Source organism: Enhydra lutris, unplaced genomic scaffold (genome assembly GCF_002288905.1).
Source record: "Enhydra lutris kenyoni isolate GAN:26980312 unplaced genomic scaffold, ASM228890v2 scaffoldscaffold237, whole genome shotgun sequence".
In the NCBI taxonomy this organism is placed as follows: domain Eukaryota; kingdom Metazoa; phylum Chordata; class Mammalia; order Carnivora; family Mustelidae; genus Enhydra; species Enhydra lutris.
The window spans coordinates 1-65,845 of record NW_019154321.1 but is presented as its reverse complement, the minus strand read 5'-3'; the positions used below and the strand labels follow the sequence as shown (position 1 = coordinate 65,845).

At 52.0% G+C, this 65,845-nt stretch overlaps 2 protein-coding genes across 2 annotated transcripts; one reads left to right on the top strand and one right to left on the bottom strand.

Moving 5' to 3' along the window:
• Positions 1-22,353: 22,353 nt before the first annotated feature.
• Positions 22,354-28,081, top strand: LOC111140194 (TMF-regulated nuclear protein 1-like). The gene is made up of 2 exons (XM_022492528.1): positions 22,354-23,200; positions 27,730-28,081. Exon 1 carries the CDS (start codon positions 22,354-22,356, stop codon positions 23,032-23,034), a length of 681 nt encoding a protein of 226 aa, XP_022348236.1. The 3' UTR covers positions 23,035-23,200; positions 27,730-28,081.
• A 3,377-nt stretch (positions 28,082-31,458) lies between these two features.
• LOC111140193 (protein FAM46B) lies at positions 31,459-38,891 on the bottom strand. The gene is made up of 2 exons (XM_022492527.1): positions 38,466-38,891; positions 31,459-33,368 (listed from the first exon to the last, which is right to left on the bottom strand). The coding sequence occupies exons 1-2, from the start codon at positions 38,727-38,729 to the stop codon at positions 32,349-32,351; spliced, it is 1,284 nt and encodes a 427-aa protein (XP_022348235.1). The 5' UTR covers positions 38,730-38,891; the 3' UTR covers positions 31,459-32,348.
• Between the last annotated feature and the right edge of the window lie 26,954 nt (positions 38,892-65,845).

Genomic DNA, 65,845 nt, shown 5'->3' with positions numbered 1-65,845 from the left:
ATGAATTTTAAAGACATTATGCTAAGTGAAATAAGCCAGACACAGAAGGACAAATATTGTGATTCCGCTTACATTAAATATTTAGAACAGACTAATTTATTAAGACAGAGATTAGAGGTTTCCAGGTACTGGAGGGAGGGGGGAAATGGGAAGTTATTGCTTAATGGGTACAGAGTTTCTATTTGGGATGATGAAAAATTTTGGAAATAGATCATGGCGGTGGTTGCGCAACAGTGTGACTGTAATTAATGCCACATCGTACACTTAAAAGTGGTTAAAATGGCAATTTTTATGTTTTATCCATTTTCTTTATTTTTATTTTTATTTTATTTTATTTTAAGATTTTTATTTATTTATTTGACAGAGAGAGATCACAAGTAGACAGAGAGGCAGGCAGAGAGAGAGAGAGAGAGGGAAGCAGGCTCCCTGCCGAGCAGAGAGCCCGATGTGGGACTCCATCCCAGGACCCTGAGATCATGACCTGAGCCGAAGGCAGCGGCTTAACCCACTGAGCCACCCAGGCGCCCCTCTTTTTTTTTTTTTTTTAAAGATTTTATTTATTCATTTGAGAGAGAGAGTACGAGCAGAGGGGAGAAACAAACTCGTAAACACGCCATTGAGCAGGGAGCCCGACATGGGACTCGATTCCGCAACTCTGAGATTAAGACACTTAACCATCTGAGCCACCCAGGCACCCCTATATATTTTCTTTTACCATAATTAAAAACACCCCACAAAATTATGGCCTCTTTTTTTTAAAGATATTTATTTGAGAGAGACAATGAGTGCACAAGCTAAAGAAGGGGCAGAGGGAGAAGGAGAGAGAATCTCAAGGTAACTCCCCGCTGAACGAGGAGCCCAATGTGGGGCTCTATCCCAGGACCCTGAGATTATGATCTGGGCTGAAGAATCGGACACTTAATGGACTGAGCCACCCCGGTGTCCTGATGACTCCCTTTGAAAACAAAACAACTTATGGGCCCAGTATTCAGTGCAACAAAGGAAACATCTACTGGAGGATTTCTCAGATAACAACGAACCTCTCCTGTGTACTTCCCTTCTCAGTTTACAAAGAAAACACTTAAATTTTATCCTTACAAGAGGCTGAGATAGGCATTGTCATATTCATTTCACAGATGGGGAAACTGAGGCTCATTAAAGTCCCAAGGGCATACTGTGACAGAGCAGTACCCAGGCTTCTGGCTCCCAGTGTCGTACTCCTCAGTGTGACCTCCTCCCAGCCCTCAGAGCTGTGTTTGGGCTTCTTTCTAAGCAGAAAGGCCTACTTTTCTAACCAGAGCTTCCTGAGCTCAGTATTGCCTCTTGGCTGTGACCAGGGGCCCTCATCTGTTGCTTTACTCGGCTTGATGTTTGCTTCTCCGGTCTCCTTCCTCAGCTGCCATTCAGGCTGCTTGGCTGGTGACAGGCTGGGGTGGGGGGTGGGTTCTGGCTTATGCCTCTGGCTGGCTGGAGATGACTGAGGAGGACAAGTCTGGGTGTAAAAGTATAAACTTGGAGTTAGATTTGTTGAATTTGAGGATTTGTGGGGCAACTGGGTGGTTCAGTCGTTAAGTGTCTACCTTCAGCTCAAGTCAAGATTCCAGCGTCTTGCCTCATGCACTCTGCTCGGCAGGAGGCCTGCTTCTCCCTCTCCCACTCCCTCTGCTTGTGTGCCTTCTCTCACCACGTCTCTCTCTGTCAAATAAATAAATAAAATCTTTTTAAAAAAAGAATGTGAGGATTTGTGAGATAGCCAAAAAATATCACAATTGTATATGTAGCTGGCATTCAGAGTGCTATTTGGAACCTATAAGATGTGCAGATCGGGGGCACCTGGGTGGCTCAGTGGGTTAAAGCCTCTGCCTTCAGCTCAGGTCATGATCCCAGGCTCCTGGGATCGAGCCCCACATCGGGCTCTCTGCTCTGCAGGGAGCCTGCTTCCTCCTCTCTCTCTCTCTCTCTCTCTCTGCCTGCCTCTCTGCCTACTTGTGATCTCTGTGAAATAAATAAATAAAATCTTTAAAAAAAAAAAAAAGATGTGCAGATCGGGTCATGGGCAGGAGCAGTGGGTCAGAGGAGTGTGGATCAGGCTGCGGGGTGGTCTGCTGCTGGCCTCTGGTGTGCGTCTCCCATAGGGGGGCACTAGGGGGCAGCATGCAACAGTGGAAATTGCCAGAACTACTGAGCTACGCTCTGAGTCTGAGGCCCACATGAACATCTGTTTAGGGGCACTATGAATTGAAGCTCTTGCAACCTCAGCATGTCTCATCTGAAAATGGGTTTCCTGTGAGGTAGGATAGTATGGTGGCTCAGAGTGTGAATTCTGCAGCCAGGGGGCCTGAATTTGTGTACCTGTTCTGCCGCTTGCTAGCTGTGTGACTTTGGCCAAGTTATTGAATTGATTACAACAGAGACTGGCAGGTAGTAAATGTTAACTAGATGATAGCTATATTATTTTAACCCCTTCTTCCTTCTCTGCCTCCCCAGCCATGCTGGGGGCAGGACTCTCTGGGGCAAGGCCACCGCCCCTGAGAATAAGCAGGAAAACCTGTTACTGCCCATGACCACCTGTTACGTGTTAGGTGTCTTCTGTGCCTTATTCCGTAATTCTCACCATCACTCAGTGAATAGGTCCCAAATCCCCATTTTATAGCTAAGAGATCAGAGGCTCAGAGATTTACGCTGCTTGCCCAAGGTCACACAGCCAGTAAATGTTAGAGCCCAGAGTTCATTCCGCACAGAGAGCCTGAGCTCCTGCTGGGGCTCCTCTGGATACGCCAGAAATTGGGCCCTGGACATTGTTCCAGGCCCCCAGTGGGGGAATCTGCCCTCAAGAATTCCCTTTTGTAATCAGCTCTGGTTCCGCTCACCATGTCTCTCTTGTCCAGGTAGGATTTCCTGAGATTCCAAGTAGAATAAATGGAATGGAACCAGCGAAAGGGAACCCCTCCATGTGGAAGGGGACAGAATGGTGGAGCATGAGCGGAATTGGAATATGGGAGCTGAAGCCATCTTGGCTCCTCTGGTTAGTCAGATGTGTCTGTACAGATCAGAGAGTTGGCCAGTGAGTTGCCTCTCCCCTTTCCTTCATTGGCCAAAGGGTGGTGTGTCCTGGAGGCTGAGGAGAACCCAGGAAGTCCGAAAGTTACGTTGGGGAGTGAGGACCAGTGAGTTGGGGTCTGGGCTGAGAGGATGACGTACATAGAGATACATAGAGATGTACATAGGGATTCTAAGGAGCTGGGCTGTGGTGGCTTCTAGAACTCTGTAGACAGCTGGGTGGGAAATCCCAAGTCCGCGTGACACTGGGGGATTCCTGGGGCTCCCTGGCTTCTGTTAGCACAGCTGCCAGTTGCAGGTCCTCGAGGGACCTGCAGGCCGAGGAGCCCTCCTGTATCAGGCTGAGGCAAAGGCTGTTTCTTTGGTCCTGAATTTGATTCCAGTAGAAGTATTTTCTTCAGAGTCCTTGTGTTAAAAGTATCTTCATCCAGTTCCCTGGAAATGAGGCCCGTGAGGGGAATGACCTTAGCTGAGATTGGATAGTGAATAAGCAGCAGGGCCTGGAGGGGGTGGGCTTCTGCTCCCACACTGCTCTGTGCAATGGCAAGAGAGGTCTGGGTTCCAGTCCTGCCTTTATCACCTAGTGGCTTTGTGAGCTGGGGCGAGAGGCTCAGCCTCTCTGGCTTTGAGTTTCCACATCAGTAAAATCTGTTTATTCATTCCACCCTTTTCTTGTCTATCCTCCACCTCGCCCCGGTACTGCTCCCTCACTCTCTTCACACACACACACGCGTGCGCACACGCACGTGCACACACACACACACACACACACACACACACACACACACACACAGTAGGCATGGATACCCATGGCCGGTGCTGAGTCTTCTGGTCACTTACAGGTAACAGTCAGGGCAGGACTTACAGGGCAGTCAGCTCAGGCCACTGAACACCAGCCCTACTTTCTGGCCGTCCCCCCCAACCAACCTGGCATCCCCATTAAGCCTTCCTGGAGAGTTCCCAGCTTGAAGGCTGCCTTCCTGAGGTATCCCCAAAGGCTACCTGAACCCCTCTGTTGCCCTTGACCTCCTCTGCTGCTTTCTCTGTTCCCAGATGGGAGCTCCAAGAGGGCAAAGTCTGGTTGAATTCATCTCTGGGTCCCCAGCACCCAGCCCAGGGCAGGGTCCAAAGGCTACAGCCAGGAGTGTTTTTAGAAGGAGTAATTGAAGGAGGAGGCCCCTCTGACCCCTCTCCTTTCTCAGGTGCCCACGACCACCACTGTCATCCTCCAAAACCGCTGATGTGGCAGAAAGAGCCCTATAGTGTGTGGGCGGGGTTGGGGGGGGCGGTCATACAGACCCTGGATGGACTGTCACCCCGGCCTCTTCCTAATTGTGTGAACATGGGAAATGACCTCACTTCCCCAAGCCTCAGTTTCCTCTTCTATAAGTGGCCTTCCTGAGGGGACATGTAAGCTGAGAACAGAAAGATCTAGACAGAAAGACCTACAGCATAAAGCCCCCAAGGTGGGTATATGCTTGACATGTTCAAGAAACAGAAAGGAAGCCGGTGTCGCTGGGGTGCAGTGAGCAAGGGGGAGAGATCCTGGGGTTGGGGATGGTGACGTGGCAGGCACGGCTCTACTACACAGGGCTTTGAAGGCTACAGAGGACTCTGTGTGGGGAACTGACTGGAGGGTCTTAAGCAGGTGTGTGGCTTGATTAGACCAAAACCTCAAAACCTTCATCTTGGTCACTGGAGGGTGACTGGAGGCAAGGGTAAGACTGGAAGCAGGGAGCCCAGTGAGGAGGCTGTGGCTGTGGTCCAGGCTAGAGATGATGGCTGTCTGGACCAGGCGGGCGTCTGGAGATGTGGTGTGAAGTGATCAGACATGACGTATTCTGGGAATGGATTCCACAGGACTGTATGTGGAGGAGAAGGACAGAGAAGAGGCAGGATTGGGCCTTGCTTCAGTTATCTATTGCTGGGAAATAAGCCATCCTAAAACGCAGTGGCTTAAAACAAGGATATATTATTTCTGGAAAGTCTGTGGTTTGGCTGGGGTTAGCTGGCCGGTTCAGCTGGTTTCGCCTGGGGTGGCTGCTGTGGTTGCATTCAGCTGAGGGTGGCTGGGGTTGGCTCACCAAATCACCCAGGACCTTTCCTTACCTGACCTGTCATCGTTCAGATGTCTAGCTGACCGTCTTACAGGGCAGCAGCTGGCTTCCGGCAGGACAGGCAAGTGCCTGTCGAGTCTCCCATTCACGCTTCTTGATGTCCCATTGGCTAAAGCAAGTCATAAAGCCAAGTCCGGAGTCAACATGGGAGGGTGCCCACAAGGGGCATCCATACCAGCAGACCCGGTTCATGAGAGCCACCAGTGTGACAGTTGGGCACCTCCCTCCACTCACCCCGAGTTTGTGGCCTGAGGAATGGGGTGAAATTCAAGGGTAGGGGAGAAAAACCAGGGTTCAGGGGTGCCTGGGTGGCTAAGTGGGTTAAAGCCTCAGGTCATGATCCAGGGTCCTGGAATCGAGCCCCACATCGGGCTCTCTGCTCAGCGGGGAACCTGCTTCCCCCTCTCTCTCTGCCTGCCTCTCTGCCTACTTGTGATCTCTCTCTGTCAAAGAAATAAATAAAATCTTTAAAAAAACAAACAAACAAACAAACCAGAGTTCAACAGAAGTCCTGGGGTGGTGCATTGTTCTTCCCCAGGACCTTCCAAGTGAGACACTGAGGAGGACAGTGGGCCCAGGAGACTGGCAGCAGTGGAGACACGAAGCCCTGGGGCAGGTATGGCGAGGCACGGGTTGGGTAGGTGTGGGAATCAAGGCAGAGAACATGAAAAGTGTCCAGGCCATTCTCACTCAACAGGTATCACGGAGCGCCTACTCTATGCCTTGCCCTGGCCTGAGCACTGTGGACACAGAGAGGAATGAGACTTGGCATGTGACCTCAGGGAATGCACAGTGTGTGGGGAAGACAGATCATTCCCAGAAGCGCCAACAGGGCGTGAGAGGAGACGGCTTAGTGTGGCGGTGGAAGTGTGTCCAGGGTCTCAGGGGAGGGATTCCTGAGTGGTTCCCAGCGGCGGAGTACTAGAAGAATACATAGTTAGTTGGTCAGACAAGATTTGGGAGCTGGAGCAGGTGGAATCCAGCCTGGACCCCAGCCTGGGTCAACTGCCCTCCAGGTCTGGCAGCGAAGGGGTGAAAGTGGACCCACAGGTGGGCTCTGGGAAGACCATCTACAGATGCTTTTCTTCCCATTGATGAGCAAACTGAGGTTCAGAGTGGGGAAGCCGTTCTACCCAGATCTGACTCCTCACATCTTGTGCTTTTTTCAACTATGTTCAATTCTTGCCAAAATCATAGGGAAGGTGTGGAAAGGACGGCTTTCTCCTGAACTTGCAGGAATGCCTGGAGGGGCTGGTGTGGGAGCTGTGGCGGGGTGCCCCTCCCTGCTGTGTGTCCTAGATTTGTGCTTCCTGAAGCAGGCAGAGCCCTGTGAGGGGACATAAAGGGAGGTGGTGACATGGACTGGAGATGGGCAAACCCAGACATGGAGCCCCCAGTCAGAGGAGGGAAAACCCCACTCTTGCCCTCAGGGCCCTCCTGTGGAGTCCAGCCCTCGGTGGGTGGGTGGGGGGCTTCCCTCTCTGTGGAGGTGGGAGAACATGGTCTGAAGGATGTAGGATGGAGGGGAACTGTGTGGAAGTTAGAGGTCAGAGGTCAGGGTCAGGGGAGGGCCTGGGGTACCTCTGGCTAGCTGGGAAGGGTCAGGGCTTGTCAGGCTTAGCTCTGGGTGCTCAGGGGCAGGCATAGAGGGAGGCTAGAAGCTTGGGGGCTGGTCTAGCTCAGCCTCAGCCTGAGTGACCTGGAGTTTGTCCCACTCTTCTAGGCTGGTGCCCAGAGTCCCCAGAGCTCTGCCAAGTGGAGCCACCAGCCCAGGAGCTCAGTAACACAAGAGCCAGCTGGGCCCCCCAGCAGCCCCCCCTTGAGCGCTGGAGCCCTGTTGCTCCTTCCTCCCAGCCTGTCTGGAGGCAGCAGGGCAGTGGCTGCTAAGTCCAGGCCCAGGCGGGGGAGGGGTGGAAGAAGATGGAGGGAAGGGGGAGGGCAGGTCCTGGCATCTGACGCACTCACAGCCAAAGCCTCTTTTCCTTGGACCCAGAGTGCTCTGCAGTGGGGCTGGAAGCCAGCCCCAGGGAGATACTGGGAGCAGGGTGCAGGGGCAGGGGGGGGGGGTGGGGGGGGGGGAGAGGGGAGTTGGGTGGAAGAGAAGGCAGAATCAGAGAAAGGCCTGGAGAAGGAGGTAGAGATAAAGAGTCTGAAAGAGAGAGAAGGGGGGAAAAGCAGAAGCAGGTGTAGTGGGTATGACTATGGGTACATGCATTCAGGTAGGCAAGAAAATAGGCTGTTTTTATTTACATTATTTTTTAAAGATTTATTTATTTCAGATATAGAGCGAGAGCTGGCCCTGGACACGAGCAGGGGTGGAACAGAGGGGGAGGGAGAGGGACAGACTCCGCCCTGAGCCCTACACAATCTGACTCTGTGAGATCTTGACCCAAGCCAAAATCAAGAGTCAAATACTCAGTCTGCTGAGCCACCATGTGCCTGAAAATAGGGTATGTTTAAAAATTTACTCAGAGGAGGGGCACCTGGGTGGCTCAGTGGGTTAAGCATCTGCCTTGGGCTTAGGTCATGATCCTGGGGTCCTGGGGATGGGCTCCCTGCTCAGCCAGCTGGGTCTAAAGTCTCCAGGCCCTGGAGGGTTTGCTGGGCTGGCTCTGGCTGCTCAGCGATAGGCTGCAAAGGAACAGGGACTCTGCTAAGGGACAGATAACCCGACTCAGGGGCCAAAGGGACAGACAATTGCCTAGGTCTTCTAGGGACCAGAATGCGAGAGTCTTCCCCATCCTTTTCTCTGGGGCTGGGAGTGGCAGTTCAGGCTCCCCAGTCCCTAGGAATAGGTGGGTCTAGGCCCTGGGCTCAAGGGGAGAAAACGGTATATGAGACAAATAACACACAAAATATGTGTTAATTGACTGTTTGTGTTATTAGGAAGAAGAGTAGGCTCTTAGTAGTTAAGTTTTTGGAGAGTCAGAAATTATACATGGATTTTTGACAGCACCCCGACCCCCACACCATTCAAGGGTCAACTGTATATATATTTATACATGTCTCTATATAAAAGCATATGTACCATTTAAAGAGTAAAGATAAAAGGAACATCCTGGGGGCGCCCGGATGGCTCAGTCGGTTAAGCTTAGGGAAAAACAAAAAGGAGCATCCAGGCACCCCCCACTAGTTTAATTGGACATGTCCGTACCTTTGAAGCCCATGTATGGCCCTCTTCTGTTGCCTCCCCTTTCTCATCCTCCCAGAGAAAAATACCATCTTGAAAATGGTGTCCATCATTCCCTTAATGGTGTTAATCATTTGGGCAGATTCATCCATTGGACACAGCACCTAAGACCCATAACACTTTTAGAAGCCCATAAAAATGTTTCCTTCTGGGGCACCTGGGTGGCTCAGTGGGTTAAAGCCTCTGTCTTCGGCTCAGGTCATGATCCCAGGGTCCTGGGATCCAACCCCGCATGGGGCTCTCTGCTCAGCAGGCAGCCTGCTTCCCCCTCTCTCTCTGTCTGCCCGCCTCTCTCTGCCTACTTGTGATCTCTGCCTGTCAAATGAATAAATAAAATCTTTATTTTTAAAAAATATTTTATTTATTTATTTGACAGAGAGAGAGAGAGAGAGATCACAAGTAGGCAGAGAGGCAGGCAGAGAGAGAGGGGGAAGCAGGCTCCTCGCTGAGCAGTGAGCCCAACACAGGGCTCAATCCCAGGACCCTGAGATCATGACCTGAGCCGAAGGCAGAGGCTTAACCCACTGAGCCACCCAGGCACCCCAGTAAATAAAATCTTTTAAAAAAATGTTTCCTTCTAAAATCAGAGATGATTGAACAAATGGGTTAACAGCGCTTTATGCTTAGGTTGCTAAGAATTTTTAACACAAATATTGAATTATCAAGTGCATTTTCTGTATAAGTTGAAATGGTTACTTGGTTTTTCTCCATTAGCATGCTGATATGATTAATTCTACTAGTAGATTTTCTGATGTTGAATCAACCTTCCTAGAATAAGCTCAACTTAGTCATGACATGTTTATTATCTTTTGAATACATTGCTAGATTGAAGTTGCTGATACCGTTGAGGAAATTAACATCTATATTCTTTTTTTTTTTTAAGATTTTATTTATTTATTTGACAGAGATCACAGGTAGGCAGAGAGGCAAGCAGAGAGAGAGGAAGGGAAGCAGGCTCCCTGCTGAGCAGAGAGCCCGATGTGGGGCTCGATCCCAGGACCCTAGGATCATGACCTGAGCCGAAGGCAGAGGCTTTAACCCACTGAGCCACCCAGGCGCCCCATAACATCTATATTCTTAAGTAACATTGCTCTGTAATTTTTCTTTCTTATACTGTCCTTGGCTGTTTTCTTTTTTAAAAGATTTGTTGATTTATTTTTATTTTTTTAAAGATTTTATTTATTTATTTGACAGATAGAGATCACAAGTAGAGAGAGAGAGGGGGAAGCAGGTTCCCCGCTGAACAGAGAGCCCGATGTGGGGCTTGATCCTAGGACCCTGGGATCATGACCTGAGCCGAAGGCAGAGGTTTTAACCCACTGAGCCACCCAGATGCCCCTGTTTATTTATTTTTAGAGAGAGAGAGACAGAGTCCACACGTAAGTTGAGCAGGGGTAGGGGCATAGGGAGAGGGAGAGAGAGAATCTCAGGCATACACCATATCCCCCACTGAGCTTGGAGCCCGATGTGGGGCTCAATCCGAGGACCCTGAGATCATGACCTGAGCTGAAATCAAGAGCCAGACACTCCATCGCTCCAACTGACTGAGTCACCCAGGCACCCCGTCCTTGACTGTCTTTGATGTAAATTTTTATTTTTCCAGGCATTTGCTGAGTTTACCTTTGATTCAAGTTCATTGTCATAAAACTATCTGCAATATCCCTCTGTTATCTTTTAAATTTCGGCTTCTGCTGCAGTTCCCTAGTCTGTTTTTCAAGTCCAACACTGTTGAATTGTGCTGCCTTCCTTTTCTTTCTTGATTTTTTTTTTTTAAGATTTAATTTATTTATTTCACAGACAGAGATCACAAGTAGGCAGAGAGGCAGGCGTGGTGTGGGCAGAGCAGGCTCCTCGCCAAGCAGAGAGCCCGATGCAGGGCTCAATTCCAGGACCCTGCGATCATGACCTGAGCCGAAGGCAGAGGCTTTAACCCACTGAGCCCACCCAGGCGCCCCTCTTTCTTGATTTTTGACCAGTCTTTCCAGGAATGTCTCAGTTTTGTTCCTGTATCAGTTCAGAATTAGTTTCAGCTGGAAGCAATAGACCCCCACTGTTCTACTATCCCCAGAATGAGACCTTTGTCTTAAGGTCCTCGCTGACACCCGTTTCTGGCAGCAGGATGGGGAAAAGGAGAAAGAGCTGCTTGCCAGTTGCGTGCCCAGGCTCAGTCCTTGGGGCTCACTCCCTCTCTCCCTTCTTCATCCCATGGTCCCACTAAAGACTGCCTATGTCGTGAGAATTTGGAATTCACATCTGTAGCCTACTCCTCTCTCTTGAGCTCCAGACATGCAAATCCAATGCCCACTCAAAATTTCCACTTGAATATCTGTCTAATAGGTATTTAGAACTCCACAGGGCCAAAATTTCACTCTCTAGGGAAGAAAAATCCAACAAAATGCTGGAACCTCAAAGGGTCCCTTTCTTCTGAATGCTTCCTGATTGCAGCTTGGAACTTGATCGTAGCTTGGCTCCCCCTTCCCAGAGAGAAGGCTCTGCAGCTCCTGGAATAACATCATTTGATGGAGCTCAACCAGAACTTTTTTTTTTTTTTTTAAGATGTTGTTTTTAAGTCATCTCTACAGCCAGTGGGGCTCAAACTCACACCTTGAGATCAGGAGTCACATGCTCCCCTGACTGAGCCAGCCAGGCGCTCCAACCAGCACTTAAAAAAAAAAAAAAAAAGAGGGGCGCCTGGATGGCTCAGTGGGTTGAAGCCTCTGCCTTCGGCTCAGGTCATGATCCCAGGGTCCTGGGATCGAGCCTTGCATCGGGCTCTCTGCTCAGCAGGGAGCTTGCTTCCATCTCTCTCTCTCTCTGCCTGTCTCTTTGCCTACTTGTGATCTCTGTCAAATAAATAAATAAAATCTTAAAAAAAAAAAAAAAAGGAAAAAGAAAAGAAATAGAATAACACAGAATAGATTAGACCGGGAAATAGAAGTGTGTCTCACATGTGAATAGGGTAAAGTATTGTTCATGAATCTCCCATCTGCTTACTGAATCCTATTGTAAAATGTCTTATCCTGTGTTGAAGTAAAAAATTTTGGTGAGGCTTTGGGTTTCAATGGGTGCCTTTAGGGCAAACACCAGCTAAAAGGCTCTTTTATTCCTGAGGAATTGTCCTTGCTTGTCATTTCTGGCCTCTCTTATTTCCCTTACTTTGTGGGCAGCTCATTGATGCTTTACAAAAGATAATTTTTAAAATGTATCCACCGTCTTTTAAAGAGGATATATGGAGAAGTGTTTCTCTGCTTCCCTTTCTCCCACTTTGTTAGAAATGGAACTTTCTTCCTGTGGTTCTATCCCATTTCATTCCACCACTGAGTTCATTATACTCCAGCTTCACTTGCTTCCTTTGTGTTCCCCCCAATGGCCAAACTCTGTTCTGCAAAGAATCTTACACATCCTGCTCCTTGCACCTGGATTGTTTCTCCCTGGCACTTCTAAGTCTGGCTCCTTCGCATCCTTCAGAACTTCTTTATCAACCAGGATTTGTTCAGTTATAAGTGATAGAAACCCTAGCTCAAAATAGCTTAAGGGAAAACAAAACAAAACATTTAAGAGAAAAGGCCAAATGAGAGACTATGGGCTCTGAAAAACAATCTGAGGGTTTTGAAGGGGCGGGGGGTGGGAGGTTGGGGGAACCAGGTGGTGGGTATTAGGGAGGGCACATATTGCATGGAGCACTGGGTGTGGTACAAAAACAATGAATACTGTTACGCTGAAAAGAAATTAAAAAAAAATAATAAATAAATAAAGAGAAAAAGGCCAAGGGGCATGCCACCTTCAGGTATAGCTAGAATCAGGTGCTCATGAAGTCTCTCTGTTTCTGGGCTTGCCTGCCAGGCACCAGGCAGGTAGGTACTTCCTTTGTGGTGACAAGCTGACTTCCTGCAGCTCCAGGTCCAAAATCTGGTCAACAATTCCTGGGCAAAGAAAGTCTCTCTTCCCCAGAAGTTCTAGCAAACATCCTAGGGTTGAGTTTCGTTGGCCGGGCCAGGATCACAAGTCCATTCTGGAGATGGGCGGGGGTCAGTCCCACAAAGAACATGCATTGAGTTTGTCAGAGAGTTTGTGTCCCCTCAAAATAAAGGCACTGTTGTCAGAAGTAGGATAAGTGAATGATGGGAAGGCAAAAACCACAGTTGCTCACTCCATCATCCTTGACTCCTTGATCTAAAGGACATCCTCTTGGTTACTCCCTGTCACATCCCCCTGTTTATTTCCTTCAAAGCATGTAGGTAAGCTGATCTGAAATGGTATTTGTATTGATTCCTTGTGGCCTTCCTCTTTCCCTCTGCATCAAGAGTGCTCAGAGCACAGGCACCACGGCCCTCTTGATCACTGCTATATTCTAGCTCTTAGAGCACAGAGTAAGCACTTAATAAAGGCTTTGGGCAAGAATGAGCTTGCCAGAAAGCCATGTTCTCTTGCTTTCTTAAGCATCTCCCAAGGGGGGTTCATGCCAGGCAGCCCGATGCCCTTCGCCACTGGATCAATCCCATCAGCGTATCAAGGTGTAGCTTCCATTTTACAGAATTCCTTTTCAACCCTAGTTTCTTGCCTGTTATCAGCCCACTTCTCTGTTTCTTTCCAAAACAAAACTTCACAGAAGAGTAGTCTACTTTTGCCAGGATGCTTCCTCACTCTCAATTTATTCAGTCACTCTCTTATTTTACCTTTTTATTACCAACCACTCTTGCTCAGGGTCCTTTGCTGGTTCCTCACCATCACCTTGACATCTAAATATGGCACCTCTGCTTCTCTCCTCTATCAGCACTTTCTCCCAAGGCCATTCATCCTGCCCCATGCTTTCAGTGCCCTCTATATGTTGATGACAAATTTAAGCCTCCAGTCCTGACTTCCAGATGCATCTATACACCTGCTTACTTATGGATATCTAATTTGGGTGTTATGAAATAAAAGAAGAAAAAATATATATATAGGTCTGTACTCCTGGTTCCTGGGACAGGACTCTTAAAATCCTTGCAATTTCCCAAGTGATGAGAGCATAAGAAACATCCTTTTGCTCCAATATTCAATCTTTGACCCCAGTTCCTGGCACAGAGCTCCTAGAGCCCTTGGAGTTTCCTGGGTCACAGGAGCATATTTTACTCTAATGAGGTGACTCTTGGTGGGCTCCTAGATAGCTTCAGAGAGGGGAGCAGGTCACCAGAAACACCAAGCCATGATTAGAAGCTTGAAACTTTCAGCCCCATCCTCTGGGAAGGAGAGAGAAACTGGGTGGCTCAGTCGGTTAAGTCTGACTTCCGCTCAGGTTATGATCTCAGGGTCCTGGAATCGAACCTCACATCAGGCCTTTTGCTCAGAGGGAAGTCTGCTTCTCCCTCTCTCTCTCTCTCCCACTGCCTCCCTGCCGCCCCCCACCCCAGCACATGCTCCCCTCCCAAATAAATAAATAACATCTTTTAAAAAATAGATCATGGGGCACCTGGGTGGCTCAGTGGGTTAAGCCTCTGCCTTTGGCTCAGGTCATGATCTCAGGGTCCTGGGTTCGGGCTCTCTCCTCAGCAGGGAGCCTGCATTTCCCCCCCACACCCCCCGTCTGCCTCTCTGCCTACTTGTGATTGCTCTCTCTGTGTCAAATAAAATCTTAAAAAAAATAAAATAAAAAATAAAAAAATTGATCATACCTCCATAATGAAGGGTCCATAAAAATTTCCAAAGCATGGGTTTTGGAGAGCTTTGGGTTGGTGAAAATATCCACATGCTTGGAGGACAGTACACCCTAATTTCCGGGAGACAGAAACTCCAGCGCTTGGGGCCCTTCTGGATCTCGCCCTATATATCTCTCCTTCTTCTTCTTCTTCTTCTTCTTCTTCTTCTTCTCCTCCTCCTCCTCCTCCTCCTCCTTCTTCTCCTTCTTCTTCTTTTTAATTTTATGTATTTATTTGTCAGAGAGAGAGAGAGAGAGAGAGAGAGAGAGCACAGGCAGATAGAGTGGCAGGCAGAGGGAGAAGCAGGCTCCCTGCCGAGCAAGAGCCCAATGTGGGACTCGATCCCAGGACGCTGAGCCGAAGGCAGCCCCTTAACCAACTGAGCCACCCAGGCATCCCGTATCTCTTCTTCTGACTGTTCAGTGGTATCTTTCATCACATCCTTTATTATATAATAAACTGGTCAAGATAAATGTGAGCCTCACTTCTGTGAGCTAGTCTAGCAAATGACTGAATCCAAGGAGTGGCTCCTGGGAAACTCTTATTTGTCAAGTCCATCAAGAGCTGTGGGGAACCTGAGGTCCTAGTGCTTGTGACTGGGGTCTGAAGTGGAGAACAGTCTTGTGGAAAGGAGCCTTGTCCTGGGCAGTCTACAGATCTCCAGTTGGTACCAGAATTGAATCGAATTACAGGACTCCCAGCCGGTGTTGGAGAATTGGTGGGTGTGGAAACTACTAGGAACTGGTAGAATTGGTAAGTGTGGGAACTATTAGAATTTACCAGAAATATATTTTTCCCTATTTTTTTTTCAGTTTTGCCTTTCTACATTAGACTGATACTTAATGGACATGATTTTACAAGTTATATTTCCATTTTCCAGCGCACAGTAACTCAAACCTTATTCTCTGAATGCTGTGTTAATGCCACTTATTTTTTTTTTTAAGATTTTATTTATTTGACAGAAAGAGATCACAAGTAGACAGAGAGTTAGGCAGAGAGAGACGGGGAAGCAGGCTCCCCGCTGAGCAGAGAGCCCGATGAGGGGCTCGATCCCAGGACCCTGAGATCATGACCTGAGCCGAAGGCAGAGGCTTAACCCACTGAGCCACCCAGGCGCCCCAATGCCACTTATTTTAAATAATCTTTTGCCTTTGAAAATGAGTGTATAACCCCTGTAAGATATATTTAGCTGGGCTAAAAAATGGGAAGATATAATGGGTTATTCCCATAGACCCCCTTTGTTCTTATTTTTGTGATAAAGCAGTTAACATTTAGAGAAAATAAAAAGAGAAATACCTCTTGACCTTGATTTCTCCATGAAACCTGTCCCTCCCTTGCTCTTTTCCATCTCAGTCAAGGGCACCACAATCCATTCTGCTGCTCTGTCTACAAACCTGGAGGGCATTCTCTGCCCTAACCCCACCCCCACTCCCATTAATAAAGCTCAAATCCATCCTCCCTCCCACCTCTTGCCATTACTCCTGGCCTAGCCACATCCTCTCAGCTGGATTACTGCAGTAATCTTCTAACTGTTCTCCCTCATCCTCCTCCTGTTCCCTTGCAGATCACTCTCCACACAGCAAACAGCACAATCTTTTAAAAACAAATCAGATCATGTTGATCCCCACTTAAGCCTTTCAAAGGCTTCCCCTGCACTAATCCTCACCCTGACCTCAGCTCTGACCCCATTCTCCTATTGGTTTACCAGGCACTGAGCACACCAATCTTTCTGTCTCAGGACCTTTGCACGTTTTTGTTTTTGTTTTTGTTTTCTTCCTGCTGGGAAATCTCTTTCCTTAATTCCACAGGACTGACTCCTGCTCCTCTCTCAGGTCTCTGTTTAAATGTCACCTTCTAAGGAGAAGCCCTCCCTGACTCCTCTTTCTATCATGTCACCGGGTGATTCCTTGTTCATCATTTCTAGGGAAGCACTCACTGTAGATAGCATCATGGTTGAAAATAGATTCTGCAGGCAGACTGTCTGGGCTGAATCTTAGCTTGGCCACCCCTTGTGACCTTGGCCACACTTACTCAATCAGCTTGTTCTAAACTTTCTTCATCTGTAGAATGGGGTGTGCTAAGAACAGCGGCCGCTGGGAAGATTACTTCCTGGCGCAGAGTAACCACTAGGTAAAAATTAGCAGGTAGGGGCGCCTGGGTGGCTCAGTGGGTTAAAGCCTCTGCCTTTGGCTCAGGTCATGATCCCAGGGTCCTGGGATCGAGCCCCACATCAGCAGGGAGCCTGCTTCCTCCTCGCTCTGCCTGCCTCTCTGCCTACTTGTGATCTCTGTCTGTCAAATAAATAAAATAAAATCTTTAAAAAAAAGTTAGCAGGTATTTTCTTCCTGGCACCCTTCTTGGGTCTTCATTATTTTGATTTCTGAAATTTAAGCTTTGGGGAATTAGGGATTGTGCTTTTTTTATTTACTGCCGTGCACCTTGCCCAGCGGCTGGTTCCTAGCAAGTGCTTGATTCCGTTGTTGAATGAATGCATGAACACAGATGCAATCTCACTCATGCCTTTTGGAGCTCACAGTCTGGAGATCCCGGAGTCTGACTTTGTTCTACTTACCCTTTGACACCTGGCCACTTTAGAGATGTAGAAACAGAGATCCATAGAGATCGAGCAGTTTGAGCAGAACTTTGAGGAGGAAGGGGTAGTGCTCTTCCCAACTTCCCAGAAGGAAGTACCATTTCTATTTGTCAGAAATGTGATGGAGCCCCAAATGCATGTGCCCTGATATAGGGAAGACATTCGGGTTCGAAGCCAATGGCCAAGAAAGAATTCTTGAGACATCTTTGGTGTTGAAAGGTGGTTTTATTAAAGCACAGAGACAGGACCTGTGGGCAGAAAGAGCTGCACTGGGGTCATGAGGAGTGGCCTTTTACATGCTTTCAAGTTGGGAGGGGGTTAGGGATAGTGTAAGCCTCCCAGGTATTTTGGAAACAAGGTTTCCAGGATCCTGGGGTTGGGGGGGCTCGGGGGCTAGCTATTTTTGGGAAATGTCATTTATTACTGTTTAGTAAAAGCTGAGTCATGAGACTCTTCAGATATGTATCAGTGGGTCATATGCTTGGAAGATATTTATATCCTGGCATATATCCTGGGGTGGAGGAGAGTAGAGATAAAGGAATTTCCAAAAGAATTTTTAAAAAATACTTTATTTATTTGAGAGAGAGAGTGAGTGAGAGAGCACAAACTAGGGAAGGGTAGAGGGAGAGGGAGAGCAGGCTCCCGCTGAGCAGGGAGCCTGATGCAGGACTCCATCCCAGGACCCTGGGATCATTGTCTGAACTAAAGGCAGATGCTTAGCCAACTGAGCCACCCAGGCACCTCCCCCAAAGGAATTTGTGTATGTTGAAGTAGATTTATAGGATCCTGGAGGGTTGAGCTAAGATTGCCTTTTGTCCTTAGCAAAGTATTAACATGGGGGAAGTTGAGTCCCTAGAGGAAGATAGTGCACTGTTTGAAGGACTTGTCAATGGGCTGTAGGTAGTAAGGAAATTTAATAATTTTTCTTCTCCCTTTGTTTCCCACATCAGACCTGTTGCATCCACTGTGAACACAAGTCATAGCGTTTTTTTTTTTTTTTTAAGATTTTATTTATTTATTTGACACACAGAGAGAGATCACAAGTAGGCAGAGAGGCAGGCAGAGAGAGGGGGAAGCAGACTCCCTGCCAAGCAGAGAGCCCAATGCGATGCGGGGGGGTTTAATCCCAGGACCCTGAGATCATGACTTGAGCCAAAGGCAGAGGCTTTAACCCACTGAGCCACCCAGGCGCCCCAAGTCATAGCCTTTTATCCTAGGAATACAAACCAGGGCAAAATTTTCATCACAAGAGAAATGAAAAACAAAGAAAATCTGTGAGCTCTCAGGAGGGAGCGGCAGGGTGGGTTGCAGTGTTGTTGACTGAAGCAGAACTGACACTGGACTTGTGCCTTCCTGGGAAAGAGGTCCAGTCCCCAGTCCAAATAATTGCCACCTTCCAGACATTTTCTTTATGCTACATCTAGGAATCTGGAGGCCTCATTTTCTGACTGTGCGAAGAGAGGCTTAGAATGATGGGACTTGCTCAAGGCCTTGTGACTTAAAGCCGAGATTCCTTTAAGCCCTAATTAATATGAAAGCTCTTAACATGAGAATGGAGAGAAGAAGGAGGTGAGTAGGAGGGAGGAGATGGAGAAGGAGGTGTCACGTGCTCTTGGCAGGCTGGGGAACTGACAGGTGTGGGGCACCCGGAAACCTTTCGGGGAGGGTAGGGGAGTCTGTTGAGGAAAGAGGAGATGGAGGCTGGGGCCTAGCTGGTTTATTTTCAGAGCTGCTATCTTTGTCTGCATCTGCTAAATTATTAAACTGATATCACATCCTAGGGGGGTGCCAGGCCAGGTTGCCAGGAAGAGACTGAAAAGGAGGGGCTGCATCTTTTGGTGAGGCCTTGAATCTTCTAGGCTGAGACTGGGATGCCAGCAGACTCCTCAGGCCTCGACCTCCTGCCCCACTCCACTCTCAGCTGATGCAGGGGAATCCTGTCTTGGGCCCTAGCTTCTGTCAGGATCTGTCTCTCTCCACTGGCTTCTGTCCTGGTAGGAGCGTGAATATAATAATGGACAGGACTGGGCACCCAGGTGGCTCAGTGGGTTAAAGCCTCTGCCTTCGGCTCGGGTCATGATCCCAGAGTCCTGGGATTGAGCCCTGCATGGTATCTCTGCTCAGCAGGGAGCCTGCTTCCCCCCCCCCTGCCTGCCTCTCTGCCTACTTGTGATCTGTCAAATAAATAAATAAATAAAATCTTAAAGAATAATAATAATGGACTGGACTCTAGAGCTGCCTCTTCTCTTACCTGTCTCTGACTCAGACCACAGACAGATATGACCAGCTCGTGGGACCTTGGACAAATCCTTGCATCTGTGTCCTTGTCAGTGTTGGGGGTATGGTCCAGTCCATTCCCTAGAGCCTGAAGGTCACAGAGAAGTACCTTTCTCAGGGCTGCATAGCTGGGAACAGACTGAGCTTCATTCAATTCAGACTGAAGTCTCTCTAATTCCAGATGTCTTTCCCCTCCCTCCCTATTCTTTTAATTTAATATGTTCTTTCTCATTTTTTCTATAAAAGGAATGTATAACTTTTATAAGATCAGAAAAGCCAGTAATCATTATAGTTTAAAAACCTGTTCCCTAATTCCAAATGTCATGTTTGCCAGGCTGGCTGTGTCCTTACAGGTGGTTGCTTATAGCCCCGTCCACTCCCAGGCGCAGAAGTGCAGGCCAGTTAAGGACTCCAGGAAGGAAGCTGGCAGGTGCCAAAGGTCTCTCACCTCTGGTCCTGTGTACATAGTTTCCCTTCCTCCCTTCCTGTCCCCGCCCCCACCCCCATCTGGTCACCTCTCTACTTGACTCATCCTCTGGTCTCAGTTTAAATATCATCTCCTGCAGGGAACTCTCTTGAGCCCCTCCCCATCCAGCTGGGCTCAGTGTCTGTTCTATGTCCCCATAGTCTCTGTGTCCCCACCCCCATCCCAGTAGATATCTCACTGAAATGCCATCACCCGGTTGTGTCCCCTCGACTAGACTGTGTGTTCCCTAAGAGCAGAGCCCCATCTGATCATGGCTATACCTCCAGCAGTCAGCCTGACAAAGAGATAATGATTAATTTTTTTTTTTAATTTTATTTATTTACTTGAGAGAGAGAGGGAGCACAAGGGGACAGGACAGAGGGAGAATCAGAGCCTGAAGCTGGTAATCCCAGGACTCTGAGCAAAAGGTAGACATTTAACCAACTGAGCCACCCAGGTGCCCCTCAAATTTGTTGAATGAGAGGAAGGAAGGAAGGGGGGGAGGGAGGAAGGAAAGAAAGAAGGGAAAGAGGTTTCTACATTCTTTTTTTTTTTAAAAGATTTTTATTTATTTATTTATTTGACAGATAGAGATCACAAGTAGGCAGAGAGGCAGGCAGAGAGAGAGAGGGCGGGGGAGGAAGCAGGCTCCCTGATGAGCAGAGAGCCCGATGTGGGGCTCGATTCCAGGACCCTGGGATCATGACCTGAGCCAAAGGCAGAGGCTTTAACCTACTGAGCCACCCAGGCACCCCGAGGTTTCTACATTCTTAACAAGCTCTACCCTTGCATTATTTTTCAACTCAAATAAACATTTATTGACTGTCTTATGGGGTCAGGCACTCTACTTAACTTGAGGTGATTCTAATGATAAGCAAACTTGACCTAGGGAGAGAGACTATTTAACAAGTAAACAAATATATAAACATAACCTGTGGGAAGTGCCATAGAGAATAGGAACATGGGACAGATCAGAATTATAGGGAGGTGAAGGCTTTGGAGTGGGTCAGATCCATGTTTGAATTGGTTCTTGGCCACTCATCTGCTGTTTGGTCTCTGGCAAACCTCTTCACTTCCCTGGGCTTTGGTTTCTTTTTCTTTTCTTTTCTTTTTTTTATTTATTTGACAGAGATCACAAGTAGGCAGAGAGGCAGACAGAGAGAGAGGAAGGGAAGCAGGCTCCGGCTGAGCAGAGAGCTGGATGTGGGGCTCAATCCCAGGACCCTGGGATCATGACCTGAGCCGAAGGCAGAGGCTTTAACCCACTGAGTCACCCAGGCGCCCCTGGGCTTTGGTTTCTTATCAGGAAGAAGATGTTGCCGATGCCTGTCTCTAGAGGATGCCTTGAGGATATAGAGAACATTCATCCATTCAATAAATATGGGTTGAGTATATCCTATTGAGAGAAACAACTTGCTTAAATAGGCAATCTGTGTGGGATTTGAACTCAGGTCCGGCTGGGTCTTTGGATCTGGGTGATGATGGGGGGCAAATTCTAGTCTTATTCCCCTTGATTTGTCCCCCAGAAGTTGGGAGCAGTGATCTGTCTGATGATGAGCCAAGCTTTCTCACGCACAAGTCCCCCTCATTCAGTCTAAGGCACCTGAAAGTACTAAGAGAACACAGGAGCGGGGGAGGGTCCTCCATCCTCCTCCTCCACAGGAAATCCTCCTCCTGGACATCAAGTGAGTGCTGCTCCCCCATCAGCTTCCTCTTCAGGCTGGGGCAGTAGTCACACTGGTTACACCTTTTTGGCAAGTCCTCCTGAGTCTAAGGTTTGCTGGGGTTCTTCCCAATCAGTCTCAGAACTGGTTCCTGGCCCTCCAGCCCCTGCCCCACCCACAACAGACATCTCCCATCTCTCATGGCATCTTGGAGCGGATGGAAACTGAGGCAGGGCCGTGGTGTCTGGGCCAGTGTTTGGAGGTGGTAGGGCAGGGTCTCCTCTAGTTCAGAGAAAAATGGGCTGAGCTCAGTCCTACTGTTTTACCAGGATGACTAAAGTCCCATTTAAGGAGGGTACCTTAATGAGGGGAGACGCAGGTATCTGAGTTCCCAGAGGGCATGAATGGTCCAGTTGGTCCCATTCAGTGGTCCAGATTCAGCCACTGACCTATAATGTGGCCTCGGGCAAGGCACCTCTGTACCTTCTGTGTATGTTTCCCTCCTCTGTTTCTAGATGTGGGGATGCCTACCTACTGGGAGGAGCAAAGAGGAACAAGGACGCAGAAAGAATTTTGCACACCGTCGGGTCTGGGGCTCCTTTGAGAAAACCGCGCCAGGCTCAGCGGCTGCGCTGTGGTTTGTTCTGCAAGCGAAGGGCTTCCTCGGTGGGGAACCAACCGGGCCAGATCTCCATCTGAACGCCGGTTACCGCTCTACATTAACCTTTTCACTGACCCAGGGAGACTGAAGATGGGGTCCTGGAGAGACTTGTGGCCCAAGAACCGATTCGGCCAAGCGGCAGGTGCGGTTCGGGAAGGAGCACTGCGCAAGGAGTCAAGTCTCTAGAGTTCTAGTCCAGACTCTCACTGGCACACAGTTGGCCTCAGGTACCCTCCGCCCGAACTTTCGCTGCGAGGCGACTGGAATCCATGATTTCTAGGCATCAACTGCCAGAGCTTATGACTCAGTGACTAGACCAGAGAAGATGCGGTCCTCTTCTACCCTAAATTTGGGGGAAGGTGGATGGGGACCGGATGCCCCGGCTCGGCAGAGCGGGACAGAGGACCAGGGACCCGAAGGGTTAGGGAGGTGTCCTGGGAAGGCGGGGCAGGGGAGGCGGGTTCAGGCAGGCCAGTCTCTGATTGGCTGTGTTGCCCTTCGCTCCGCCCCGTGTTCTATAAGATGCACCCGCGGCTCGCGCGGGGGCTGCCGCGGCATCTCTCTCGCGTGCGCGGCTTCAGTCCTCCCCCTCGCGGGGGCAGCTGGCCTAACCCGAGGACAGACAGCAACAGACCGCCGGGGGGCGGGGGATGCCGGGCTGCCGCATCAGCGCCTGCGGCCCGGGGGCCCAGGAAGGGACCGCGGAACCGGGGTCCCCGCCGCCGCCGCCGGCCCGGGAGCTCGTGTCGTCCCCTCAGCCCCCGCCCCCATCTCCGACCTTGACTCCGACCCCGGCTTCGGTCTCTGCCCCGTCCGACTCAGCCCCGGTGTGGGCGGGCTCGGCGGAGGGGCAGGAGCTGCAGCGCTGGCGCCAGGGCGCTAACGGGGGCGCGGGGGCTACCGCTCCGGCAGGGGGCGCGGCGGCGGGGGCAGCCGGGGGCCGAGCTCTGGAGCTGGCCGAAGCGCGCCGGCGACTGCTGGAGGTGGAGGGCCGCCGGCGCCTGGTGTCGGAGCTGGAGAGCCGTGTGCTGCAGCTGCACCGCGTCTTCTTGGCGGCCGAGCTGCGCCTGGCGCACCGCGCCGAGAGCCTGGGCCGCCTGAGCGGCGGCGTGGCTCAGGCGGAGCTCTACCTGGCGGCGCACGGCTCGCGCCTCAAGAAGGGCCCGCGCCGCGGCCGCCGGGGTCGCCCGCCCGCGCTGCTCGCCTCGGCGTTAGGCCTGGGGGGCTGCGTGCCCTGGGGTGCCGGGCGCCTGCGGCGGGGCCACGGCCCGGAGCCCGACTCGCCCTTCCGCCGAAGCCCGCCCCGCGGCCCCGCTTCCCCCCAGCGCTGACCTCAGCGTCGGGGGCCCTGGTCACCCCCGACAGGCCGTCATCGAGGGGCCGGCCGACGGATTGGGACGTCGGCTGGATGGACGGCGTCACCGACGCGGATGGAAGGACTGACGGATCCCAGGAAGACACAGTCGGGGGGCCAAGGGCCCAGTAAAGGAGGCTGAGGTGCGGTCTGAGCGGCTAGTGCATCTGAGGGGGCGGGGCGGGGTGGTACCGGGCCCCGGATCTGCCTTCCATGGGGCTTCTGGAGTCCTCTGGGTCCCCAGTAAAGCTGGCCACTTTGTAACGGCCTCTCCCAGTCCTCCCGGGGGGGTGAGGTGGTAGCACCAAGTCCCCATTATAGAGTTGGGGAAATTGAAGATGCTCAGATTCCAAGAGGGGTCTGCCGGCAAACTTTTATTACCAGTCGGAGCCTGCTGCACTGACCCAGGCCTCCTCCCCTCCCTTCCCCTCCCCGCCGCCCTCCCCCCCAATCCGCTTTGCCTTTCCTGGGTCCCTTGTGGCTGTAAGAAGAGTCTTGCCCTTGAGACTGCTGCTTTCTGGCACTGCCCAGCTCCACACCTTCGGGGAGGGCAGAATAAACAGGTCCCAGAATGGGGTGGGGTGCTGGGCCAGCGATGTACCACTGAATTCTCTCCTAAGCCCCTGCTTCCCATTTGGAGGGGGTGGCATCTCAGAGAGGTTATGGATTTGTTTCCATCATACTTAGGCCCTTCCACTTCGAGGAGACAGATCTTTTCTCATTGTCTCAAGCAGTTTTGCCAAAAGTAACTTAGATAACCAGGGTGGGGTGTTTGGTAACTGCCTAAGGCCTCACCTGCTCTCCTAGGGGACCCCCTCCCAACCTGTGTCTAAGATGGCTTTGCCAGGGATGGAACCAGGTTACATCCTTTAACAGGCCCCAAGGGGGCAGGTATGTCATTTGCTTCTAGAAAGGGGGGCCTTAAAGGGCCAGACCTGAAATGAGATTGACTTCTCTTCCTGTCCACATGCCCTTCAGGACCACCACCCCTCCCCCCCCCCCCCCCCCCCCCAATTTCCCGGGGGTGCTTTGCCCCCCCACCCCCTCCTTGGACTGCAGCCTCCCTTGTCAGCCTGTGAGGTGGTTGTCCTCAGCTCTGGGAAGGGCTGTCGTGAGGTTAACACAGGGAGAGGTCTGTCTTCTTCCCCCTTAAGTCACAGGAGGAATGGTTTATTCTTTCAAATCACACCTAGAAACAGACACTGCTTTTGCTGCTGGAGCTAGGAGCTAATTAAAAGTCCTCATTTTACAGAGTGGCAAGGTCACATGCCAGCACTGGACAGAACTAGGTCCCAGGCCTGTGTATGTCTTTCCCATGGTGTCTCCTTCCTGCCCAGGGGCAGGGGCTACAGGGAGCTGGTGTCCAGCCTGTCTGCTGTGAGACCTAGAACAACTCTGCCTCCTCTCTGGGCCAGATTTCTCAGTCCCTCTCTGGATATAGCTGTCCTTCCTCATGTCAGGGCTTGGGAATAGGGGAGAGGGGGTAGGATGAGAATGTCAGAGTCATAGGAATCTGGTTTAATTCTAGAGTCTTGAGGGTCAGGTGCACTGCTATGAAAGGCAGACCCCCGGGGGCCCTCACCTGACTCTCTTTAGCCCTTCCTTTTCCTCTCCTCGGGTACAAACTTTGGGGCTGGTTTCTAACATCCAGGCCTTTCCAAACCTCATTCTTAGCTGGAGTAGGGAAGTCCAGGAGGAGGTCTCAAGGGGTCTGACAGCATGGGGACCAGGAGAGCAATGAGGGGCCCTGGCATCCTCTGGCCTCCGTGGAGAGGAAGAACCTTCTGAAACTACTCAGTTCATTCAGGGTCTAGAGGCCCAGAGAGAACAAGGACTTCTTGGAGGTGACAGCGAGGAGCTCCAGCTGCAGCGCTGGGCTGCCGCCAGGACTGGTGGTTTTCTGCGTTGTACGGGAGAGGGATGCTTGGTCCAGAGAAGCTTTTAGCTAGTGGTGTAAAGTGCTCTGTGCCATCAGTGTTGCCTTTCTCTGGGATTTAGCATCATCAGCTTTGTCCTGATTTGGAGAGGGGGTGGGGAATGAGGGATTAGAGATGGCTCTTGATGGAGAAAGTGATGCATGTGTGTGGGAGATGGAGATTCGTCCTAGTGTCACAGGCAGCCCTGTCCCCCTCCCCCCTTCTAGATGTTCCACTGCCTTTCACCAAGGGCCTTGACTGGGGAATACAGTGCTCAGTGACTTGAACCTCAGCTCATGGTTCAGTGCTCTGCCCACTACTCCTCAGCCAACTAACAAAAGTCATTTTCCCACCCCTGTCTGAGCCTCCCAGCCTCCTCTAGGAGGCTCTGTTTTCTCCTCAGTCAACAAGCACTGGTATCTACTCAGTCCAGGGGCTCAAGAAGGGGCAGAGGGTCTCTGCTTTATTAAGGGTTCCAGCCTTCATCTAGGCAGCCTTCCCTGGCAATCACTATCCCAGGAGACCCTCTGGGGCTGGGCAATTTGTGTTGTTAGAGGGCTATTTTTAGGCCTTCACAAATAACTATAGCCCCTGGGTCTGGTGACTGACACCCCTCCAGCCCCCCACCCCCGCGCCGCCCGAACACTTTCTTGATGGCCCCAGCGTTGGGGGTCTTAAGAACTTCGATGGTCAGCAGGGAGTCTGGGGTTTCAGCAAGGGGAAATGAGATCGGGAGCCCTTCTTCAGGCCAGCTTTTGGGGCTGAGAGAGTGTTCAGTGTTCTAATTTAGAACTTGCCCTTCCCCTGGATGAGCCCTTCCCTTTTTTGGAGGCCCTTAGCCCAGTGAAGGCATCTCTGGGCGGTGCCACCAGAGGGCAGTGTGGGGCTGCTTCCCGGGGCTTGGGGGCTTGGGGGCGTGGCCTGGAGCAGGCTTGGTCCCCGGGGTCCCCACCCCCGACCGGCCCCCTCCGGTCCTGCCTAGCCTTGCTAGGCCTTGAGTTAAGGATCTGGCAGAATGATCGGGGCGTGGCAGTCGTTCGGAGAAGCGTAAGTTTGGGCCTGTGGTTGGGCCCGGCCCCGGACTTCAGGAGGAAGGTTCATCTAGAAAGACTTTCCTGGAAAAAAGGTTGCCCCTGTTGGCAGTCTCCGTCTGATTTGTTACACTGATAATTGATCAGAATACCGCATTCTGCAGCCATCTGGGGACCACAGTGACTTCCTAGAGATCAGGCTTAAACAGGTCACAACTGCGGTGCTCCAAACCTGTAGCGGGCAGTCTCAAGGAGGCTTCCACACCCGCACCCCTTCCCCCCAGCCCCGCGCCGCCCTCGCCAGGTCCCTAGAGAAAATCCAATAGCCCAGTCTTCTCAGAGATAAAAGAGAGGCTCTTGCTTTACAGTCAGGAGGAGGGGGGAAATCAGGGAAATCTCCAGCCTATTTCTTCCTGCATTAGTGCTTGACCGAAGCCTGGCCAGATTCCTTGGTTCTGGAATATATTAACCATCTCCATGCTAGGCACTGTGCTGAGCACTTTATCTGTTTTATTCCTCCCAGCTACTCTGAAAAGTAGGGGTTACTATCCCCATTTCCATGGATGAGGAAACTGAGGATCAGGTAGGGCAGATGACTTGCCTAAGGACCTAGAACCTGTAATGAGGGGTCCTTTAAACATTATGTAGCTTTTCATTTACCAGGATAGTAAGGGCTCCATTTGAGGGGCTTTTTGGACTCTTACCCTTTATGTCTGAATACCGTGGTCCCTGGTCCTCAGATCTGGGAGAGATGTGATGAAATGCTGGAAGGGTGGCCAAAGGTGTACCCCTCTCCCCAATCACCACCGCCAAGGTCTGGGCACATACCCAGAAGCTGGCTCCTGTCCCTGGTTGTTTGGGCTCTGGGGGGGGGGTGAGTCAGGTTGAGTCAGCACACCTAGCTTCAGGCAAGGGCAGGCCAATGATGCTCAGGGCCTGGGCTTGCCTTGGAGGGCTACCTCCTCTCCCTGCACACCTGGCTGTAAGGTTTCATGCCAAGGAGAGTAGAGAGCCTGGGATGGCAGGAGAGAAGGGTGACAGGCTCCATGGTGAGGGCAGAAAGCACCCCAAGCTTGGAATAAGACAGATCTGGGATTCAGTGTTTGCCTATAACTTCTCAGCTGGAAGAAGTTGGACAAATGACTTCCCTTCTCTGGGCCAGTTGTGTGTGTGTGTGTGTGTGTGTGTGTGTGTGTGTGTGTGTGTGTTTTATTGGGCAGCTGGAGAGAGGATAACTCCTGACTGTTGAATGAGAGGTCACACTAAGCACATAGTGGAGATTCATAAATGTTTGGTAGAGGCAATCTGCCTAGCCCAGGAGAGGCTGCTAGGACAGAGACCCCAGGCATCGCTTTGGGGCTTTGCTTTCCCAGAGCATCGCCATATCAGGAATCCCTGGAATGATCCTCCTCCCCCCACTGTGGGCCCTGGGGAACTCCATAAGGAGAGAGGTGGAGGAGGGGCAGGCTTTTCTTCCCAGGAACATTCCATTCCAGCTGCTCAGACCCGTGGGGATCTCAGCCAAGGAAAAAGGCCCAAGGGAACCTCTGCTTACCCAGGAGCCCCCACCTCTTCCAGGACGGGAGCCATGGAGCCCTGCTCCATAATATTATCCTGTACCTTGTCTCTACAGTGGGCCCTCTTGACGCAGACGTTGAAGGGTTTGGGTGGGGCTGGTCACTGTGGGAAGGAGGTAATTAAAGCTCTTGAAATTATTCTTTCCAGTTCCTCCCAGTTCCTCAGAGCCTCCACTCTACGGATCTGGACTCCTGGATTGAGCTCCTGCCGTGGGCATCTCCTTCAGGAAGACGTCCCACAACCCTACCCAACGGAATTGATCCCATACAATCTTGGCACTGTCCTCCCTTCACAGAGGCCTTGCACTCAACAATGGCAAGGCACTGGGTTCTGGGGAAGGTTCCTGTACTCTGAGTTAGTTTCCTTAATAAGCCACATTTGATTTTGGCTGGCACTGTATGCTTGGAAATGTTACAACAGGTCCTCTGAGATGCAATCAGATTATTTAAGAAGGCAGCAAACATTTCTAATGTGAACATGAAAAGGATTTCTTTTTAAATATAGTCGTCGTTCTTAAGTCACAGTGCAGCTGGGGTCTGCATTTTGGTCAATGTCACGGCTTCTCACTCTGACAATGCTGGGAGGCCTATTTGAGAGGAAACGTTGGTCTGAGAAATCCCTGCTTCCTTCCCTCATTGTCCTTGTCCTCTCTGACTAGGGAGTGGCTGTGGACTCTCAGAAAGATGGCCTGCTGCTGGCTCAGGGGGAGGGGCACCTCTTCCTCAGAGAGACACAGCGGCAATGGCAACGTAAAAATTGGAAGCAAAGTTTAAAATGAAAAAAGGGAGCATATTTATTCAAATATCCTGATAAAAAAGGGAAGGGGGGCACATTTACTCACACACAACCCAGAATCTGTATTATTCACGAAATGAATGTCTCTTGAATCAGTCTCCTGATTTATACATTCAGGAAGAATAAATTTCAATAATATGAGACAAAGGCATGTGATTTTGAGGTTTGCTTTGCAAGTGTCCCTACTGCCTTTCCTTTGTATGTGTCTCTCATGACTCTTTAGGTTAGCCGTTCCTTGAGGCAATCTGGCCCTGTTGACTGACTTCAGACTGCTTTCCCCCTGGATCTGGCTCTGGGCTGACCCTCTCCAGGAAGTCTCCCCCAGTGAAGGATGTGATGAGGAAGCTGGGGGAGGGGACTGGGACCCACGCAGGAAGGTGGAACCCATCTGTGATGACAGAGCAGTGTGGTGATCCGTGAACGATTGTGTGTGACTGTGCTGGTGACCACAAGGGCCTGTTTGTCCGTCAGGGCCCCAGTAGGAGGCAGGGCACCCTCACACTGGGAAGAGACTTCAAAAGGGATTATTTCCAAAAATGTGGGCTTAAGAAAGGGACAAGGGATGGTGCAGCTCTCCAGGGCTGGCAATAGTGGGGAGCCTTTACGGTGGGGAGGGAGGGCACGGGACTGAGGGTGTAGCTGTGTGGGGAGCGCCCCTGATGGGGAGCAATGGCCTTTGGTTGAGAGATGCAGCCAAGCATGGCAGCCTGGTGGGGAGGAAGCTGGCGGAATAAACACCCCATTCTCCTTTCAGTCTCCTGGCGGGGCCTCTCACTGGCCTGCCGAAGGCAACAGTTAGGCTGAGAACAAGGGAGTCATTGACGCACAGTCCACAGAGGTCAGCCTCCCGGGGCTCGGAGCTTGGAGAAGGGTGGAGAGCTTGGGGCTGGAGGGGCCAACACATCATATCGCTGCCTGAGGGCATGTCTTCTGCTCCCCAAAGTTCACAGCGGTGCCTCTTCTCCCTTTGGAGCTCCCCCACCCTCCGTGGCCCATAGGGGCGGGTGAACTGTGGCTGGGGAGCTCTGTGGTATGACGGGGGTGGGCTTTCCTCCCTCAGCCTTCCCCTCTCTGGCTCTGATTCCTAGTTCTGGATTTCCGCCTGTCCTGGCGTCTGAGGTGGCTGCGGGAACTGTCCATGAGAGAACAATGCCAGCCACTGAGTCATTGTTTTTCTCACACCCAGAAACACTGCACCAGCCCCAAACACACCCACAGGCGCACCTGCTGCCACCATGGGCCTTTGGCATCGTCACCCCAAGCCACGGCTGGTGTCATGTACATCAAGAAAATGTACCTCTCCCCACACTGCTCCACTGCCCTCCCCCAAATGGTCAATGCACAGAAGTACAAACCGTCACCTGCCAAGCACGCCTCATCATGGACGTGGGCGGGGGCAGAGGGACCCGCTCAGCCACATGGAATCGGAGCGGAGGGGCCGGAGGGCACAGGGGTTGACGGGAACATGCCCACACCTCCCTGACCCTCCGGCACCAGCTTCCTTGTCTGTAAAAGTGGAAATAATCGCTCTTCTCTCAAGGATGAAGTGGGAGGTAGTGACCGTGAAGACTTCAGCTTAGTGCTTGGCCCTGAGAGAAGACTCCAGAAAGGGCAGGTGCTCCTGGGAGCTCCGGGCTCATGCTCTCCCACATCTCACACCCGTGTGTGTCGCAGCGGCAAGAGTGTGCACGCCTGTGCAAGGCCAGCCAGACACCCTCAGGCACATGCGCCCTCCCCCAGACACGCCTGCTGGTTGCATGTGCCCATGAACAGATTCCCTCTGCCCGGAAGCTTTCTCCCCAGACATCGCAGGGCTTGCCAGCCACTGCCTTTGTGTCTTTGTTTGATCAAATGTCACCCTCGATGAGGTCCGCCCTTTTTAAAGTCACGTACCCTGGCACTTCCAATCCTTTACCCTGCCACATACTTTTAAGCATCATTGACCTTCTAAGACTGTATCATTTTGTTTATTTTCTGTCTACCGTATTGGAGTGTAATCTGCAGGAGAGTCGGGAATCTTGGTCTTTTGTTTGCGGATGGATTCCAGCTCCTACTGCTTGCTTTATATAAGGCGGACGTCCCCTCATGCCCACACCAGGATCTGGGAGAAACAATCTCTCCCAAGCCCCCAGCTGGGTGGGCGCAACCAGGGTTGGGGTGGGAGGGGCTGTTTTCAGTCACCAAGCCAAGAAAGTCTTAACTACTCACCCTTCTAGCCCTTTTGAGCCCTGAGGGGACTCACCGAGCAGATGAGGTGACTGGACTCACCCAGGTCACCTGGGGCCTCCTCGGAGGCCTTGTTTTTTTCAGCCTGGATGGAACCATCAAAGCCACCACTTCAGAAACCACTAATGAGGCTGAATATGTTAAGGGCTTTGCCATCCCTGGATCAAAGGGGCTGGGTAAACAGTGGGCAGCGTCCAGGCCAGTGACTGGCTGATGGCCCGAGGGAAGAGCTCCCAGGGAGCCTGGCATGGCCCCCAGCTGGGTTTGGAAAGGAGACCCTGCCCTTCTAGGGGACCCGTTTAGAACAGGCCAGAGTGTGCCCATTGCACTTGGGAGTAAGAGAGGACGGATGGAACCTTCCTCCCAGGTAGGGAGGCCAAACCTGGGCTCTCGCTCTGGAGGACGCTAGAAGTCCCCGAGTCTCAGAGGCCACAGCTGAAGGGCTCTCCAATCCACATTCACTCAGCTTGTCCTCCACCGGCTTCCCGAGAAGGACTGGGGCTGGGTGGGCCAAGGGTCAAGAAGCCCTGAGCACTGGAGTGTGAGGCCAAGCCCAGGGTCATTAGGACTCCAGGTGGGAAAATGCTGAAATATTTACTCTTTAACAAGAGACTTGCAATTTGCAGGTACAAGTCACATGTGTAGACATGAGCTCCTAGCACAGTTCTCCAGCTGGGGCTGGTGTTGAGGGAAGGAGGTGAAACTCCCCAGCTACAGCCCAAGACTCAGACTCCAAGCCACCCCAATGTCCCTAACCCCCAAATATAAGCCAGAGGAGGGCTGGGAGAGGCAGCCAGAGCCCCCACAGCCATGGAAGGTCCTTCTCCCAGGAGAAATCATGGTGCTAGGTTTAGTGTAGACAATCTTTATTGGCAGGTGTTAAGAGTGCAAAATGGTGACAAATCCAGAGGGATGGGAAAGGAGGTGGGGCATGGTTCCCCACCAGGCCACTGGGGTGGGAGCACTTGACTGGTCACTTTGGGCCCAGCACCTTTCAAAGAACGAACTCCTAGGCGGAGGGATCCCCACACCATAGGGGAAGGGAGCAATACTCTAGAAGGGGCGTGGGCCGTGTCGTACGCCGGCAGCTCAGCTCCTGCTCACCCGCACACCTGGATAGCTTGGGGTAAGGGTGGGCTAACCCTATCCCTCTGCAAAAGCTGCGTCCTGCCTCAGCTTCCCTCTTCCCAGTGCTTAGTCTGGTTGGATTGCCAGGTCCCGGCAGGGGTCTAGCCCAACCCAGAGTACCCAGAGTGAGTAGTTCCTATAACATACCATATTTTAGGCATTGTATGGGCTGCAGGCCTTCTGAGGCTGCTGGGATCACTGTGGGCTGGCTTTCCCCAAAAAGACCCTTTCCGGGCCACAGAAATCAACCTGAGACCTTCTAGGCCACAGAAATCAACCTAAGGTGATGAGCATTGAGGCTGCCAGCCCAAACATGCTTTGTCTCCTGAAGGCAATGGACCCCCAAGACAAACAGCCCCTGCACCCCACCATCATGCTGGTCCAAAAGTGGGGTACAATAACCCACAGGTCTATCAAGAACCCCGGCCTGGTCTGAACCCCCACCAGGGGCCTCATTCGGGGATGAGCCATGTCTGGTCTGTTCAGTCAAAGGCCCAACCCTGCAGCAGTGCTGGGCCACTCGGCACAGGCTGCTGGTCTCTGGTCACATCTCCTACACACTCCTGGGGGCCCCACATCCTGAGGAAAGGCCAAGCACCTTCTGGCCAGGGTCTGAGTCAGTTACAAGGCAGCCAGGTGGGATACGAGTGGGCCCGAGCCAGCAGAGGCTGCACAGGAGTCACGTAGTAACTGACGGTGGCAGGCACGACCCCGTCGGGGCCTGGGGGGCGCCAGGCCAGGGCAGCAGCTGCAGCCGGGCCCTGCTCGGCCAGCGCCTGGAGCGCCAGCATGGCGATGAGGTCCAGTGTCTGGCGACGCTCGTGGCTCATGAGGCACACAGTGCTCTCGTTGACCACCCGGTGCAGCGTCATGAGGCAGGCGTAGCGGCGGGCCGAGTCGGCTCCGCTGAAATGGGCCTCCAGGTAGCGCTCCAGTGTGCGCTGCTGCTCCACCAGGTCTGGGAAGTCGATGAAAAAGCGGGAGCACATGTACCGTTGCAGGGCGCGCGCGTCGGTGCCTGGCTGAGGCCGGAAGCCCCGCACCAGCAGGTGGCAGTACTTGAGGAGGCCACCGCCACGGATCTCTTCGGGACTGCGTGTGGCAATGATGCGGCGCCGCAGGTGGTCCAGGGCCTCGGCAAAGTCCCCGTACAGGCTCTCACCAGTCACGGTCGGGTGGAAGGCCTCAGACATGGGCGTGGATGAGCACTGGCCAAAGAGCAGCAGGGAGTCCAGGATGATCTGGAAGGAGTCCACGCTGAACTCAAACTGGCGCCGGACCGAGTCCACAAACTTGAGCTCCATGTTCTTGCCGCTCTTGTTGGACAACGAGATGAGGCTCCAGCGGTCTGTGTCTGTGCACACCTTCACCAGCTTCTGCACGTACGCCTCCTTGAGCGTCAGCGGGGTGATCTTGGCCCGGTTCACACCGGCCGGCAGGAAGTCCAGCAGGCAGGCCAGCACCACCTCCTTGGTCAGCTGGAAGGATGCCTCGCTGCGCAGGTCCACGCGGAACACGAGGTCCAGGTCCTTGTAGCCCAGGCCACTCTCAGGATGCAGCACGTGGCTGGCGGCTGAGCCATGTAACCGTACCCCGTGCACGTGTAGTCCACGCTCCTCCAGGCGGCTGCGGACCACCTGCGGAAGAGATGGCAGGGCGGAGAGGTGTCAGAAGCCTGGGCCCCTGGGTTCCCCTCCATGCGTCCATGTAATAATCACGCCAGCTGCCATGCCTTTGGAAAGTCTTTTAACCCTCTAAAGCTTTGATTTCCTAATCTGGAGAATGGCTCCTGGGAGCAAAGACTCCAGAAGAATAGCACTAATGACAGCAAACACATACACAGAATTTACTAAATGCCAGGTCCTGATCCAAGCACTTTATACATTTATACATATAAACTCGTATAATTCTCACAGTTACCTATGCTATAAGGTAGGTATTATTATTCTCATTTTACAGAGGGAAAAATAGAAGCACAGAGGAGGAAAGTAACTCGTCCAAGGTCACACAGCCAGGGAATTAAACTTGGGGAGTTCAGGTCTCACTCACTGCGGTATTCTACCTTTCTAAAACTTCAAGTAAAACACTTTGCTTTGCGCCAGCCATGATGCTAACTGCTCAAATGTGTTAGGCATGTAATTGCCATTCATGTGCATTACTACATTAACCCTCACAATAATCCTGCATTTAGGCATTATTGTCCCAATTTACAGATGGGGGACCACAGGCACAGAGAGGTTAAGTAACATGTCCAAGGTCAGAGAGTAGCCAGTCAAAGACTAGAACCCAGGCCAACTGGATTCTCCAGTCCACATATGTTGTTTTGACTAGCACATATTCACCTTAATGCATCTTTACAAGGACCCTGTGAGACAAATGTCGCCCTAGTTTTACAGCGGAGGAAACTGAGGTTTGCAGTGGTGCAACCCCTGAGATTCGAGGTGGGGAGGCATTAAGAAGTGGCAGGGCTGGCAGTGAAAACCCAGACCCTTTCTGCTCTTGGGACAGGAGACGGGTGATCATCTCAGAAAGTGCTCAGCGCCCAGCCCAAGTGGGAAGAGATGCCGCAGACCCTGGCAAACCAATCATCTTCCATCTTGAATCTGTTCCTTTGGCCGGAGGCATCTTTCTGGGCCTAGGACCATGTGGTGGGGTGGGGGGGGACGGAGCTGGGCCCAGAGATTCAGTTTTCTCAGCAACCCAGTGTATTCCAGGCACTGTCCTGAAAGTGACCAGGCAGCATTCCTGCCTTGAGTGATTCTGCAACCCCGCCTTGCTGCTAAGTCAGCGCCCAGCACTGAGCCGGGCCGCCCTCCTCTCTTCTCAGGGAATTACTGCAAAGAATGCACTTAAGTGCTGAGGAGGCAAGCCGCCGTGGGGCAATCTGAGGCGGGCGGCTCCCTCCAGGGCGGCTCCCTCCAGGAAGGCTTCCGGGAGGAGGACCCAGACTAGGGGAAGGTATTGTAATGGCTACCAGGGTAAGCAACTGGCCATCAGGAACATGCTGTGGGAGGAGCTGGGGGCAGGGAGGAAGGGGAGGAACACCCATTAGGCACCTACTGAATACCTGGACTTTCTCACCAGAATCTATGGAGGAATCAATGTTCTCTCTCTCTCTTTTTTCTTTTTAAAGATTTTATTTTTAAGTAATCTCTATACCCCACATGGGGCTCCAACTCACAACCCGGGATCAAGAGTTACATGCTTCATTGACTGAACCAGCCAGATACCCAGATGGGTGACAGCTCTCTATGATCTCCAAGTTATAGCTGGGGAAACCAAGGCTCACAGAAGTGTCACCATCTGCCCGAGATCACGTAGAGGCGCCTTCGAATCCAGGTGTGGCTGATTCTCCTCCCGTCATATTGCCACCCCAGGGTTTGGAAGGAGCAGAGACTAGACCCTAGGGTTCTAACACTCCCTCTCTTTCAAAACTTCAAAGTGAGGACGACCCTCCAGTCACTAAAGTGAGTCAAGGTAGTCAGGAATGGGAGGGTGGGGTTGGGAGATGCTTTGGCCAGATAGACTGGGAAAGCTGGAGGTAAGGGGCCAGTTAGTTGCTATAGCCCGGCCTGTGGGACTTCTCACCCATACCCTGGAAGCTGGCAGCTGTGCCCATGTAGGCCAAGGAGAGAAACAGGCAAGACCTCGTCCCAAGGACCCTACCAGACTTGCAAAGTGGACCAGCCCCTCCCCAGGTCCCAGTAGAGCTGACGGAGCCTTACTCAGCGCCAGCGCCAGCTCCCAGGGTGCTGCTCACCCCAGGGCATGGCATCTGGCCTGGTGAGTAGGTAGCAGTCCCCTTGTTAAACCACCTGCGTCAGGCTGTTGGGCTGGCAGCTGTTGTCCCTGTCCCAGGTGTGACTCCAGCCAGCTTGGCAGGCGGACCCCAGATACCGCCACACCCAAAGACTGCAGGGCAGCTTAGAGTCTCCTGAATCAGACTTTCCAGCCATGAAGGGGGCAGTGGCTGCACCCTCCTTTCTCCTGTGCCAAGGGCCTCCCCAGAATCACTCTGTTCCTGGGCCACTGCCAAGACCTGCAGCGGGTGACGGGGGGGGTGGGGGTGGGGGACTATGGGTGCTGTCAGGGAGCAGGCTCACAAAACTCCAATCTGGAGCTGACTAATGCAGGCCCTCTGGCTGCAGCTAGAGAGATCAGATTGTCTCATTCAGTTCCCTGGGCCCAGAGAGGGCGAAGGACTTATCCAAGGTCACACAGCTAGTTAAGTGGCTGAGTTTAATTAGAACAGGGCCTCTCAGAGCTATGGGCAGGGAAGACTCCTACAGGGGAATGGGTCCCTCTAGCTCAGGTCCAAGCAAGATGAGCATCTCTAGCTGCTCAGATTGCTGCTGTAGGCAAAGTCTTATGGGAATACAGAGGGAGAAAGGTTCTAATTCTTGAATCGTGGACAACCAGCATCCCGCACTACACACACCTAGCATCCTTCCCTCCACCCCACCCCAGCAGCCCCCACCTCCTTATATAGGCAGCCCGGATGGCCCTCATCACCATGCACACCAAGCACCACTCTCCACGCCCCATATACACCCAGCACCCGCACCAGTTTGTGAAACTGCCAGCTGCAGATTCCTGCCAGGAAATGGATCTTCTTCCCTGGGGATGCAACTGTACGGGCCAGGGGAAGGCACTGTTCCCTTTGGATTCTGGAACCTGAAAGGGTGTGGTAGAGTAGTCCAACCCCTCAGCATTGAACAGATAGGGACACTGGGCCCAGCAAAGGGAACAGACGACAGTCTAGGCCCTGAAACCAGATGTCCAGCCTCCTAGGCCAGCTCTGAAATATCGGCTGCCTCTCTCCACCACAGCCAGCAGCTCCCTGCTCTGTGATATCTTTGACCTTAGTCTAGAACACTCTCCTATTAGGGGCTCAGGAAGTCAGTTCCTATGGGCCTGCATCCTCACCACCTGGCAGGGAGCACCTGAAGGGCAGAGAGGCTGGGTCCCAGGCATATCTAGAGCCCTGGTGTCCCGACTAGGGATTGGCACAGAGCAGACACTAGTAAAGGCACTGGGCAAGGACTTCCCCTCCAGGGCACCCTTCATCCCTGCAGAGGGGAGTTTCCACATGGGGCTCCTCCTTCCCCCATGTCTGAAACAGTCCTGGAGAGACAGCAGTTGGAGCCCCAAGGTTGACCTGAGTGTCCTGGGAAGAAAAGCCTCAGCTGGTTTCCTAATTACCCCATGACAGCGGGCAGCAGAAGAATGCCTCACTGAGCACCACTGGGGCTGTGGGTGAGTCAGTCCTGGGGAATCTGCCCCCACCCCCTCCCATTCCCTGGGAGGGAGGGCAAGGTAATCCCTTAGCAGACACCCCTCCTCCTCAGTGGAGACTGAGGAGACAGGGGAGTGGCTGGCTTCACTAGCTTCTATGGATAGCTCCCCAGAAAGAAAGTCCGTCTACTGGCAGGAATACACAAGAATTGTGGCTGGATTTTCTGGTTTCTATCAGAAGACTTCCCTAATACTTAGAAGTTGAGTCTTGGGAGGTGGGGAAGAGGTAGGAAGCCTTGAACCTGAGCAGGTATCTCCCAGGAAGATCCATGATTCTCCAGGTTTGATTTTCACCTCTTCAGGTATTTTAGACAGCTCACGGCCCCCTTGGAGCCTCAGCTTCCCCAGCCACAAAATGGGTACAGTGATTGCCATTCTGGCATTTCAGAGTATACCAGCACCTAGGTTATACAGATAAAAGAGCAATTTGAGGGGCACCTGGGTGGCTCAGTGGGTTAGGCCTCTGCCTTTGGCTCAGGTCCTGGGATCAAGCCCTGCATCGGGCTCTCTGCTTGGCAGGGAGTCTGCTTCCCCCTCTCTCTCTGCCTCCCTCTCTGCCTGTGATCTCTCTCTCTGTCAAATAAATAAATAAAAATCTTTATTAAAAAAAGAAAAAAGAAAGAGCAATTTGAGGGGTGCTGAAAGTTAGATAAAGGGTAGAGGGAGTCTGAGGAAGGGGAGAAGGCTACCAGAATTCTCTTTTTCTGCTCCTCAGGAGACACCACGGCCAACGTTCACTTCCATTTCTGGGGAAGGGAAGAAACACCTACACTGGACACCTGATGTCACCCTCCACCATGCAGGCATCAGGTCTGGTTTGGTGCTTAGTTAATCTCCTGCCACAACCCCAGCTGAGAGGGACGGAGTCCTTTTTGAGATTTCTGGGATTTTCCACTTAGCCACAAAGTTCTTGAGCGAGGGCTGAGGAAGCACAGGACAAAGTCTGCCCCAAGAACCTCCAGAGAGGGAAGGAGTGAGTGTGTGTGTGTCTTGGGGGGGTGGTGAAGCCCAACGATGAAGATTTGGGGATGAAAAAAACCTATTTTGAACCCAAGCATGCACACCTACCCATCCAGGGCTTCCTGGTATCCTTAGTCTCAGCAGACAGGGCCGCTCTCCTGCTGGCCCCCCCACCCCCACCCCAAGCACCACCGCAGCCAAGTCTCTCCCCATTCTCCTCCCATTTCCTAGCCAGGGCCAGGGTGAATGGTGCGGGAGGAATCGAGGCTCTCCTGAGGCAGAGGAAGGGAAAGCCAAATGGAGGGAGCATGGTCTACTACTCATGCTCTGTGCGATTTTGTTACAGTCCCTGTCCATCTCTAAGTCTCATTTTCCCTAGCAGTGCAGAGAATCGAACAGACTCTGGGTGCCTCGGAGCACAAGAATCTGTCAGGCTGGAGACCCCATAACTCCCCACCCCCTTCCCAGGGCCCGCTCACCTGCACAATCTGCCGGGGCTGCACGCTCAGAGTGGGGAAGTTGCCGCGCCCGTGAATGGGAATCGGTTCTTTCAGGAGCGCGTCCAGTCGCTTCACCTGTGGCCAGCCTAGCCCACTCAGGTGCCGTCCGAGGGAGGCCGATGAGGCCTCCGGGTCGGGGCCGCCGCCTGCCGGGGCGGCCGTGGCCACCGCCGAGGCCGCAGCCGTCCCCACCTGCGCAGCTGCCTGGTCCAGACTCTCAGCTCCACTCTCCGACGGCATCATTAGCCCGGCCCCGGGGCCCCGACGGCAGAAACCGGGGGGGGTGACTAAGGGGAGAAGGGCAGGGAGAGCGGCTGGGCCGGGGCCAAGGCGAGGGGCGCGGCTGCAGGGACTGGATGGCAGCGACGGCGAGGCAAACTCAGGGCACACCTCCGACGGCGACGACCAACCGACCCTAGAGCCTGTAACCCAGGGCCCAGCAGACTCTTATAGGCCGCGGGCGACATGCCCATTGGTCCAGACAGCTGTCACACAGTGGGTGCGCCCAGCCTCTTGACTCCCCTGCCATTGGTCAGCGGAATTTGGCACGTGAGTCACTAGTAGCCAGGGAGATTCCGATTGGCTGGCTGGCATGCCCCTGCCCCGCCCTCCGGCCCAGGCAGAATTCCCTCCTTTGGTCCTTAAAGAACTTCTGTTCGCAGTGATTGGCCCGCGCGGAGGCAGGCCGAGACTTAAAGGGACTGCGCCCTCCAGCGGCAGGCGGGAGGGAAGTGACCCGTGGAGTCTGTAACAGAGTTGGACCACTAAGAAGCTCCAGGATTCCTTTTGACGCTGGAAGGGATTTAGAGTTCGCCTGGCCTGGTCCTGGTCATCCGCTATTTTCAGAAGCCCAGAGACACTGCGCCGCCTGTTCAACTCCACACAGCGCTCCTCCTGTTCTTCCAGAAGCGAGGAAAGGTAACAAACTCTGTGTATACCGAGGTAGATGCTATTTAGCTCACTCCTGATTGGCCCTTGTCAACCACAGACTCGCCAGCGTTAATGTTCCTATTGAGGGGAGGGGACATCTGTTCAGAGAGGGGGCGTGACTCCTTCAAGGTTACACAGCAAATGAGTTGGGGCCCCCGTGTGAACATAGAATCTATAGCACATGCTCTTTCTGTTACGTTTGTGCAGACCCAGGGCCTTTAGGGGCTGGAGGATGGAGGGCAGCTGGAAATGGGAAGTTGGTTTTCTTGACCCTGCGTCTTGGCCTCCTCTGTAGCCCGTTCTGGTAGGGGCTTCCTAAGCAGCTGGTGGAAGTCTTTCCTTCCAGCTTCTCAGCCTTATCAGGTCCTGTGTGCCCTCAGGCAAGTCGCTAACCCCTCCTGAGCCAGTTTCCTTTTCTGTCCCAGAGATGTTCAATAAACATTTTTAAAAATTTTGATTTGATTACTTATAGTTGGCAAAAACATTTTCTTTTCTTTTTTTTTTTTTTTGAAAACATTTTCAGGGGCGCCTGGGTGGCTCGGTGGGTTGAAGCCTCTGCCTTTGGCTCAGGTCATGATCCCAGCGTTCTGGGATCGAGCCCCGCATCGGGCTCTCTGCTTAGCGGGGAGCCTGCTTCCCCACTCTCGCTGCCTGCCTCTCTGCTTACTTGTGACCTCTCTGTCAAATAGGTAAATAAAATCTTAAAAAAAAAATTTTCATATATTCTTTTCTTCCCCCTAAATATTTATTTATTCATTTGACAGAGACAGTCACAGCGAGAGAGGGAACACAAGCAGGGGGCGTGAGAGAGGGAGAAGCAGGCTCCCCGCTGAGCAGGGAGCCCGATGCGGGGGTTCAATCCCAGGACCCTGGAATCATGACCTGAGCGGAAGGCAGACGCTCAATGACTGAACCACCCAGGCGCCCCCATTTTCATATATTCTATTGAAATAATATGTTTACATGTTTTTCTTTCCCACTTTACAGAGCCTAGAGGGATGAGGTTTATTGTTACTTTTGAATTCACTTTTTCTTCTGATTTTAAATCTATGTACCAGAGGTGGAATTTCAGAAATTGAATCTGCTTGATTTAACACTAAAATATTTTTTCTTAGATTAAATATCATTCTTCTAATACTGCCCTGTTCTACAAGGCAGGCCCAGCAGGGAGTAATATTCCCAATGTTACAGAAGAGGAAATCAAGACCTATGGATGATAAACTACATTGCAGGGTCACCAGTTTGTCTCCGACAGACCTGGACCTAGAACCCAGGAGCCCGACTCTCAGACTAGAGCAATCACTTCCTCTTTCTGAAGGCCAGCACAAGCAAGATCCTGCCTTTGTCCCCTCCCTCCCTTTTGTCTGGGATCAGGGGCTTCCTCCAGCCCCCTGGTAGGGGACCTGTTGCTCGCTCTACTGCTTGATTGTGTGACTATGGGCAAGTCATTGCACTGTACTCAGTGAAGTTGCTTACTGTTTTGTTTTACCTTCTTTTGAAAGAGAAGAAATATATGAGAAACCTCCTTTGCTAGACCCAGAGTCTCCAAACACTTGACTTCCATGGCCCCAGCAGAGGAAGAAAGAGAAAGGAAACTAACATATACCGAAGACCTACTATGTACCAGGTCACTTTACATACATGACCTCTAATTTCTAAAATACAGCTCAAGATGTGGGATCATTATCCTCAATTTGCCGATGAAGAAACCGGGGCTTAGAGAAGTCAAGTGACATGGTCATACAACCACTAATTGGCAGGGTGGGACTTGAATCCAGGTCTCCTGACTCCAGAGCCCTGTTTTCCAACTGCTACTCGTGGAAGAGTTGGCACAGAAACAGTACCATGTTTGGCACAGCCCTGGTACCACCCTCAAGATGTATCCATTCATTCATTCATTCGTTCATTCATTCATCAACCAACACATATATACTAAGCACTGTGAACCAGGTGCTGGGTTAGGCCCAAGATATGATGGGCAAGGTCCCTACCCTAGAGCTGACATTCTAGTATAAAAAGAATGTAGTTAAGTAAACTTAGTTTACTTAAAACTCTCCCTCTCTCACTCCACGTATACTCATGGTTGCTCTCTTTCCCATTCTGTTTTATTTTCTTCGCATTATCTGAAATGTCTTATTTCTTTGTTTACTAAACTATGGGAGTTAACTAAGGGAATGTAGGAAGGAAAGAAGGAAGGCGAGACAGCAGGGGGTATACTCAGGAGGGTTTTTACCTTCACCAAGAGCAACTTCTAATTGTCCCAGTGAATGGCGAAAACGACGGCTGGGGTAACTTCTGAAGAGTCCATCTGGCTTTCAAACATTATATGTGAGCCTTTTCCCTCCTGTACATATTTCCCTTCTTAATCCTGACTCTGATTTTCATTACTCTGATTTAGTTACTCTCTATGAAAACTGAGTTGTAGTGACATAGGTAAGTCACTCTCCCTTTCTGGGCCTCAGTTTCCTAGTCTGTAAAATGGTGGTGAAATAGGAGTCAGGTTTTTCCATTCACCTGTGATTTGAAGTGATGGGAAGGAGAAGGGGTCCTGAAGAGAGTGTTGGCCTCCACATCGGGCCCCCCCTCTGCTCTGGACTCCAGCCAAGAGCATTCTGGAATCAGCCCACGTTACTGAGCACCCTGTTTGGAACCACACGAAGGCTGTTTCCATACAGTTTCTTAACCAATTTTTGGAACACAATCTTTTTTTTTTTTTTTTTTAAAGATTTTATGTATGGATGTATTTATTTATTTATAGCATGAACAGGGGGAGGGTCAGAGGGAGAGGGAGCAAGAGAATCTCAAGCAAACTTCGTGCTGAGTACAGAGCTGATATGGGGCTCTGTCTCATGATTCTGAGATCATGATTTGGGCTGAAATCAAGAGACAGACGCTTAACCAGCTGAGCCACCCAGGTGCCTGCAGAACACAATCTTTTGACAAAGGAGTGATCTCTCACTTTGCATGAAAGGAAACTAAGGCTCTGAGAAACAAATTAATTTGTGCAGGGCCCCACAGTTGGAAGGACAGGCTTCACACCCAGGTCCAGCTGAACCCCAGGCCCATGCCCTACCCAGGGCCCTGTCTCTGAGCATGACTTGGTTTGTTCAGAGATGGTCCCTCTATGGTTCTAGTCCTCCAACCTGCCTCAGCCCCTCATGGCCAAGGCACTTTGCTGGACCTTGTCAGTATCCTGTGTAATTTCAATAGCAAGTATCCCGTCCTCCTAACACCACCTTCTGTCTTTCGTGCTCACTGCTTCTAGAACCTCGACTGCAATGGCTCCCGATTCCCTAGGCTCTTCAATCCATGGATCCTCCCACCTTTCCCCACTGTTTCTAGCCTCCTTAACCAGCTTTGCTTCCATGGACCATCATTATAATTACTGCCTTGCACACACCCTCACCCCCTTGCTGCTCTCACCTGGCAAAACCACACCCTGGTTAATCCAGCTGGGTTTGTATCCCACAGTTGACTGAAGTTGGACAAAAACAGCCCTGCTGACAGGTCTCACCTGAACATCGCATCTGGGTCTCTATCCTCTCCAGGGGCCCCGTAGCACACTCTGGCAAGCCTACCATAGGACCAGCTGCTTTCACTCCCCTGAGGTCCTGAGACAATTCCTATCCCCCCAAAACCTCAACCCTGGACAGCTCCTCCCCTCTCCCCCCTCAGTGGAGGACCTTGGTTCCTACATTGAGAAAATAGAAGAACTCAAAGGAGAATTTCTTTTTTTTTTTTAGTTTATATTTATTTATTTGACAGAGATCACAAGCAGGCAGAGAGGCAGGCAGTGGGGTGGGGGGTGGGGGGGAAGCAGGCTCCCCGCTGAGCAGAGAGCCTGATGCGGGGCTCCATCCCAGGACCCTGGGATCATGACCTGAGCCGAAGGCAGAGGCTTTAAGGCACTGAGCCACCCAGGCGCCCCACAAAGGAGAATTTCCATAGACTCTCAATGCCTACCCAATCAGTCCCTGGGTCTGTGCCTCATTTGTAGCTTGCCTCCTGCTGCCTTGAGTGAACCTGCTTGTTCCTCCCCGCGGCTTCCCAGGCACTTACCTGGGTGCCAAGTAAGTCGCCAGGGTGAAGAAATCCTTGAGCAGGTGAGACCACCTTCACCCTGGCCATTTTCCCTTCTCTACTGGAACATTCCAATTAACGTGAAAACAGTATTTCTTGCATCTTAAAAAACAAAAAACAAAAAACAACAAAGCGCAACAAAACAAAGGTGTCCTTCCTATTTCTCTATATAGCAAATCGTCAATGTCTGTGCTTGCGGTCTTCAGTTATTTGTTCTTTCTTGAACACAATTCAGTTAGGCTTTGTCCCCACCACTGCACCAAAACTGCCTTGTCAGGGTCCCCTGTGACCTTCACATTGCTAAATCCAATCATCAATGTCTTTTAGTAATAGCTTTATTGAGATATAATTCGCAAAGGGTACACTTACCCATATAACGCATACAATTCAGTGGTTTCTTTGCGCACTCACAGTTGGTCAGCCAGTACCATAATCAATTTTAGAACATTTTTTATTACTCCTGGGGTGCCTGGGTGGCTCAGTCGTTAAGTGTCTGCCTTCGGCTCAGGTCGTGATCCCGGGGTCCTGGGTTTGAGCCCCGTGTTGGTCTCCCTGCTCAGCAGAGTCTGCTTCTCCTTCTCCCTCTGTGCGCTCTCTCTCTCCCTCTCTCCAATAAATAAAAAAAATGTCTTTTCATGTGTTTATTAGCCATCTCTGTCTTTGGAGAAATGTCTGTTAAATCCTTTGCTCATTTTGTAACTACATTATTTTAACGTTATGGTTGAGTTTCAAGAGTTCTTTACATATTCATAGATATAAGGTCTTTCTTTATTGGATATATTATTTGTAAAATTCCTTCCATTCTAATGGTCAATTCTTAATCCATGTATTTCACTAAACCTATAGATTGCCTGTGCACAGCTGATCACTCCTTCCTCCTTGAAATAGTTTTTAGCACTTGACAAGTAAGACAGTCTCTTGCCCTGATTTTGCTGTTTTGGTGTCTCCTCATTCCCTCACCAACTAGACAGTGAAACGCCCAGGACTCACTCCCTGGTCCTCTTGTCTTTTCTGCCTGCACTCATTCCCTTGGTGATTTCATCAGTTTCAAGCTGTAAATGCCATGTGTGTGTGGGCAAATCCCAGCTTTACCTGTTCTAGCCCAGAGCTCTCTCTCTAATTCTAGGCTCATTTATTAATTGTACTCAACATCTCCATGGCTCTTCCTTGACTTACAATGGGGTTCCATCCTGACAAACCCATTTTATTTTTTTACTTTTTATTTTTTTAAAGATTTAACATATTTATTTGACAGACAGAGATCACAAGTAGGTAGAGAGACAGGCAGAGAAAGAGGAGGAAGCAGGCTCTCCGCTGAGCAGAGAGCCCGAAGCGGGGCTCGATCCCAGGACCCTGAGATCATGACCGGAATCAAAGGCAGAGGCTTTAACCCAACTGAGCCACCCAGGCACCCCTTTTTTACTTCTTTTTATCTCAAATCCTATGTCAAGTTTGTCAGCAAGCCTTGTTGGCTGTACCTGCAGAACACAGGCAGAATCTGCCCCCATCTCACCCCAGACCGCAGCCCACTGCCACCTCACGGCTTTTGCCCTTCTGCCCGATTGGGCTTGTCTCCTGTAGTCTGCTTTCAGCCCAGCAGCCTGAGTGATCCTTTAACTTTTCTTTAAATTTTTTCCTCCAAGACTTTATATAACATTTATTTATTTTAGAGAAGGGGAAGGGAGGAACAGAGGGAGAGGGACAAGTAGACTCCAGAAGGGAATCCAATGTGGGGCCCAACCCCACAACCCTGAGATCAAGACCTGAGCCAAAACCAAGAGTAGGACACTTAGCCAACTGAGCCCCCCAGATCATGCCATTTTAATGCCTCCATCTCACTTGGAAGCAAGCCAAAGTCCTTCCAATCACAAGGTTCTACAGGATACCCCCAGCCGTTTCTCCTCTTCTCCCCTCACTCCTCTGTTGCAGGAGCACTGGCCTCCCGATGCTCCCGTCCCACCTCAGGGCCTTTGTGATCACTCTGTCATCTGCCCGACTCACTCCTGAGAGCCACCCGGCTTCTCCTCCATTCCTCCAGCTTCTTCTTCTCACTGAGGCCTCACTCACTAACCAATGAGCCTGGCGACCTCCCACCCCAGATACCCTCTCCTCTGCTTTGTTATTTCCACAGCCCCCAACACCATCCACACATCAGACTGTGTTGACTTACTCATTGCCCTTTTCCCTGTCGGAACAGAAGCCCCAGGAGGGCAGAAGATTTGCCTGTTTTTGTTTTCTGTGTACCCCAGTTCCCGGAACTGTAGTTGCTGGTTATTCGGCATTCAATAAATAGTCATGGACTAAGGGAAGGGGTGCTTGAGGAAAGGAGGAAGAAGCACCTTCTAGAAGCAGGTCTTGCAGAGAGGGGTACTATGTGGCCACAGCCGGATCTCTGAGGCAGGTCTTGAATCTGAGTGTTCCCCAAGTTCACTGAAAGTTGGTTCCTGTTTTCCAGCTGAGGAAGCCTGCTGTAGTGAGAGCCCAAAAGCTTGAGTTGTAACTTGGGCATAAAAGACCCAGTGTGTGAGTGCTGCTCTTCCTGGAAACAGTGCTAATTTGCCAAATGGGAGCAAGGTTCAGACAGGTGATTTTGGGGACGTCAAAGAGGAAGGAAGAAGGGTAAGACCATAGATGAAGATGAGATTCTAGTGGGGAGGACCAGGAGGGCTGGGGGCTGGATCCTGAAGGACAGGAAGAGGCCCCAGAAGGCAGAGCTGTGAGCAGGGCACTCTGGGACCTCACTTCCCTCAGGTTCAAGGCTGCCCACAAGGCCCCTCCCTGTCCCCAAGCTGGTTAGAATCTGTCAGAAGCAGCAATGACTGAGGATTAATTATGCCCATTTCATGGGTGAGGAAACTGAGGCTCAGGAAGGTAGTGATATGAGTCTGTCTCTTCTGTCACGCTAGAGTAGAAGCTCCTCAAGTTCAAGGGCTGTTCGCCTCCATTTCTGTCTCCTCAGAGCTGAGGTTGCTGTCTGAAAATAGGAGTGGGTTCTCATCAGTGGGTTTCCAGCCCCACCGACTCCACATTCCACTTTATAACAAATATTCTTGAGTATTTCTTTCCTGTAATGGAATACAATTCATAGGTAATGTATTCCATCTATATATTCCTAATTTGGAAAAAAAAAAAAGATAATGCCCTATCTGAAACATAAAGGAAAAATAAAAGGAAGGTAATCTATGTCTTTTTTCTCGTGATTTAATTTTTTTAAAGATTTAATTTATTTGAGAGAGAGAGAGAGCATGTGCGTGGTGAGGTGGGTGGGGGGAGGGTGTAGGAGCAGAGGGAGAAACAGGCTTCCTGCTGAGCAGGGAGCCCTAGCCCAGTGTGGGGCTTAGGGCTCCATTCCAGGACCCCAGGACCTGAGCCAAAGGCAGATGCTTAACTGACTGAGCCACCCAGGCACCCCTCATGGTTTAATTTTTAAAATGGAGATATATGGACAACTGGGTGGCTCATTCGGTCTTGTGCGCTCTCTCTCTCTCTCTGACAAATAAAATCTTTTTAAAAATTTGAGATATAATTGACCTGTACCATTATATAAGTTTCAGTTACAACGTGATATTTGTGTATACTGCAAAACGATCGCCACAACAAGTTTAGTTAACATCTATCGCCAGTTACAATTTTTTTCTCTTGTGGTGAGAACTTTCAAGATCTGCTCTTAGCAATTCTTAAATTATAGTACAGTAGTCTTAATTCTTCTCACTATGCCGTACATTACATCCCTTATGTGACTTATTTATTTTATAACCGGAAGTGTGTAGGTGTCTTTTCTTTAACCTGTAAGTATACAGGCAGACTCTTGTTAGAACAGGACTTCTCAAATTGGAATGTGCATAGGAATCACCTAGGGATCTTGTTAAATGCAGATTCTGAATCAGCAGGTCTGGAGAAGGACCTGAGAGTCTGCATCTCTAACCAGCTCCCAGGTGCTGTCCGGCTGCTGCTTCTTGGCAGGAGAAGGATGCTTCCAGCTCCCTGGGCCCACGCAGCCGCCCTCCCTGCCGGCCTCCGCCCAGAGCCGCCCCCTCTCCAGCTCGAGCAAGGGGCAGCCCTGTCCAGGCCCGCCCCTCCCGCTGCCCAGCCTCATTCCTGGCAGCCAGGTGGCCGGGAGCTCGCTGCCGCTGCAGAGACAGCAGTTCCCACGGGAGGAGCCCGCCCTGGGGAATGGGCCGCGGGAGAGGGAGGGAGTCCCCGGGAATTGACGTCCAAGGGGGCGGGGCTTCCGTGTCCCCCGCCTCGCCAGCCCCACCCTCTTCCCTGCGGCCGCTGGGATCCCTCAATCCCAGGGCACTGAGCACTTGCTGTCTCCTCTTCTCTTGTTCCCTTTGCCCTCCTTTTGGGGTAGGCTCCTGTGGTGGGGAGCCCAGATGAATCCAGCTCTTGTCTACCCTGAGAAACTCCGTGTACGGGCTAGCAGACAGGCAGGCAGACACCGTTCATCTCACCGTTCATGTCAAAGGAGGGAGGTGGGAGGAAACTCACTTTCAGCTTTATGGGTGCCAATCAGGGGAGGCTTTCTGGAGGAGGCAGGACCCCAGCAGAGCATGAAGGCTGTGGAGGGGTGTCCTGGACAGCCCGTCTCTCCCAGAGACCCCAGCCTGTCCAGGGCCTGCTGACTTGGGGACATTGTTTTGGGGTCCGAGATTAGATGAAAGAGTATTGTAGGACGGAGAGGCCTGGCTTTCAGCCTCACTGCCATAAACATGCTGTGGGCCTCCTGGGAAGCCCCTTTCCTATCTGGGCTACTATAAAGTGATGGGGGGCACCTGGGTGGCTCAGTAGGTTAAGCATCTGCCTTCAGCTCAGGTCATGATCCCAGGGTCCTGGGATCGAGTTCCACACGAGGCTCCCCGCTCAGTGGGGAGCCTGCTTCTCCCCTAGCCTGCCGTTTCCCCTGTTTGTGCTCTCCCTCTCTCTCTCTCTGACGAATAAATAAATACAATCTTAAAAATAAATAACAAAAGTGATGGGATCTGAGGATCCCCAGGGCTGGGCCAGCTCCAAAGTCTGTGATCCACAGGGGCCAGTGAGGAAGATTTATCTAATTCTGAGGTGGGGAATCCGGGTGGAAGGCTTATGCTGGGCTCAACATGGTTCTGGGCAGGGCTGAGGTAGTGGATCCTGGGGAGACTTCGAGGAGGTCTCCCACTTGAGAGCTTAGGCAGACTAATCCACTTTCTGGGCTCTGCTGGAGCATTAACCCAAAACGACGGCAATAATAAGTGCCCCTCTCTCCCAGAAGGACTGCACTCTACAGCTTACACCATCTCATTTAACCCTCACAAACTTGGTATTATTGCCATTTGACAGATGAGAAAACTGAGGCCCAGACACGTCAAGTCACTGGCCCAAGGTACTTGAGCTAAAAGGGTATGCCTAGACTTGGATCTGGTATCCTGTACGTGTTTTAGGAAAAATTTCCTGGGTCTCATGGATCCCCTGGGTCTGAGTTATCCAGAAAATACGACCCTTCCAATGTTTGAACATGGGACCCTAAATTTTTGTCAGGTTCCCTAACTTTGGATATCAGGGTCAGAGGGCTAAATCTCTCACCGTGCTGATGGGAAAACTGAGATCTGGAGAGGGGAAGAATCTTGCCCAAGTCTTTAAGCCAGATCGGATCCTGGCCTCCACCCCTAAGGCTCTCAAATGAAGTTCCCAGGACTCTCACAGCCTCCTGGCAACAGGGAGCCCTGTGTTCCCTGGACAGTGGGGAGGGATGGTTATGGCAAGAATCCTCTGAATCAAAGAGGGAGCCTGGCAGGGGTGGGAAGGGGTTAGGCCTTAGAAAATGTGCTTTGCCTTCAGGCTTTATTTCCTAAGACAAAGATGTGTCACCAAAGCCAGGAGGAGCTAGTGGTGAGTTTTAATTTTGCTTTGTTTTTCACAGTTTGCTTCCCCAAGCAGGAGGACAGCAGAGGTGACCGGTGCTGAGCCAACCTCTATCCAGGCCTACTCCCCTTTGGGCTCAGGGGCCGTGATTCCAGGGCTGAGCCAGAGCCTGAGTGCAGACGGAGGAGAGAGTGTTTTCTGCGGCCGATCGAGCCCAACCCAGAACCAGGGTGGGGCTCTGTCTAGGCCTGGGTGGAGATCTTTGTCACCAGGCTCAGGCCCAGTTTGTGACCAGGGTCAGGGCTTATCCTGAGATCAGGGAACAGGGAGAAGCAGCCCTTCAAGGACGGAGCCAGCCCACGATTCTGACTCTGGGACAGTGAGTCAGGCAGTCTGGCTGGGAGCCCACAGGCCTTTAGGGTCCTGGGCTGGGGCAGAGGCTCTGGTGAAGGCGAGGTCCCAGAGCTAAGGTCCAGGGTCTCTGGTCCCCTCTCAGGTATGTACTGGGGGCAGGTGACCTCCTGTCTCCATCCACACCCCTCCAGGCCCTATGGATGGGGTTGGCTGCCTCCTCCCACAGATCCTGCTCCAGGCTTTGGAGATTACATGGGCCAGTGGCGGGCTCGGCGTCTCTCACTAACCTCAGGGCTCCGTCCAGAGGTACAATGGCGAATGCATTACTAAAAATCCTCCACTCTGCTTGATCTCAGGCTACCCGGGTGATGATACAGAGCTGGGAAGACATTTCCAATACCGGCACTCACAAGCCAGAAGGCTCCAACTCCAGGGTACCGCCCTCTCTGTCCCAGGACTGCGCCTTCCGCAAGGCCCAGCAAGCTAGCTTACAGGGTCCTGTTAACTCACAGGTCAGGGACAGGACAGCCTGTCCTCGTGAAGCTGATGGTGAGTATGATGGTGGCTGTAGCTGACATTGTGCTTGTGATGACTGAGGCTTTCGTCGCTGCGGCTGGCCTCTTTTCAGTGACAGGGGAGGGGCGGGTCAAGGACGTTCCTCCATTGCCCTGAGAAGCCGCTAAGAGGTGCCCAGGAGCTCGAGGGCAGGGCGAATTAGGCCCCGGCCACTTTGGGGCTGGATCATGACTCCATGGGGACACTGGAAACCTGAAGGGGCCTAATGGACACGTGTCCTGCTCCTAGCCCCTCCCCCTGCCCAGTGATGACCTAGCCTCATGTCACTGGGGAAAAGGGAGCGGAGCGTGGGGGAAGCCCTCACCTTACCACCGCTGGACCCGTGCCTCTCCCTGGACTGTGTGCATCTCCCTTTTCTTCCAGATTTCTGCTTGAGGACAAGTCCCTCCTCTTATTTAAAAAAAAAAAAGAGAGAGAGAGAAAGAGAGAGAGAGAGAAAATAGCCCTGGGGCGCCTGGGTGGCTCAGTCAGTTAAATGTCTGATTCTTGGTTTCAGCTCAGGTCATATCTCTTTGGTCTTGAGATCTAGCTCCTCCACGTCCAGCTCCACACTCTGTGGGGCGTCCATTTGAGATCCTTTCCCTCCGCCCACCGCCCACAGTTTCTCTCTCAACTAAATAAATACATCTTGAAAAAACAAAGCAAAACAAAAAAATCCAGCCCTCGGTGGTGGCGTCCCATTGCCCGGAATAAGATGCCCCTTCTTTTTTTTTTTTTTTTTTTTAAAGATTTTATTTATTTATTTGACAGAGAGAGAGATCACAAGTAGGCAGAGAGAAGGGAGGAAGCAGGCTCTCCGGCGAGCAGAGAGCCCGACGCGGGCCTCGATCCCAGAACCCTGGGACCATGACCTGAGCCGAAGGCAGAGGCTTTAACCCACTGAGCCACCCAGGCGCCCAAGATGCCCGTTCTTAATCCAGTTGGTTTTTACCTCCACCTCTCCTCCCACTGGACTTCTTATATACTCCAGCTACACTGGCCCGGATTCTGTTCTGGAAGCTTGGTCCTGCCTCAGGGACTTGGAGCCCATGACTGACGCCAGTCTCTGCACATTTGGCTGCCCGTCCTCCCAACCGCAGCTGCAAGAGGCCTCCCCTGGCCTCTTCCTCTGAAGGGCTCCCCACTTCCCCTTAGTTCTGTCCTGCTTGTGCTTCAGGTCCCACAGTGGCCTCATCTACTTACGTGTCACCAGTTTAACTGTCTTCTCACGAGACAGTGAGCCCCATGGGATAGGGACTGCACGCTCCACCGTATTGGTACCCAGCTGGTGCCAAATAAGTGGGTGTGGAATCAGTCAATAGATGTCCGTGTTTCTTTCTTTCTTAAATTTTATTTATTTAAAAAAGATTTTATTTATTTATTTGACAGAGAGTGAGAGAGTACAAGCAGGGGAGCAGCAGAGGGAGAGGGAGAAGCACGCTCCCGCCTGGGAGCCCAAAGCAGAGCTCCATCCCAGGACCCCGGGATCATGACCTGAGCTGAAGACAGACGCTTAACTTACTGAACCACCCCGGTGCCCCTAGATGTCCATGTTTCTTTCTTCTTTGTTCTCCCTGGGCCATTGATGACATCTGGTTTGAATGTCTACACCTGGTTTCTGGGCTGTAAAGGGAAGGGGCAAAGTGTCCCATGTGCACTTGACCAGAGTGTAAAAGACGGACCAGTGTCCCACAGAGGCCCCTGAGGTGGTGGCAGTAGAAGCTGGCGGGTCTGATCTCAAGGGGCTTTGGGTCTGGCCAGGGTTGAAAGGTCCAGTCACCTTCCTCTTTGGTTTGGTTTTAATAAAGAAGGCAGCAGCTTCTTTATTCCTTCATAACCACCAGGCTTCCATACCGAGTGGACATCCATCATGTTTTGGCTGCCCTTCCTCCAAACCCCCTTTCCATTAGGGGGAAGGCCCCACCATGGGAGGCCCCATCACCCACTCCTGAAGCTGAAGGGGACCACAGACCTCTCCCGGCGGCCCTTCCAGGTCAGACAGGGGCCCAAAGCCTGGGCCCGGCCGAGTGGATGGTGTAGCCCAGGACTGTAAATCTCAAGTGAATCATCCAAGGACAGGAGGGCTTAGAATTTGCTCAGAACGTGGTGGCAGTGGTCAATGTAGTGTCTGATGGTGACAGTCCTATCCAGGTGTCTTGCAGTGGGGCCTGGTCTGTCCAATGCTGTCACTTCCTTGGTCCCTGCCCTTCATCTGACCTGGATCTCGGGCTTTGTGTCCTTTCTGGAATGCTGGAGACCCAGCACCAGAATGCTGCTGTAGAAAAACCTCGTGTTACCGCGACGTTGCTGTCCGGCAGGAGCAGCCCAGAGGTGGCAAGAAATAAAAACCGCATACAAACATCCCCCCACCCCCGCCCTGAACAACAGCATGAACAGCTAACACGTACACAGCGAGTGCTTGTCACGTGCCAGGCACTGTTCTTTTATTGTTCCTCTTTTGTAAATGAGAAAACGCAGGATCGTGCCTCTCCTTAGTGTTCTAGATCCAGCCCCGTGGAATCAAACGGATGGAGCTCGTTCCACATGGAAACGCGGCATGGGAGGAAAACGTAGTTGTTTGCTTTCCAGCCTTGCCGTCTGGAGGGTGGAATGGAGGCTGGGAGAACCCCTGCCACCAGGTCCACCTGACAGATCGTCACGGCCACCGTCACCTCTCCATCAACGCTAGGCTCTGCCACCCCCACTAGCCACCCCCTTAACCACCGTCAAGTTAATTACCAGCCCCGTCGCCCCCTCCACCGAGCCAAGATCTGACAGGGCCATCCGCTTCTCCGTCACTTGACAACGTCACCATGTCACTGTCACCACCGCCATGATTACCCTCATTACCTCTGTCCCCAGCGGCAGGGCGGTGTTGAGTGGCCAGTGAGGTCACTTCCTGGCCTTGGCGCTCATGGAGGTAATTGCCTAATGAGATGGTTAAGGCTCGGAGTATTAGTTACTAGGAAATCTTCCTGGGCTCTGACGAGGCTGAAGTGAGTTCATAGACTGGAGGGGTCTGCGGCTGTGGGTGTGGCTGGGCGTCCCTTGCCTTTGTGATGGAGAAAATCGACAGAGGGTTATAGTCGTCATTAAGGGTGCTGATAGAGGGGTTCCCACTGGCTCAGTCGGTGGAGCATGTGGCTCTTGATCTTGGGGTTAGGGGTTTGAGCCCCATGTTGGGTGTAGAGGTTACCAAAAAAATCTTAAAAAAACAAAACAAAACAAAGAAGAATGCTGATAGAGTCAGCCTAGGTCAACCTAGGCAAGTGCTTTCATTTTTCTAGGGCTCAGTTTCTTCGTCTGTGAAATTGAAATAATGAGACCTATCTTATAGAGGAACGTGGGGAGTAGAGGTGATATAAAGAACCCGGCCCAGTGCCCAGCACCCAGCGCCCAGGAGCCTCCCTGATGGAAGTCGCCAGTATCTTTCATTTTTAAAATATTTATATAGTGCTCACTTTGTGCCAGGCACTGTTCTGAGCACCCTACAAGTTTCAGTTTATTTATTTATTTGTTTTATTTATTTATATGAAAGTAGGCTTCATGCCCAACTCTGAGGTCAAGAGTCACATGATCTACTGACTGAGCCAGCCACATGCCCCTTCAGCTTATTAACTCAAACTTCATAAGAGCCCTAAGATATAGGTATTACTTTTGCTCCCATTTCACAGATGAAACCAAGGCACAGAGAGGTTAAGAAGCTTACCCAAGGTTCCACAGCTGATTAGTGACAGAGCTGGGATTTTAACCCAGGGAGTCCTGCTCAAGTCTGAGCTCTGGACGCTGATGCTTTTCATCAGCAAGTGCTTCCCCCTTTCTCAGAAGTTCCCTTTCCTTCCCCCTCCAGTCCAGGTTGGAGAATACTCTGCTCTTTTTGCCCACTGAATAGAAAGGGGGCCTCCAGAAGTCACTGCATCTGATGCCTTGTCCTGAGATAGAAATGTCCCCCTTTCACCTTGTGCAGGATCTCCCATCCCTCCCAGCCAGGAAGTCCTTCCTGTTGTCTGACCTGAATTTGGGTTGAGGCAACAGTTCTCAGGGAGGAACCTCCTTAGCTGGGAGACTTGTCAGGGGGACCTCAGGAGAGATGGTAGAGGAGGGAGGGGTATTGACCCTGGGCTCTGAGGGAGTGGAATTGGGGGCTTCTGGGTTCTTGAGAAAGGACAGAACCTGGGGCAGGCCTCCTTGTCAGCTGCTCTCCAGAGGGCCTTGTTTTCCCTGCCTCTTCCTCTAAGACTGCACCAGGGACTTCTCATGCCTTCACTGAGCCCCAAGCCCCTCACCAAGCCCCCCTCCCAAGCTTCCACACGCCTCCCTCAGGCCTGCCCTGTTCCCGAGGGGGGCCCCCTTCTCCGCCTTCTTGGTGTTGAGAGCATTACCCAATCCCTGGACTCTGAGACTCTGTTCTGTCCTGGTTCCCCTCTCTGTTGCCATCTCCTTGCCTCTTCTCCCTCTTACCCCATCTGGTGAGGCTCCTTGGGAGCTGGCATCGGACTCCGGCCTCAGGTGTCTCAGTCACACTGTGAACTTGGCATGTCCCAACCCCACACCAACCCCTCTCCCCAGTTTAGCCTCCATCTGAGCCAGGGGCCCAAACTGGGAAGAAAGCTGGGAGTCCCCCTCGGCTTGTCCTTTTCTCCTCTCTCCACATTCTGGTCTGGTCGTGCAGCAGTTAGTGAGTGCTTACTGCATATGAGGCTGAGTAGCACCCACAGCTGGGGCTGAGCAAGGTGGGTTCCTGGACTTATTAACCACCAAGTTCCCACAAATGTGGGGAATGGGGAAGAGCTTTGTGAAAGGTCTCAATTTTCCATAGTTAAACTGGGATCAGAAGAGCCCCTCTGGGGGGTCATAGGAAGGAACTGCTTATGGATGCTGGGGGCACCACCCAGACACTCTTCAGGACTGGGATACTCATTCCCCAGAAGCTACCTGGGACAAGATTATGTCCCTTCCCTGGGGGCAGCCTGCATTCAGTGACCGGTCACTGGGGACGCTCAAGGTCTGGCTTCTTTGCCTCAGTTTGGACGAGCTCCTCAGGGGGACAGGCTGGGGCCTCTGTTGTGGCTGCTACTTTCCTCACTCCCTTACATGAGTCGTGCCTGCAAGCAGCCCCCAGTAAGCCTGCTGCACAAAAATCTCACCTCCGTGTCTGCCTCAAGGAACCTGAGGCCGGATGTGACGGTGCCTGACAGCCATCCAGCCGTGGGTGAGGCTCCGCGTGGCACCCACCCGAGATTCCCCACGGCTCGGACTCCCTGCCTCCTCTCTCCATCTCCAGAGCCACCATCTGAGGCCTAGAGTCATCTCATGTGGGAATCACCGAAGATTCCGGGTTGGTTTCCCCTCCTCTCTGGCTTTTCCTCTGTAGGGCAGCCTGAGGGTCTCAAGGAACTTCAAAGCTAACCCTGCCACTCTGTTGTCTAGCTATCCCAGGCTGCCCATCGTCGTTTCTAGGACAAGGGAGCTCCTGACACCAGCAGCCCCACTCCCCTCCCACGGGCTCCCCTCACTCTCCTGTCAGCTGCCCCCATGGCTGGGCCGCTGCGGCCTCCCGGCTTTCACACAGACTCCTCTGTCTGCCCCGGGCGCTCTGTTCCACACAGTGGGTTTCCACTCAGAGGTCCCTTTCCCAGGGCAAGGCCCCATTCTCTAGGGGTAGCCCGTGACTGGTCAACAGGGAGGCTCAAAGGCTTGGCCCCCTTGCCTCAGTTTGGATGAACTCTGAAGTCCTGTCCCAGCTCCCCGGGGAACCGTTTCTGACACCCTGCCACCGATTAGGGGAGGCCTCCTGTTCCCTCATCTGTTAGGCCTCCTGTGCTTTTCATTGGAAGCCCTTACTCCACTCCATAATTGTCTTCCTCTTTGGTTCAGTACCTCCTACGTCCCGGGTCTGCTCTAGAAGAGGACACCGGCGACAAAACACACACACCATGAAGTGGTGATCCGTGCTCCAGGAGAACGGAAAGGACAAAGGATAGAAGGAGAGGACATGCTATCTGTTCTGAGAGCTGGCTGACGTGAGAGGAAACCACAGAAAAGTCTGGGTTGGAACATTCCAGACAGAGAGAACAGCAAGGGTCAGGGGCCCCAGGACCATGAATGTGAGAAACAGGGAGGCCAGTATGTCCAGAAGGGAAAGAACGAGGGCCAGAGCGACAGGAAATGAAGTGGCAGAGGTAAAAGGACGCCGGGCACTCAGGGCCTTGGAAGGCACAGGAAAGAGTTTGGATTTTGTTCCGAGTGGGAAGCTGATGGGAGGCAGAGAGAAAGTGTTTAGGAGGCTCTCAGCACTGTCTGGTGAGTGGAGAACCCAGCAGTGGGGAAGTGGGAGGCCTTGTGCTCAGGAGAGGGCCACCATCCTGAGGAGAGATGGTACTGCTGTGGGCTGGGCGAGAAGAGGGTGCACACAGTCTGGAGAAGGGAGAGAGCTGACAGATGCCCTGATGTGACTATTTGATTACTTTCTATCTTTTTTGTCCAGGAGAACAGGGACCTTGTCCGGTCTGTTTTGCTCACTGCACTCAGCCTAGAACCCAGTAAACCGTAGATGCTTCGTGAATGTTTGTTGAATGACTGAATGACAGACATCCAGCATTTGCTAGGACTTGAACCCCGGTCTTTCGGCTCCAGACCCAGTGCCTTTTCTCTCCCACCAGGTTTTTGGTGAGGATCAAAGAGATAAGAGTTGTGCCAGGGCTTTTTGGGTGGCAAAATAGCCCACAAGCTGGGGGGTCTGGGGTCATTACCAAACAGTAGCTCAACAGACTCAACTCGGAGCCCAGCACAGCCTCCAGCCTGTTCTGCCCACAAGGCAGGCGTGCTGCTGAGCTGGGCTGGCACAGCGTCCCCTGGGGAGCAGCCCTGCCCCTCCTCAGAGCCCCCAACCCCCGAGCCCATGCTCAGAACAGCTCTGCCCAAAGGGTGGGCACAGGTATCCAGGCTGATGTCCATGGGAGAGACCAGCGTCCTCTGCCTGTCAGACTCCGGGGGCCTGAGCTGGTCCCCCACCCCTCAGGGGAGGCGAAGCAGAGGTGAAGAAAATGCAGACGTCCACACAAGCTTGCTCAATTTCCCGGCAGCGCCCCCCCCCCCCCCCCCCCGCCATGCCTCGCTCCAAAGAGGAGCCTTTGGCGGATCTCTCCTTCCCCTGGGGCCAGCTTGCATGGGAGAAGGAGTCAGCTGGGTGTGCTGGCCCCTGGTTCCTTCCCCCACCTCCCTGGTTGTTGTCCTTGGGCAGGTCCCTGCCCTGGTCTGAGATTCGGGGTCTCCACCAAGGCAACGGGAGTAAGTTATCCTCGGCCACTACTGTGCGGTTTGGTCAAGATTGAATCAGGCCACCTGTGATTCTCTCTCCTGACTGTGTACGGTTCTCCCCCAGCTCTTAACCCAGTTTCTACCCATCCGTTCATTTGTGGGATGAGGTACTGATGTCAGCTCCCTGGGTGCCCGGACGGTGCCCGCCTCACTCACCAGGAGATACCCAGGACCCCACCCTGGGCCAGTCTATACAGGAGGCACTTGGGAAATGCTGAATGAATGGACAAAAGTGCTTTGAAAACTACAAAGCAGGAGTGGTGGGAAAAGTTGGGCTGTGACAGTCCACAGTGACAGTAACTGCCATCTCCATGGGCAGAGGAAGCAATTCAGGAGGAAGATACTAGCGCGAGGCTGTGGCTGGGTGGGGTGTCACCAGAGCGGCTTCCCTCCCATCCACACCGCCTCTAAACCCCAGCACTTGGTGGGACTGGAAATAACAATAATAACAGCCTTTTCATATGTGCTATCTCACCGAATCCACACAACAAAACCATGAGGTGAGTACTATCATTAGTCCCATTGTAAAGATTTGAAAACTGAGGCTCAGGGAGTTTTAGGAATTTACCCAAGGTAAATAAATGGTGGGGCTGGGATTCAAACCCAGGTCTGTTCAGGGTTAGCCATGGCGCCCTCCTGCTCCTCTCCTCACCTTTAAACTTTGAAGCCTTCCCCATCCCCATCTTGCTTCCTCCAGACCCTGCTCTGTCCTCAGCCACTTTGAGCAGGCACCTCTCAGAGCCTCTGTTTATCCTCCTGTAAAATGGACACAATAATCCCTGACCATTTTGTAGTGAAGGTCTGTGAGAATGGGGATGCTTTCTGTCAAATGTCAAGGGCTGGGCGAGTTGGGGCAGAGGTAGTAGAAGACGCGGCAGGGACCTGTCCACCTGTCCGTGGCCCCCCGAGGGGGCAGATGAGCAGGTGTCTGTCTTCTAGCCCTGTGTTCTGGCTGGGCACGGCGGGTGAGTGAGTATTGTGTGTAGCGGAGGGTGTGGGTGAGTGTGACGCTAGACTTGCCTCCAGGGGACTCTTGGAGGGTAAGAAAAGCCCCCCTCATCCCCCCCTTCCAACTGAAGGCTTCCAGTTGATTAAATAAAAAGGTAAAAAGAGCCACATAATACATGGTATACTTTAAATGTTTACATTTAACAAATGAATGCTTTTAACACACCAAATACAATGCAATATAATTGTGCTATTCACAAGATAATTACAGGATTTATAGAAAATATTAATTCATAGTGCACTGCAGGAGGTGTGGCTGGGGAATGAGACACAAGTTTAGTTGCCTGATGAGTGGCTCTGGGCTTCTCTCCCACCCTGTACCTCTGTCACTGCACGTTATACTCTCATTTGGGCTTCCCAGAAGCTTATAAGGCCCTAATCCATTTGGCCCCCACTGCTCCCCACTCAGCCACCCCTCTGGCTTCTTTACTGCTCCTTGAATGGCAGCAGGCACAATGCTGCCCCAGGGCATTTGCACCTCCTTTCTTCTCTGCCAGGGACCCTCCTCCCTCAGAGATCCTCCCTGCTTTCTCCCACACCACACCTTCTGGTCTCTGTTTGAAGGTCTCTTCTCCAGAGACTCCCCTGTACCATCTTATCTAAAATTGCAAACCATCAGTCCCTAGTCCCCCTCCTGTTCCCTTCCTATTTTTTTTTCTCCCTAAAAGACATTTTCCACGCTACACACACTACACTGGCTTACTGTCTGCTGCTTCACCAGGGCTTCTACCAGGGGGAACACAGAAGGTACTTAAGAAATAAGAATGAATTATTGGGTGGTCTCTATCCAGTACCCTTTCTGCGAGGCTCACCCCAATTCCCCAAACCCATGCCTTTGCCTTCATTACAGAGAGGATCTGCTGTCTTGTGGGGTTGGTTACTTGGACCCAGGGACCTCCTTTCTGAGCGCTGATTTAAACCGGATGGCGCTGTAGTCCCCTCCAGTTCGAGTCTCAGGCTGATTCCCGGTGGCCTGGAGGTGGAGCTGGTGGGGGGCGGGAGGGTGGGGCAGGGAAGACTGCCAGCTACTGGCCCCTGAGGGCATCTGGGGTGGTGGGGCAACCGCTAGGGAGACCTGAGTTTCCCTTCGGTGTGCCAGGCCCTGTGTCTCATTTTATCCTCATCTCATTCCCATTTTGTGGAGGAGGACTCTTGAGGCAGAGTCAAAGGAGGGATTTGCTTCTAGTGGCTGGCTGGATGACTTCCCTGCAGACCTCCCCTCCTTCCTCCACGTTCCTCCTTGAGGCTGAGAGCTCTCAGTGTCACCACGTGTCACCACGCAGGTTCTCCAGTCCAGGCCCTCGGGCGGTGTCCTCCACCTGCCATGCCTTTCCCCTTCCTTCCTTTATAGGCCTCAGCTCTGCGCATTGGCTTTGGGGCCTCAGGGCAGGGGGAAGTTAGGAGCCTCCTCTGGGCTCTGGTCGCTCTGTGCTTCCTTCTGAGAAAGCCCTGAGGGAACGAGGGGTGTGTGGGGGTGGGGGGAGGGGCGTGGAGGAGAGGGTTAGGAACACATCTGCCCTTTACCCATCATCCTTCCTTACTAGACTGTCAGTGCCTTGAGGGTGGGGACTAGTTTGTGGGTTTTATTTTGCTTTAGTTTTTTTTTTTAGGCTTGTTTTTGTTTTTGTTTTTTAAGAAATCCTGTATTCATTCACAAGCATTTATGGAGCACTTATCCTGTGTTCTGAGATCAATTCTGAGCTCTAGAGTCACAGCAGCTAAGAAAACAGTCTATACAGTTCCCTGCTCTCAGGAAACAGTCTTGGTGGGAGACCGACCTTTAATGAGGAACTCAGGCGGGACAAACGGTGATGAGTGCCATGGAAGGGACTAACGGGACTAAGAGGAAGACTGGAGGTCCCAGCGCCCCGTGTAGGGTCTGGCAGAGTCGGCACCAAAAACATATTTGAATTAGAACTAAATGGCCCCAAAGCCAACTGTCTGTTAAGCAGCAGGACCGAGTGCCTCACAGCCCCTCTCCTGTGTAGAGGGGAGCTCTTCTCTCCACCTCCTTACCTGCGCGGCCTTGGGAAAACTCCCTCACCTCTCTGTGCCTCGGTTTCTTCATTTGCAAAATGGTGCTAAGTATTACCTGCCTTTTAAGATTGTTCTAAGAATTAAATGTACTACAGGCCTGAAAGGGACTGAACACTGAGCCAGGAATATTATCCGGGAGAAGACGAGGACGAAGAGGATGGAGGCCGGGAAAGTTAGGGGAGTGTGGGCCCTGCTCCCCTCCCTCCTGCACCTCTGGGCTCTGCTCAGCTTGGATGGACAGTTCCAGGAATAGCCACGAGATGGCGCCAGAACTCCAGTTATTCCGGAGTCTGCTTTCTCAGCAGATGAAACCCCTTAAGGAAGTAGGGACCGGAGAAGCGAGTTCTGTGTTGTGAGATCCGCTGGGGCTGGGGCCGGGGCCAGGGCTGTGACTTTCGGCTACTTGAAGTCCAGCCTCTTCCAGCCATTCTCTTCCTTCAGTTTTCCTCCTGGGGTTCCTGTCCGTGTTCAGAGATCCAACCCTCCCTTTCCCCTCAACCCCCAGCACTGAAGTCCAAGGCTTCTGTTGGGTAGGTCCTGCTCCTTGTCTGCCCCATACGAACACCTTGGCCCCTCCAGTTATCAACCCTTTCCCCTTCTCATTCATGAACCAGGCAGGGGTGCTTAACTGAACACTTCTTGGGGGCCTTGCTGGGTAGAGAGCCAGAAGAAATGACCCTGTTTCTGTTCATAGTATCCTGGAGGGGAAGGGGAGGTGGCAGGAGAAAGCAAAAGAGGGAAATGGAAAACATGCAGCAGTTCCTTCCCATCAGCACGTAGGAAATAGCCTCGTTTCACACACGCAAGAACTGAGGCTCAGAACTGCTAGGCCACATGAATGCATTGCCCTTTCCCACGCACTGGCCTCCCTCGCCAGCAGCGAGGTGTGGTCCAAACTGAGTGTATTTGTAAATTCACTCAACAGCATTGACTGAGCTCTGCAGATCCAGCAAGAATCAGACCTGGCCCCTGCCCTCGGGAGCTGGCAGTCTGGAGGGAGACGCTGGCACAGAAGCATACAAGGACAGCTTGCCCTCGAGGTCCATGCTGGGCACAGTGGCAACCCAGAGGCTGCGGTTGCTGGTGCCACCTGAACAGGCTGGGGGACAAGGGGGATGGAAGGTGGGAGAGACTTTGTAGACTTCTTGAGGACCAATGAGCTGTGCAAATATCATTTCTTTCTTTTTTTTTTTAAGATTTTAACTTATTTATTTGATAGACAGAGATCACAAGTAGGCAGAGAGACTGGCAGAGAGAGGAGGAAGCAGGCTCCCCACAGAGCAGAGCGCCTCATGTGGGGCTCGATCCCAGAATCCTGGGATCATGACCTGAGCTGAAGGCAGAGGCTTTGACCCACTGAGCCACCCAGGCACCCCTGTGCAAATATCATTTCTAAAAGGTAAAATCACGACCCTCCTGCAGTCAAAATAAGGGCACGCATGTCAGAGATTTTCTCTAGCTCATTTTCTGATAAGGAACCCGCAAAATATTAACACAACCTCAAACGAAGACTCTACTGAGAGCAAATCTTGTTTGTGTTATGAACAGGACTCATTTGCCTGCGATGGGCAGAAATCATTTCCATAATTATCTGTTTTTTACAACTTCCCTCCATCCTACAGAGTTATATAGTCAATCAAATAGTCATTAGCATACAACTCTAAGCAATCAGGATCATCCGAAGACTTGTGGCCGACGCCCAGACTTCCTCTGAAAGGACACCATGACTCCCTCATGCCTTTTCCAAGGCTTTGATATGCTTTCTTGACGGACCCTTGGGAGGATCAGGATAAATTAGGGAGCAGCCATTCCTGAGGGAGTGGGTCACCTGGAGAGAGACTTGGTCTCAGCCTTCCGCCATGCCTGGCACCGAGGGCACAGACTTTCCCGGCGGGCAGGAGCCGGCCACCATCAGTGCTCACCAGCAGGTGGCGCTGAGCCACATTCTCAGGTGCGCCGTAGGGAGCTGTGGGGCTGGGAACTCAGTGGCAGCTCCCAATTTTTGACCCTTGCTGGTCTCCAGCAGTCAGATTTCACGATTGCAGAATGTCGGAGGGCTGTTTCCACCTAGAGGTGTTGGTTTAGTCATTCACTGATTGAGTAATTTTTTTCATTCAACACATGTGCCTGGGCCCACAAGTCATGTTCTCGAGGTTCTCCAGACTGAAACTCACATGTATCAAAGGATCAGTCCTTGTCTTTGCTTGCCTGACTTTCCTGCCGGAATTTGGAGCCGCCTGAAATTCTGAAATCTCGCTCCACCCCACTCTTGCCCTGCCTACCAGTGCGCTTGTCCCCAACCCCCCCTCCGGAAAATTCACCTCATCAGAGGTTGAATAAAAGGATTTACTTCTATAATCTCCTTTTAAGATCTTATTATTCCCATTTTCCAATGAGAGAGCAGACTCCTCCTCTCCCGGTGCTGTTCTGGCTGTGTGGGAAGGCCGTGCCTCCATCCCTCAAGGCCCGAGGACGGCTGAGATGCCGCCCTAGACCTCACTTCCCTGACCTTCCTATGCTGACACTCACAGATGCCTGCAGCATAAAAGGCACCTCCCTGCCCTTCCCCTGGGTCTCAAAATTTCTGCAGAATATAGTGTGAATAACTATCAACTCAGTGTCACCCAGCTCAGCAGACAAGGAACTCTGGAGTGACGCCACTTCCCTTCTCAGCTGAGGCCCCTGCTTTGCTAGAGAGGCTGCCAGCTCTCTATCAGGCTGGAGATAGGCAGGCAGGGTCCTGAAGGCCGTGGGTGGTGAATGAGGTCTGTGCTGGGGCACAAGAGCAGGGCCGGATTCGGGATCGGGGGTGGGGGATGGGGGTGCAGCGTGAGGCCACCAGAGGGCGCACCTGTCCCCCTGGGGACTTGCCAGCAGTTCCCAGGAGGGTCCTACTCTAGCTCCTTGGCCCTTCCGTGTATGCTGGGTCCTGGATTGTGGAAGAAAACCTTCCTCCCACCATGCGTGGGGAGTGAGTTAGGGTAGGCCCCCCCCGCACCATGACCTTGACACCAGCAGGACTGAAGTCACCAAATGCCATTGTCAGGTCCCTCAGGAATTTCCTGAAAGAAAATCTTTGAGACAAAAGAGTGGGACTATTTGGAAGTGGATCCTCGGGGTGTGGGGTGGGGGGAGGCCCTGGTATGTGAGCACCCTGGGCCTGCAGGCAGTGAGATGTGGTAGGTGTGAAGTAGAGATGAGGGCGGGGGGTGGGGCAGGAGGAGCATGAGAACGCAGGAAAGGGAGGAAAGCTCATGAACCCAACCTTGAGTCTCCCCTTCTTTCTGGAGAAGCATGCAGCCTGACTCAGCATTCTAGGAGGGCAGCTTGGGTCAATGGTCTGGGCTTCTTTGCTCTGACGAATCAGGACATCCCCGAGTTGTTCCTTTAGATAGATCCCTGGGTGTTTTGTGAAGGCAATATTTCATTTTCTCAGACGTGCTCTGAGAAACTGTCGGGACTTCCGGTTTGGGGAAAGCTGTGCACGTGACAATGGGCGCCCTCAGTGGTCTCATACCTGATTTTCTGGTTTCTTCTGATACCAAGAAAAATTAACCAGGATGGCCTTCCTTGGGCTGGTAGACATTCTGGGATCATTGGACTCACCTCTGGAGAAGAAATAGTGGACCTCACACTAGACTTAGGAAGGACACTCAGCAGTCCTGGTATTTTCTATGTTAGAGGAATTGTAAACTTAATGTGTCTATCATGATGATGAAGTAGGACATACCCAAAAAGGACATAGGCATTAGCATCTGTTTCCAGGGGTTTGGCCTCAATTGCTGAAAGAGTGTCCCTTCTTCTTCTCCCCGATATGGAAGTTAGGGGAATGCACATGGCGGCCTTTGGTGCCTGAGGTCCCACTGAAGCAAGTTTGGACCACACGGTCTTACTCTGTAGTCCCCTCTGTGACTGCTTTCTGGAGAGGTTCCGTGCCAGAACATTCTCCTCCTCAGTTTTTAGTTATCCATTGCTAGATTCACAGAAGACCCCAAACTTAGCAGCTGAAAACAATAGACATTTCTTCTCCCACAGCACCTGTAGGTCAGAAATCCCAGAGCAGCTGTGCTGGGCTTCTGCCTCAGGCTCTCCCATTAGGTTGTGGTCAAGAAGTCCGTTGGGATTGCAGTCACCTGACGGACTGACTAGGAGGTGGCTCTCTCATGCTGATGGTTGGCAGGTGACCACAGTTTCTCATTTCACGGGCATTTCTGTAGGGCTGCTTGTATGTCCTCACAACATGGTGGCTGGCCTCCCCAGAGGAGAGAAGGCTGGAGCTGTGATGTCATTTATGACCGGCCGCAAGAATCACATGGTGTCTCTCCTGCCATAGCCTACTGGTCCCCCAGGTCAGGCTTATGTAACGTGGGAGGAGATTACCCAAGGATCTGACCACCAGGGCGGGAGCACTGGGTGCTATCCTGGGTACCACTCCAGATTTCAGATACATTTTCAGAAATAGGAACCATATTCACTGAATTTTCCCTGTCTCCCACAACTAGTTAAGTGATCTTAAGCATCTCTTTTGTCCCCTGGTGGGCTCTGTCGGAAGAGGGAGGTGGGTGATACCCAGGGTGGGCCCCGCCAACCTCCCATTGGCTTCTTCCTATTCCCCTCACTGATCTTCTGTCTGCGTCTCAGCAGCAAGTTCTCGCTGCGGCACCAAGCATCTTTCCCAGGCTTCCACAGCTCTTTCAACACCATGTCCTTGGCATTTTGTGGTTTCTTCAGGGAACTGACCAGATGAGCCCGTTGCTTAGGGACAGCCCAGTATGGAATCATGGGGACCACATCAGACACAGTAGCCCTGGTCCCATCTCCCTCTGCCAGCCTGTAGTAGTTAAGGAGCTTTCGGAGGCCAGGAACAGAAGTTGACTCAGGCAAAAGTGGAATTTTGTAGAAGGATGCCAGAGTGTGTCACAAGATGGAGGGAAGCTGCAGAGCCAGGATCCAGGAAAGGCAGGGACCCAGCAACTCCGTCTTTTAACAACAGAGTTTTGTGGGCTGTCGCTGCGGAACACAGCCATCAGCGGACACGGTATCAAAGACCCTCACCTCTCTCCAATTTCCTGGCAGAGAAAATTGATTAATCCAGCTTGAGTCAGGTGCCCACGCCAGTCCAATCAGCAGTGGCCGGGGAACGGGTGGACTCCCTGCCATGACGGGTTTTGATGAGGACAGGTACTGGGGGGGGTAATGCTGCTGAGGGCCGAGACCCACTAGGAGATACCCAT

Excerpts from the sequence above, each read along its gene's own strand:
- LOC111140194 (XM_022492528.1), top strand. The coding sequence starts at position 22,354 with ATGCCGGGCTGCCGCATCAGCGCCTGCGGCCCGGGGGCCCAGGAAGGG.
- LOC111140193 (XM_022492527.1), bottom strand. The coding sequence starts at position 38,729 with ATGATGCCGTCGGAGAGTGGAGCTGAGAGTCTGGACCAGGCAGCTGCG. Across the intron at positions 33,369-38,465 it reads AGCCCCGGCAGATTGTGCAG|GTGGTCCGCAGCCGCCTGGA; the intron begins GTGAGCGGGCCC and ends TCTCTTCCGCAG.